The 59,053-nt window shown below is 43.3% G+C and overlaps 1 protein-coding gene across 2 annotated transcripts; it reads left to right on the top strand.

Annotated features, from left to right (window-relative positions):
* The first annotated feature begins 7,435 nt into the window (after positions 1-7,435).
* On the top strand, positions 7,436-55,164 carry ACER2 (alkaline ceramidase 2). Of its 2 annotated transcripts, none has more exons than XM_045562704.1 (6): positions 7,436-7,523; positions 25,440-25,554; positions 26,294-26,435; positions 36,202-36,339; positions 46,370-46,507; positions 50,646-55,164. In XM_045562704.1, the coding sequence occupies exons 2-6, from the start codon at positions 25,479-25,481 to the stop codon at positions 50,830-50,832; spliced, it is 681 nt and encodes a 226-aa protein (XP_045418660.1). In that variant the 5' UTR covers positions 7,436-7,523; positions 25,440-25,478; the 3' UTR covers positions 50,833-55,164. The 2 variants fall into 2 exon arrangements, with proteins under 2 accessions (XP_045418660.1, XP_045418659.1); XM_045562703.1 differs by lacking the exon at positions 7,436-7,523 and adding an exon at positions 15,743-15,997.
* Positions 55,165-59,053: the final 3,889 nt, after the last annotated feature.

Raw genomic sequence — 59,053 nt, 5'->3', positions numbered from 1 at the left:
GTATAGTTGGAATTATAAAAGTTTCTCTTGCAAATCAACTGAAAGCTTTTAAGTGATGGATTTTTTTTTTTTTTTTTTTTGAGACAGAGTCTCACTGTGTTGCCCAGTCTAGAGTGCCATGGTGTCAGCTGAGTTCACAGCAACCTCAAACTCCTGGGCTCAAGCAATCCTGCCTCAGCCTCCCGAGTAGCTGGGACTACAGGCATGTGCCACCATGCCTGGCTAATTTTTTCTATATATTTTTAGCTGTCCAGATAATTTCTTTCTATTTTTTTAGTAGAGATGGGGTCTTGCTCTTGCTCAGGCTGGTCTCAAACTCCTGACCTCGAGCTATCCTCCCGCCTCGGCCTCCCAGAGGGCTAGGATTACAGGCGTGAGCCACCGCCCCTGGCCATGATGGATGTTTTGTATGTTTGTAATTCCTGATACATAAATGTCTCACATCAAGCTCTGCCTTTGAAATAAAAATTGTTGTTCTTCCCAAGAGACTTGGCCATGTGTACTACATTTAATTGCAGCCTGGTGTATGACAGGCAATCTTGTGCATAACTTTTTGCCTTAATACTGCATCACAGTGTAATAATGTTGAACACATGTTCAGCAAAAAAGCAATCCAAGTATGTGAAATTTAACTTCATATGGTACAGCTCTTTCAAGTAACTTAATTGCATTAACAGCAAATGAATACAGAACAACTTCACAGGAAACAACTGTGTCACAACTTACCTCTCTGACTTGTGGCTGGTAAATTCATTTGGCACTATTTAAGAATGATTTTGATGTTTTGATTTTTCTTTTTTTAATTATTATTATTTTTAAAGACAGAGTCTGTCTTGCCCAGGTTGGAGTGCAGTGGTACGATTATAGCTCACTGTAGCCTTGAACTCTAGGGCTCAAGTGATTTTCCTGCCTCAGCCTCTGGAGTGGCCATGACTATAGGCATGTGCCATCATACCTAGCTAATTTTTTTATTTTTTGTAGAGACAGGTCCCACTTTGTTGCTTAGGCTGGTCTCGAACTCCTGAGCTCAAGTGATCCTCCTGCCTCCACCTCCCAAAGTGCTGAGATTATAGGTGTGAGCCACGGCACCCAGCCTGGTTTTGATTTTTAAAACATATAAAGGAAACTGAGTCTTATAATTGAGAAAACATGATATGTTGCAGTATAAAAAAGAATAAGGAAGATCTCTATGAACTAATATGGAGTGGTTTCCCAGATATATCGTTGAGTGAGAAAAGCAGATTACCTTTTTAAATAGAAATAATGCTTGGCTGGGCACAGTGGCACACGCCTGTCATCTCAGCTATTGGGTAGGCTGAGGCAGGAGGATCACTTGAGCCCAGAAGTTTGAGCCTAGCCTGGGCAACATAGCAAAATCCTATCTCTAAACAAACAAACAAAAAATAGAAATACATTTGTTTCTTCATTTCAAAAGATACCCAGAAGGGATAATGCAGAAACTGTTAATAATCAAACTGATTAGTGAGTGTCAATGGGATGGAGGGTATAGAAATGGAAACAAGACTTCCTTGAGTTTTCCTTTAAGTTTTGAATTCCATGTAAATGGTTGTAAATATTTTAAAAAGTAAATAAAAGTGCTAAAAAGAACACAAACAGAAATAAATTATCCTAACAATATGTATCAAGTTGAAATATAATCAGATAAACATTAATTTCAAGAAACTTTTGAATTCATTATTCTGACTCTACATCCCTAGTTGGGGATATATTCTAAGGACCAAAAGAACTGCAAGGGGCAGGGGTGGGACAAGAAATTACCTAATGGGCACCAGGTGTGGTGGCTCATGCCTATAATCCTAGCACCTTGGGAAGCCAAAATGGGAGGATTGCTTGAGGCCAGGAGTTTGAGACCAGCCTGAGCTACGTAGCAAGACCCTGTCTCTACAGAAAATAAAAAATTGAGCATGGTGGCACATGCTGGTAGTCCCAGCTACTCAGGAGGCTGTGGCAGGAGGATCACTTGAGCCCAAGAATTAGAGGTTGCAGTGAACTGTGATGATGCCACTGCACTCCAGCCTGGGCCACAGAGCAAGACCCTGTCTCAAAATAAATAAATAAATAAATAAATATTAAAGATATTCTCTAGTGGGTACTACATACACTAATCACGTGTGAGGGTTACACAAAAAGCCCAGACTTCACCACTATGCAATATATCCATGTAACAATTCTGTACATGTACCCCATAAATCTGTAAAAATAAACAACAAAGAACTGCAAGAGAATCTGGAACTTTACTTATTAAGTTTGTTAATGAATAGTTCTATTAGTCTCATAATTCTGAACCTATTTTATATATAAAATAGAGCAAATAAATATATCGATATCTTGGGAACTAGGGTTTTTTACTGTGGGACATAAAAATATAGAAAGCACTATAGAATTATCTTGTGGAGTTGGATTTGAATTGGAAGTACCAGTATGTACTCATAGTTTTTTAAAAAAATTGTATACTTTGCTTGTCTTATGATAGGGGCCAGTAGCAATGACACCCTAATAACAAGTAGCACACCTAGCACTCTAGTATTGGTTTCTAAATACCATGTTCCACTCAAAGGAACCTGAGTTATTATTTAGAGCAGCAGTCCCCAACCTTTTTGGCACCAGGGACCGGTTTCATGGAAGATAATTTTTCCATGGACTGGGGGGAGGGGCTGGAGGCAGAGTTCAGGTGGTGATGTGAGCAATGGGGAATAGCTGCAAATACAGATGAAGCTTTGCTTGCTCACCTCCTGCTAACAAGCCACAGACCAGTACTGGTCCTTGGCCTGGGGGTTGAGGACCACAGATTTAGAGAATTTGGTTGATTTCAGATCTAGAGCAAACAAAGAAAAAAGTAAATTGAGAATATTTGTTCCAGAAAGAGGGAAACATCTCAAAGACTAAAGAGCTCATGTCAAAAGGACAAAGAGGTAAAGATACTCTGAACCCAAATATGAGGAAAATCAATAGACAGAGCCAGAATGTGGCTGTTCTACAAGACAACTGACTTGGAATTATAAAAAGTTTTTTAAAAAAGTGGAGAGGGGCAATTATTCTAAATTAAAAGGATCTAAAGGGACTTCATAATCAGCACAATGCATGAAATTAGATTAGATCCCCGGTAGTGTAACGATGGGAAAGGGGAAGCTAAAGAAGACATTCTGGGGACAATTAATTGGTAAAATCTAAATTAGGACTGTATATTAGATTATATTACCAAAATAATGTTAATTTTTAGGTGCAGTAATGATATTGAAGTTCCATGGCAAAATATCTGTATTCTTACGAGATGCATGCTGAAGTATTTAGAGTTGAAATGGCATTTGCAATTTTCTTTCAAATGGTTCAGCGGGGAAAAGCATATATATAATGGGAAAAAGCAAATAGAAAAAAATATTAACAAATTGTGAATTTTGTGAAGGGTATTTTGGTGTTCATTGTAGTACTCTTTCAATTTTTGTTTGGTTCTGAAATTTTTCGAAGCAAAAAAAGTTCAGAAATAGAGATTTAAGAGGTGGAATGGATACAGCTTTGGAACTACCAGGATGCGGGAATGGATAACAACTAGATTTCTGGCTCATCACAGGGCTGCCATCACTGAAATGGAGAACCCTGAAGGAAGAGCAGGCACACAGAGTGATGGGTGCTCCACCTTGGACACTGAGTGTGAGGTGTCGACGGGCGATACAAATGGAGGTGTCCAGTAGGCTGCTGGGGATACAGGTTTGGAGGCTGAGAGTTTGGCACAGGGGAAAAGGCGGGCTCTGTGTTAATAGATCGCTAGGGGTGCCCTAATGCCAGACTACAGACTAGGGGCGTTAAACAACAGAAACTTATTTTCTCACAATTCTGGGGGCCAGAAGTCTGAGGTCAAGATGTCAGCAGGATTGGTTTCTCCTGCGCCCTCTCTCCTTGGCTTATGGATGCCCATCTTCTCTCGGCGTGTCTCCTCTCATGGTCTTTCCTCTATCTGTGACCTAATCTCTTTTTATAAGGACACCAGTCACTGGGTTAGGGCTCACCCTAATGACCTCATTTTAACCGGATTACCTCTTTAAAGGCCCTATCTCTAATTACACTCTGAGGTACTAGGGTTAGGACTTTCACCATAAGAATTTCGGGGGGCTGGGGGCACAATTCAGGCCATAGCAGGGTCTCTTGGCCACACAGATCCTGAGTAAACAGAACACCTTTCTCTATTTAATAGCACTAAGTTAGAGTAAGCCCAAAATCAATCTGTAAAGGTAAGTTTACTCCTAACTCACTGGCAATTATGTGAGTTTTTCAAGTGTTTTGGGGAACAGCGATATTTTCCAAAAGGAGGTAGAAATACAGAAAGTAAGAGAAGTAGGAAGGGAGGAAGTGAGTCCATGCATTTCAGTAAGCTGTCTCCTTTCTGGCTCAAGTCAAGGAAACAGGGAAAAAAAAAAAAGATTATTTAGACACAAAAAACAATTTCAAGGACGCTTCCACTTGTAAAGAATAAACTGATTTTAAAACATGCCACACGGTGTTTGGGAAAGGAAGTTAAATCAAAGAAATGAAGCTAGGAACACTGCTTGGCATTATTTCTGTCACTATATCCAGGAGCAAGAATTACAATGGATTTCTCACCCCTCGGGTCAGGGACTAAGGGATGTTTTTGCAGAGTTGTGGAAAATAAGATCTGGCATGTATTTATTTATTAAAGATTTGGTGGTGGGCAGGAAGAAGAGGGCAGGACAGAAAAAGTACAAGAATAAACCTGGTTTTTTATCAGATCAAGTTACTCCATCAGAGCAATCTTTCTGTCCCCTGTATTTTCTTTTCTTAATAGTTATGTGACCTTGGGTAACTTTTTCCTCTCTCTGTGTCTTAATTTCCCCACCTGTAAAATGAAGATAATATCTTCCGCATAGAGTGCTTGTCAGGAATTAATGAACTAAAACATGAAAAAAGTTAAAACGTTCTTGGTACATAGTAGATTTTCAAATAAACATCAGCTATCCTCATCCTCACCACCACCACCACCATCACCACCATCGTCATCACCCCAGCACGTCTGACTTAGCTCATTTTATGCTCGCTGTTGGCCACATCTTCCATTCTCCTCTCCAGTTGTGCTGCTTCTGAGATTTTCCTCTAAGTATTCCAACCTGAGTTGATCTTGCTTCAAGGAGGAGATGGCAGCCTGAACTTGGTGCTGAGGTGTCTGGATTCATTCAGATGGTGGAAATTCCTCAATAACATCATTCAACAAACACATGCTGAGCACCTACTTTACGTCAGCACCCGGCTAGCAGCAGGAAGTAGAGAGATGAAGAGTGGTAGTCCTTGCTTGCAGGGAGCTTTTTAATCTAATGGAGAAAGAATCATATAAGTAGATAAAGAGATATAACAGAGGTTGTTAAAAGGTACAGTAATACAGCAAAAGGCAGAAAATGATCTAAATATCTGGATTATCCCCCATCAGCCCAGAAATGTGCTAAAATATTTGCTATCTTAAAAAGTTTCATCTTGACCTCTCAAACTCTTCTGGCACCATTTCTTGGTGAATCTTCCAAGCAAAGCTTTATAACTTCAACTAAAGCTTTATAGCAAAGCTGTTCCTCTGGTGGAACAGGCCATCAGTGGTGCCCAGGTTTGCATCTCCATTTCATCAGGTAAACGGATAGAATTGCAGGAGCTCACTTTTGATTCCAAATTCCCACTGCTGCATTCTGATTAGCCAGCTTGGATCAAGACCCACTCCTGGACCAATGAGCTCTAGCCACAGAGTCGGGTCACGGTGTGTTACCGTGCTGCTCCTATGGTAGCCATCTGAATGGAGTTGGGGTGAGGGGAAGGTGGGAAGTGGTCAGTCCCTGTTGAATAAGAAGGAACAGAAGGTCTCAGGAAAGGAGGGGATATTGGGACAGACAAAACAATACATGGCTACTCTGTGTCATCCCTTCTCTCCAGGCAAATTAAAGATCTTAAATTTTCAATTCTGTTTTCTCCTGTTTTCTTCAAAATCTGGTTTCATTAATTATCCTTTTTGTCTTTTACATTTTAAATCTGTTTCTATTCAAGCTCCTTTTCTTTAGGCTCAAATTTGCTCAAGACTCTCCTATGCTAAAGGAAGGTCCCACAACCTGTGTTCAAGCTCCTGTCCCTTTTCCATCAAGTAAATGTCACCGGGCCCTTATTCATACTTGACCCTGACCTGATCTCCTCTCTGTTTCCTTCTTCAAGGCCACCTCTATTTCCCCAAGGTGTTTCTTGGTCTTTGAAAGGCTGAAGACAAGGTAGAGTGAAGGAAGCGTGAGATTTATGGGCCTTTGTGATGCAGCCCTTCCAGTAGGTGTGACAGGTAGTCTCTGATGTGCCAGTGCCCCCTCCTTACAGCCCAATCCCAAGAGGGCCCCCTAGATTGTGGAGCATGGCACTGACCTTTCCAACTTCCTGGCTCCAGAGAGTCTGTGGCCGCAGTGCCACCTGGACCCCACCCAGGCTGCTGATAGTCAGCTTGTTTACCAGAGCCTTCCCAGGTACAAGGACTTTCTCACAAAGAAAGGGGGTGGGTGCCCTCTCTGAGAAGCTGTTTGCCATTCTCACTGTCAGATGGGGTAACTTCCCATTGCCAGTCCGGTGCTCTCTGGAATGAAGGGGAAAGGTAACAACCACAGGTTGGACCAGAGCTGCCTTTTTAAGGGTACCCACTGCTAAAGGCCAAGCCCTTGGCACTCACTCACCAGCACACGTTTCTGCTTCTCTGGGCTACGTGGCTGCTTGTGGGGACAACCTATAGCTCAAAGCCCTTTTCTTCTTTGGTTTTTATAAAAAACCTGTTTGTTATGGAAAATTTTAAACATATACAAAATAGAGAGACTAGTTTAATGTGTCTACCACCCACTTTCAACAAGTATCCATTTGAGGCCAGTGGTGCTTTCATTATACCCTGATACCAACACCCTCCCCCATCACTTCAAAGCAAATCTCAGATAATATACTTTATCTGTAAATATTTCAGTATGTATCTAAACAACTCTTCTTTTTTGTTTATTTCTGGCTCTAGTCAGGTTTATTGAGGTATAATTTACATGCAGTAAAATGTACTCTTTTTAGGTATAGTTCTGAGGTTTTATAAACTGATTCAGTCACGTAACTATCACAATCAGGATATAGAACAGTTCTGTCATCTCCACAAATTCACCTATATCCCTTTGCAGTGAACTCCCTCTCCCACCCCTAGGCGACCAAAGATGTGTTTACTATTCCTATAGTTTTATCTTTTCCAAACTGTCATAAACATAGAATCATATAGTATGTAGTCTTTTGGAGCCTCACCATTTAAAACAGAATCATAATAAATACCATCACATCACTCCCAAATCAACAATAATTCCTTAATATCATCAAATATTCAATGCTCACATTTCCACAATTATCCTAAAGAGTATTTTTGTATACTCTGATATAGGATCTACATGAGGTCTACACATTGCAATTGGTGGTTATGTCTCTCAAGAGTCTTTTAATCCAGGGGTCCCCAACCTACGGTGAGTTGTATAATTATTTCATTATATATTACAATGTAATAATAATAGAAATAAAGTGCACAATAAATGTAATATGCTTGAATCATCCAGAAACTATCCCCCCTACTCTCTGGTCTGTGGAAAAATTGTCTTCCATAAAAATGGTTCCTGGTGCCAAAAAGGTTGGGGACCACTGTTAATCCATAGGTTTACTCCCGTCTTTTGTTTCCTCTAAGAAATTGGGTTGTCACAAATAGTTTCCCATAATCTGAGTTTTTTTGATTGTCTCTGTATGTTGTCACTTCTTCTGTTCCCTATAGCCTTGCTACTAAAATATGGTCCATGGACTAGCAGCATCTGCATCACCTGGGAGTTAGGAGTGCAGAATCTCAGACCCCACTCAAGACCTGTTGAATCAGAATCTGCATTTTAAACAAGATTCGTAGGTGATTCTGTTCCTGTAAAATGGTAGTGAGCACTAGAGTCTTGATCTTGTTTAGGGTTTTTTGGGGGGCAAGCCTATTGGTGGTATTGCACCCCTTATTTCTCAGCCCTGCCCACCTGCTCCTCTCTGTACCTCTCTGCTCCTTGTCAGCCAGGACTTGGGCCTCCTTGCAACTCAGGCTTCTGTAAATGTAAGCATGTCCCAGAAGATGCAGTCTGCCGTCCCTCCCCCATTCTCTTTTACTACCTTGGCTTCCAGGTATTTTGTCTATCCTTATGATTCACAATTCTTTCTCTCTAATCTTGACCTGCCCTTGGTCTCCTAACTTGCCTTTTCAGTTGCCAAGAGAATAACTCTTCCTAGATATTCAGCCTACACTTTTAACTCAACAAGTCAAAACCCAAACCACCATTTTCCCTCCTATCTTCCCTTTTGGATTAGTGACCTATTTTCTGATCACTCAGCCTAGACTATTTGAAGCTGTCTTCTATTTTTTCCCCACTCTTCGTGTCTTACCTCTAATTAGTGGTATAGCTTTATTAATTTTCCTTCTGTATTTGTCAGCTTTCATTAGGTTATGCTGGAGTAAGAAACAATCTCCTCAAATCTCAGTGGTTTATAACACAAAATTTATGTTTTGTTCATGTTATATGTTGGCTGTGAGTTGACCGCAGCTCTGATCTGCTCCATGTGTCCTCTTCATTCCAGGATCCATTCTGGAGAACAGCCCCAATTTGGGATGTAGCAGAGGGAAAAAAGGAATGGCAGAATTAGGAGTAGCTTTCAAAGCCTCTGCTCGGTCATGGTGTAATTGCACATTTCATCGGCCATAGCAAATGACAAAGCCAAGTCCCGTGTCCGTGGGCTGGGAAAGTGTGTTCCACTATCTGGCATTAATAGTACAATCTATCACAACTGCCATGTTATATCTCATTTGCATCCCTTATTTCAATTCCCTTTACCTCTGCCTTAAACCTCACTTCTCTCAGCTTAGAATCCACGTCCTCAGGGAAGCCTTCTCTGATACCCTCAGGCTAGGTCACGGCTACTATCAGCTATCATGGAACTTGTACTTCTCCGTTATGACACATGTGGCATAATTTAATTATTCATGCACTTACTTAGTTTCTGACTTTCCCCTAGACTGCAAGCCCTGTGAAGGCAGAGACAGTTTCTGTTTTGTTCACTATTTAATCCTTGGAACTTAGAAAAGCAGTATTCAAATAATTATATGTAAATGAACGAACGAATGCCTTAGTCATCCCCACCCGGATTACTGAAAGGCCTTACCAGTCAGTAGTTTTTGAAATCAACCTTCTGCCATTGGGGTTTCCTTCTTAAAAGACTTACTCTCTTCATATCATCTATTAGTCTTCCAGGTCAGCTTCCTCTTTGAAGTTTCCTGAATGTGTGAGCTTTCTCAGAACTCCGTCCTTCTGTCCTTCCGCGTTGGCAGTTCCTTCTGTAGAATGCCCGCCCGTCACTGCTCTGCCTGATAAAATCCTATTCATCTTGGAAATCTCAGCTCTGAGGCTTCCTCCTCGGCTGAACCTCCCATGAGGCAATTATCATGTTGCACTCTAATGGTTGGTTTGCGTGCCTCTATTAGACAGAGCTCCATGAGGCCACAAACTATTTTATTGGTCTTTGTATTTTATAGCACTTAACATGAGGAGCTTTGCACAAAGCAGATGCTCAGATATTGGTGGTTACATCTTTGCAAGCTACAGTTAGTTAACAAAGTAATGCCTTATCTATCCAGAAGCAGCAAAGCACACGTTAACAAATTCTGTGCCCTTCAAACATAGGCAATTAGAATCTACTTACTTTTCCTACACACCCAGTCCTAATGTGGTTTTCCAGTGCAGATTAGAAAAGAGAGAGGGGCACTTCTAAATAGAGGCCCCCTTGTAACAGCAAGAAGTGGGCACAGTGGTGAACTGTCAGTAAACAAGAGGGGACCTGGCATGGCTCACAGGGGCACCTTCTGGTAGGGGCCTACTTCCTGCAGCTTCCTTTTACAACTCTGAGCCTGAGACTATCTCAGATTGTAAAAAAACAAACACAGACTTGCTGGCTTCTCTTGTTTCCCTCCTAGCTGAAGGAGTGAGAAGCAGACTCAGAGCCCCGGGTTTCCCTGAGGAAAGGATGACCTCCTCCATTGGGCTCCTCTGGTCTTCCTTTCCTTGGTGGTGGCAGCAGCAGTCGTGGGTTGGATTTGTTTTTTGAGGAAGCAAAATGAACAGGCCACAGTGAATTTTTGCCCTGCCACACATTAGCTAACACAGTGGTTCTCCAACCTGAGCATGAGTCAGAATCACCTGAGGGCTTGTCGAGCCACAGATTGTCGGGCTCCACCCAGAGTTTCTGATTCAATAGGTCTGGCTTGGGGACTGGACAATTTGCATTTCTAAAAAGTTCCAGGTTATGCTGCCATTGCTGGTCTGGACTTAAGAATCATTGGGAGTAAAGTAGGAGTAGCCACGGGAGACCTGTGTGGCTACTGTCTACACAGGCAGGTGTGCTTACGCTACCGTTAGTTAGGTCAGTCCAGGGATTTTTCTGCCCGCCCCCCACGCATCCAAGAAAGGGGTGTTAGACCTGAACCTGTTGTTTTCTCAGCATTAAGAACGTGGCCGGGGATGAGACCTTAGGACAGTGACTCTTCTGTAAACGTCGAGGCTCTTTTAGTGGTGACTGCTCCCCAGGGAGACGCACCTGTGACTCGGTGCTGCTGAAGTCCATCCTAGACCCCCGCAGGCCCAGACTGCAAGTGGAGAACCCCCTTCCTTAGATATTCTGCCCCTGCTGTTGTTAAATGACGTGTTTCGTCCATGTGGAGCCTGGTTCTGTACATCCGAGTGTGCCCTGCAGAGATCCTGCAGTCGTTGGTGACTAACAAGGACTTTCACTGAACTTAAAAGATTTCTCTTTTCTTGTCTACCTTTAAGGTTTCTTGCTGTTGAGAATAGTAAGGGACAAGGAATTTTTATTGCCCCCATTTTGCAGGCAAGTATACCAGTGCTGACCCCAGCCTTACTGACTACTTGGAGGTCTATAAAAACACATGGGCTTTGTGTTTCTTGCCCATGTTAGTGGAATCCCTTATGTCTTCTCATGAACCCATCTCCAAATTCACTCTGGTCCTTCTCCTCCTTTTGTGTGCAAGGCCCCGGTATGGGCCACTGTTAGCGCCCCTCATCACCTGGATTTTCTTTGCTGTGCGGCCTGAGGCTGTGAGCTTCTGGATCTCCACCTTGGTCTGTAGGGGGAAAAGTTGTTTTAGGTGAATTTGAATCCTTGGTTTTAGGCCAAATTCAGAAATTACCACAAGGTTCTGGCTAAGATGCAAGACAAAATGTCTATACTCCCACTACTGTTGGTCTGCAAAGTGGAAGGCCACCCTAGGCAAATTTATCACCTTTTCTGTATCTCCTTGGGGATAGGCTTTCCCTTGTTCAGTGCTCCTCAGCGCTCTACTAAAAGGTTCATGGAACAAGTATTGATTTATCTCTAACCCTCCAGCCAGAGAGCCTTTGAAACCACCTTAAATGCTCTACCTCCCAGCTCCATCTTATCCCTTGGACTCAGCTGAAATACCATCTCCTCAGAGAAGTCTTCCTGACAATCCCACCTAAACTGGGTTTTCCACTCACCCCTCCTCTATTACTTTACCTATGGTTTATTTCCATCACAGAACCTTCCCTGTTCATTTATTTGTTTCCTTAGTTTTGTACTTGTTTTATCATGTATCCTCTGTAGAAAATATTTCAGCTGGATGAGGTGGCTCATGCTTGTAATCCCAGCACTTGAGGAGGCTGAGGCAGGAGGATTGCTTGAGGCCAGGAATTCAATACCAGCTTGGGCAACATAGTGAGACACTGTCTCCACAAAATAACAAAAAAATAATATTTCTGTGGGAAAAAAAAAAAAGAATCACTGGCCTAGGGCCAGGCGTGGTGGCTCATACCTGTAATCCTAGCACTCTGGGAGGTGGAGGTAGGAGGATTGCTTGAGCTTAGGAGTTGGAGAGCAGCCTGAGCAAGAGTGAGACGCCATCTCTACTAAAAATAGAAAAAATTAGCTGGGCCTGGTGGCACGAGCCTGTAGTCCCAGCTACTCAGGAGGCTAAGGCAGGAGGATCGCTTAATCCCCAACCCCGGGAGTTTGAGGTTCCTGTGAGCTAGGCTGACACCATGGCCCTCTAGCCCGAGCATCAGAGCGAGACTCTGTCTCAAAAAAACAGAACAAAGTAAAACAAACAAACTAAAAAGAATCACTGGCCTAAACAATGGGCCTTAAGCAAGACCACAATGAAAAACTCCAGCCAAACAGGAAGATACAGAAAATTTCATCCTTGATCAGGCACTTCTTGCTTCATTTACACAGGTGACTGTATTTTTTTCCCTGATGAAGACTTTGTGACTTGATATTTTCCACTTGTGGAACCAGTTGAACTGGATATTTACTATCAGATATTTACTTAGACCAAATAAACATTGTGAAAACAGAAGATGCTGGCATTCTGACTTCCCTCCAGGGGCTACTCCCTTGTGAGTCTGTATTGCTGACTCATATGTAGACCAAAGGCACCATGAGCAACTCTACCATCAGAATGCAGCAGTGCTCTGTTCCCTGCTATCCCTGCACCTGCACCCCCAACAAACTGTCTGTTTACAGTAGATATCAGAATTTCATGTTAAATCATTGGGAGTAGTTGCCAACGCACCATACTAGTAATATAAATCAATTTCAAAATTAATAACCTGCTGATAGGCCTTGATATTAAATTACTAAGGTTATATTTATTGAAAAAAAATCTTAACAATGGGGAGAGTTGATGAAAACAGAAAAATTTTAACATAGTCACAAGAAAACCAACACCGGTGTCTTGAAGGAATATACCTTGCATCCTTTACTGCCTCACACGGATGACTGCACAGAGACAGGGTGGCTAGAGCAGAAAGAACCAAAGAACTTAACTTTGATGTTGAATTAGAATTGTCACGGACAGTGAGTTCCTGTGGAGGACGAAAAACCCTCATCATTCCCTTAGCAAGACGTGGAGAGAAGGATGAATTATGTTCAGGGAATTTCATATTTCATTGGTGCTAAAACTTATATTGTTTTGCCTTGTAACATCTCTGAAATCCTGTTACATTTTACCATGGGTGGCTTTTTATGATCTCAGTTGGCCAGGTCATGGTTGTGATGAGGTGTCCCTGCTTGAATGTGTAAAAACTCAAGGGTTATTCCTGGTGGGATGACTCGGCAAATGTAATCTCCATGTTTCTCTCGACAAATTACATAAGGACCATCTGGAAAAGAAATATGCTGCCTGTTGTCGTGGAACCTTCCATTCACACCTGCAGGTAAGACCAAGAAAGGCCCAGCTTCACAATTGGTAAAGCAGGTGTCAGTAGCTTGCAGGAAACAGTAGTGGAATGCTCTTAAGAAATGCTGCATTCTCAGCCTGTGGTGATTAAGAACACACAGGACCCTTCTGTGTGGAACAATGCAGACATCAATGACTATGAGTTGAAAAATGATTCAGAAGAACAGAGATTCTGAATATGAAAACATTATAGGAATTCCTTAATTTATTTTGGCTTATATTTTCTTTCTAATGTATGCACAAGAGCTATGTATGATAACAATGTATTATGTTTAAGTCAAAATGTGCTCATTCACTATTTTAAATTCTAAATGATAAAAAAGCATTACAAATAGTTTCATTGGGACAACTTCCTTTTTAACAGCAGCTCTCAACCTTTTTGGTCTGAGGACCTCTTTTACACTCTTAAAATTTAGTGAGGACCCTAAAGAACTTTTGTTTATGTGGTAATGTCCATATTTACCATATTAGAAATTTAAACTGAGATTTTATTTATTTTTTCCTGCCTGGACATACAGAGAATAAAAGGAGACTTTTAATACTGAAGAACACATGTGCACATTCCATTAGCTGTCAAGAGAGATACTGACATCACACATCATGTAGCCTCTGCAAAACCCCAGTGTACACTGGTGAGAGAATGAGTGAAAAAGGCAGATAATGTTACAGTGTTAAAAGGAAAAGAGTTTTGGCCTTGTGGATCCCCTGAAAGGGGGGACCACACTTTGAGAATCACTGACATACAAAATAATGTTTTTTAAAAAACCATTAGAGTTGATGAATATGGATATATTTTCACCTAAACTGTTGGAAGGAGTAAAATCTTGACTACATGGAAAATTCTATTGTTGAACAGTTGGTGTAGCACTGTGAAACGATGAGAAATTAACTGGTGTATTTTTCTTTTGTGGCTGTGGGAAATCTCCACCCCTCCTCCCTACTCCTAGGTGGCCAGGTCACACTGGGTACGCTGCAAGTCTTGGCAATTCTGACCCTAGGAGAGGATCTCCTAGCTGGGTCCCAGGAGGCAGTGGAACTGGCTGTCAAGGAGGAAGAAGGGATAAAAGTTGGGACAAAAATGAGAGGAGCAGAGAGAGTTGGCCCCTGGGGGACAAAGCTGGATTGATTTCCTGATGGCTAGGAGAGGAAGTGGGACTTACAGTTTTTGCCAGTGATGGAAATCTCTGGAGACTTGCAAATGACTGTGTGGGTAACTGTGGAAGTTACCACTATGCATAGGACATTGCAGCACCAGCTAGGGTCCCATTGGGCAGTCAGGCCCAGAGAGAGGGCAGCCCCTGTGGAGCTGCTGGCCTTTAGGGTACTATGCAGGCCTGAGCAAGGAGATCCTAATGACCGTTATTAATAGCATGGATTGCTGTCCAGGGCCTCTTCTGCCACTGTCCTGACCTGTAATCCTAGAGCCTCCCCTGGAAGAACTGGGGGTGGGGGAGAGGAGAGGCGGGGAGAGGGAAAGAGAGAGAGAAAGAAAGTTGGCTTTCTCCAGAGATCTTGGGGACCAGATTGGCTTTCATTTAGAAACTACAGGATAGTTACAGAGGCAAAGTATTTATGAGCAGATCTGCGGTCATCCTGCCTGAATTTGCTTTCTAGCTCTGCCACTGGCTGGAATGCGGTTGCTAATAGAACCCACCTCACAGGATTTCCAGGATCTCCACTGGGCACACTAAATAGAAGCTCTTCAAACAGCGCCTCGCACATATATGTATCATCATCTCTTATATCTTCGATGTCCTGGAAATGTCATAGCTGCCACACTGCATCGACTGAGGGTTGAGATGGCTGAAGTTTGACTATGCCTAAGCCGCCACATCGAAGACTAGATTAAACTGTAACGCTGGAGTCTAGGAGAAGGAGGACAGCAACATACTAGAAATTGCATAAGTGCTCTACCCGGGAGTGGGTGGCTCAGGCTTTGTGGGAGGGTCCCCGACGCTGCCCCTGCAGCCCAGCGACTGCAGCGAGTCCGGTCCGGCAACCCCCTCCCGGCTTTGCAGGGACCATGGGCATTTCTCGGGTTTGAGCACGGGCGTCCCACGCGCGGCACAGCCAAATCGGTGCAAACTCCCCGTGGGTCAGCGGGGTCTGGGTCCTCCTGGGTTTCTCCTTATTTTAAATTTTTGCCAGAGAAGGGTTCTGGCTCTTTGCACAATCCAGGGGCGCCTGCGGATCCGAGCCAGCGGGTGGGTGTGGGCAGGCGTGGGCAGGACAGTCAAGGCCCGAGCCACCTGCCGGGTGCAGGGGAGTCTCGAAGCTGCGGAGGCGGGTCCCCGCCTCCCGGCGCCCCACCCGGACCCCTCCATCCACGCGGGGAGCGTGGCCGCCCCAGGGGGCGGAGCCGGGGAGGGGTCTGCGAGCGAGTCACGTCCCGCCGGCGGGGCGGAGCGCGGGCGGCCGGCCGGGGAGGCGCCACATCCGGCGGCTGCTCGGTACTTCATAAAGCCGTCGCCGCCGCGCTTTGCCTCCGCCGCCGCTCTGGGCTCTTCTCGGCCGCAGGAGTAGCTGCTCCAATGCCCCAGAGCGGCCATGGGCGCCCCGCACTGGTGGGACCAGCTGCGGGCTGGCAGCTCGGAGGTGGACTGGTGCGAGGACAACTACACCATCGTGCCTGCCATCGCCGAGTTCTACAACACGGTGCGGGTCGCGGGAGCAGGGAAGGCAGGCGGGCCGGCGGGAGGGGCTGTCCCCGTGCGCCGCAGCGTCTGGAAGCCGGACCTGGGTCTCTGCGTGTATGTGGGGCGTTCTCTCCAGGGACAGAGTCAGTCCACGCCCCTGCTCTGCACGCTCCTTCCAGTTCTCCCTCTGTCTTCCTCTCCTGTCCCTATTCCCGACAGCTGGGCTCATCCTCCTCCTCCTGTCATTTTGTTCTGTTGGCCCTATTGTCTTGTTTGGTCCCCACCCGTCCCGGAACCGGGGGTCCATATCAGCCCATTCTTCTGGTTTGGGTCAGGTGGGGACCGTGAACCCGCCGGGACAACCCTCTGCCTCCCCTAGGATCTCTCGTGGCGTGACGCACTTGGGTCGCATTGTGCGTTTTTGCCCTGAGTACCTGCTCTTGGAGTACCGGGAGAAGGGAAGCGCCCCCCCGCCCCAAAGCCGGCAGGTCCCTGGGGCGGGGCCCACTCCCACCATGCTGACTTGCCCCACCCCCAAGAATATGCCAATAATGGTCGAGTTCTTTTTAGCCAGAATCAAGTTAATTACTACTAGTTCTTTTTTTCTTGCCTTTAGTGTTCAATCTCGCCAGCCCCAAATCTCACTCCCCCAAGCCTATGCTCTCTCCAGGTCGTAAGTCTGAGGGGCGAAAGGGAAGTTTGGGAGTGATAATGTATGGGTTTTTGAACTTGCCTAGGTCCCTAGATACAGGCAAGCAGAAACTTCCCCACTGCAGAATCCTGTGTGTTTTAGGATTTGTAGGAGAGAAAGGTTGCAGGTGGGAAAGGAAATGCCTCATCTTTTCAATGTCCATGGCTTGGGATTTTGGTACGGAGTATAAGACTTTGCATGGTCATTTCTGTGGCTTAGCTCTTCACTGCCCAAACACAGAAAACAGGAACTCTTGGTTTGAGTCATTGTGAATTTGAGGTTGTTATTTAGGATTTTTTCCCCCTTGGATTTGCTAGAGAGAATGTCCTTGGCAGGAGTCAGTGCTTATTGCTTGGAGGGATCTCAGGTGATCTAGTCCCTGTCCTTTTATTCATCTGATGAGAACCCTGGGCACTTGAGGGAGCTGTCATGCCCACATTTCTGGCATGGCTGGGGTCACAATACAGACGTCTGGACTCTCCCTCCCCTCAGAGCTGAAGTCCATGGCTTCCCTCCACACAAACCTTCTTGCTTCTTTCTTATGACCAGGTTAGTTCCTCAAGAACACCTGGCCCTCTGCTGTTGGTAGATGCTGTGAAAGATGCAGCTGGTGGCAGTGGCCACAACTTACCTATTGCATAAACTCACGGAGCATGTTATCAGGTATGGACAGGTGTACACGGGGTGGGCTGGAGCATGCTGGGTACTTCCAACAAGGAGAAACAACAGTGGTAACTCAACTTCTCCATTCGTAAATGGAGAATACAGTGAAATACTAAGGATTTCACTAGAGTTCAGGAAGAAATGACAGTTTGGTGACAGGTTCTCACACACCTAGTGTGATTATTACCTGTAGAGCCTGAGGCCTTCAAAGAGAGTCAGGCCTGGTTATTTGGGCCACAAAGGCTAGTGTATAGCTGCTCTCAGCTGGATGACAAGGAGTGTTTATTTTGTCTTTACTTTTAATCTAGTCCTGTTGGAGCTGTTACTCTATGTAGTGAGTGCCAAAGTCTTTTTTTTTTTTTTTTTTGAGAAGTGAACTGTTGATCCTCAACTGCAGTGCCTGTGCCTGATTAGCCCAGCTGGTCCATCTGCCAAATGTTATTCCTTGGAATACTCGTAAACCTACAATATTTGCTCTGGTGAAGCAGAGAGCTTAAGGTCTCAGACAAGTAGTTGGCCACCTAAATTGTTGAGTGTAGATCCAAATAATTTAGTAAAAACCATTTCCTCCTCTCTGTTCCCACAGTCCTACTTATCTTTTGATACTTATCACAGAAAAAATACCCGAGCTTATCTTACTCCTGTGCTCCTGTGCAGAGAAAGACAATGAACTATTACTTGGTGATAAACATCTTTTAAAATCTTCATCATAAGGCAGCAGGTCCAATTATCCATTTGTTTTGTTTGTTTAGCAAGTCTCAGACCTATGTGGGACAATTATCCATTTCATAAGAAACTAGTAATCATTTCCAATTTTGAGAAAAAGCTAAAGGAATTGACAGTGTTAAATTAAGAGAAGACTGGGAGAGGGATTTAGAACCTTCTTTTTTTCTTTCTTTCTTTCCTTTTTTTTTTTTTTTAAGACAAGGTGTTGCTCTGTCTCCCAGGCTAAAGTGCAGTGGCATGGTCATAGCTCACAACTTTGAACTCCTGGGCTCCAATGATCCTCCTGCCTTGGCCTCCCAAAGTGCTGGGATTACAGGTGTGAGCCACTGCACCTGGCCTAGTACCTTCTTAATGGGTCCTGGAATAGCACATCACGATTACAACTTCAATTAATTTTTTTTTCTTATTTTTGACCACTATACTAGTGAGGATACAACTTCAATTACTACTAGCCATCATTAATTGTTTGCTATGTGTTGAAGCTCTGCTGGGTACCCTATATTCATGGTAGGTGCTATTTATTATATTCATTTGATAAAGGAAGAAATTGGGGCCTAGATAGTTTATGTAACTTGCTGAGGTCAAGAGAATGGCAGAGTTGGAGTCAGAACTTGGTCCAATTGGCTCTACCAGGAAAGTTCTCTTGAAGATATATGTGCCACTATAACATTTATTTATTTGGCATTGTATAGGTCTTTATTATTCAGTCATTCTTTCAATTTAAAACTCCTATATTGGGACCATTTTGTCTATAGGATAAAACTCATGATGTTTGATATGAAAAAAAGTGTGTTTAAAGCAGTGTTTCGTATTGTTATTATAAAAGTACTAACATAATCATGGTAAAATATTTAGAGTATGGGAGTTATAAAGTAAAAATACTCTTTCTTCTGTATCTCTCCAGTATTTTCTAGATATGTGAAAAGCACACATTTTTGCGTGTGCATATATAATATGTATGTATAGTGTATTCACACTTGAAGTTTTTTTTCAACCTGGTTGAGATCATACTGTACAAACTCTTATGCACCTTGAATGTTTCACTTAATGCGTCTTGGAGACAGTCCCACATCGACTCATATAGGGCCAACTTCCTCTTCACAATATCTATATAGTACTCGATTTAATGGATTGACCATAATTTATTTAATCAATCAATTCCTTATTGATGGACATTTAGGGCAGTTTCTGTTTGTTTTATTGTTTTTGTTTTGGGTTTTGAACAGTGATTGGTGAATATCCTCATTCATGCATCTGGATATACTACTGCAAGTACTAATCCTAGACAGGGAATTGCTGTGTCAAGGAGAATATTCGCTTTAAATGCTGGTAATTACTGTGAAATGGCCCCCTAAAGCGAGTACACTGATTTAACTCCCCTTGACAATGTTTGGGTGTACAAGGCATTTTGCACTTGGGCTCTGCAAATCTTTATTGCCTCAAATCTTATCATCCTTTGCTTCAGCCAAGCCAAATAGTTCTTCCAAGAACACGTCATTTCCTTTCACAGCCTTTTACTTGTGTATGTTTTGTACTCTTTCTTCTCTATACAAATTCTATTGAATTGAGTTCTTTTTATGTTTTAAGTTTTAAGGCCCGAGTCACATAGACCTAAGCCACTTTGGAGAAAAGTTGGGTCTGCCTTTTAACCACTGGGCCTGGCCTTCAGGGACCCTGTTTCTGGGCGGTGACTCAGGGACAAAAGGAAATCAACTGGTGTTGAAAAGTCTTGAAGCAAAATATTAAACATATGCATAAAATCAGCCCATGATCTGGCACTTCCCCTCTGTTCTCAATCATCAATATAAAGAAAGTAGAGCTCTCTTTAAATGCAAAATCCTAATTCCCACTATCTGTAGGCTATAGGGCAGAATCTATCTACCTGCCTACCTATGTAATCTATTCTATCTGAGCATTTACTGAGCAACTATTGTGTGCCTATTACAGAGACAAGATCTGTACTGTGAGGATAATGACTGAGGTGTGGACAAGCTGATGAGGGCATTATTAGCATTCTGCGCGGGATTGGTGTATTGTGAAGGTAGAGTGGTGGTTTTCACAAGAAGTCTTCTCAGTAGGGTGACCGAACTTCTCCTACATTTCTGCCTGAGACTTTTCTGATTTAAAAACTGATATCCCCATGCCCCTAGAACCTCCCTCAGTCCCAGGCAAACTAGGACAGTTGTTCATCCCAGAGGCAGGAATGGGACAATGGAATGGATAGTTAGGAATTGGCACACAATTAAGATGCACAGTCTGCTCAGCCAGGGTAAAGGTCCCTAGCTGTTTGTGACCTACCGTCCAGAAAATGCACAGCCTGTTGTTTTGTTTGTTTCTCCTCTGTCTGGAAAGTGCACATTCAGATGCATCAGGATGAAAGTGCAGTATGTTCCTGAGATTATTTTTTAGCAAATGTTATGTAGGAAGTCATGGAATAGGGAACTTTCTAAGGAAATAATTAATGCATTTTGAAATCATGGTTTCCTTTTCATTTAAAAAAAAATCTGTCTGTAGGCATTAAACTAACCAATTCCCCAAAGGATAATCTAAGAATAGGCTTTAAAAAACACCTCTTGGCTGAACTATTCTACAGTTTCAGTGACCCACACAATGTTGAGGGGAAGTTCATTTCTCGGTAGAGATGGAGCCATTGAGTCCTCATTTAACCACGACTTATTTGCTTTTCTGTATTTTTTATTAGTGTTCCTTCCTCTTTTTATCTTGGGGAGAGTCTCCCTCTAATTTGGTCTTTTCCTTTCCATATATTGTTGTCATTATAAGAGACGGTGGAGGCCAGCAGACTGGTTAATGGTCTATGCAGAAGGAATAATGTAACTTCAGTGTTATTTGGGAGCAGGTGTCAAAATAGTGTTTCTAAATGATGCTTCTAATATGTGCATTTAAAAATAATGTTTGAAGTATCATAATTTTACATCAGGTGCAAGAAATGACTTCATGCCTTTGTGAATAGCAGATAAACACAGTTAAAAGTGATTAATGCATACATTGCTCATGGCAATGTAACTTGGGAAAGCCACTGGGGGTAGCTTGGCAGTAGGTAGCTGCATTTAGCTAAAGCAAGAGAGGCTGTCAGGACTTGAGGCACTGACGATATACTGGGGTAAAAATCAGAATGTGTTGTTTTAGTATTTCTCAGCATTGTAGGTGGGACTGGAAATTAGTGCTTTTTCCACTGGAAAATGGCTAAATGGCTGCCATCTGCAGCACTTAGAGCAAGTGAGCTGAATCTGTATTATCTCAGATGAAGAGGTTTGCAAGGTGTATTGTTGAAGGAGAAAAGGAAGCTGCAGAGCAATACGTTACAGGCTGTGACACATATATGCACGTATTCACGTCAATGCAAAGACAATGACTCGAAGACTATGAACCTACAACAGCAGCTGTCTCTGGGGAGGAGGATAGAAAGGAGATTCTACCTCTGTAATGTAGCTTTTACAAGGAGAACATATTCATGTATGTGATGGGAGAAAGGCCAGGGTTTAAGTTGCCTATGATGTAACAATCCCATTTTTCTTCTCCTTCTCCCTCTTCACCTCCTTGCTCCCCCCGTCATCTTCTTTTCTTCCTTTTACTTGTATGTTTGACAAGAGGAAAAGCCGCTGTTAAATCGTAAAGCCATGAAACAGGTCATATGTGCACAGTGTGCAATGCACAGCATGTGATGCAATTCAGAATTTTTAGATGCTAATCTAGGAGTTAAGCCAAGGTGGTGAGAATGTGGTTGGCTGGGTTGAAGGTGAACATCAGCTGGGGGCAGTGGAAGGAGCCCAAGGCGGTGCTGGTGGCTGAATGCTGGCCCCAGAGGCCCTGTGTGTGGTGCTGGCCTCTCGGAACTCAGCCAGCCTTGGAGCCTTTCTGGGCCTTCAACTGTATTCCCGTGTATAACAAGGGATGGTTTTAAGATCTTTCTTAAAAGATCCTTTTTAAAAAGATCCTCATAAGAATCTCTGATTCTTTAAATGATTCTGTTGAAAGTTGAAGGCTTCGATCATAACAATGAACAAAAGCTTACTGCTTATACAGTACCTAGACCCTTGTCCTGATTCCCCTTACCTGCTTCTTGGTAATTGAAAATTGGCCACATTTCTAAGGCTGGAGACCGCTTACCACCTGGGACATCTCAGACAATTTATCTGTACTCTCACCCAAGGTCACCAGTAGCCACAGGGCTCCTAGGTGGGAAAGAGAAAGATCCACATCAAGAGTGGACCAACTAGAAAAGGTTCCCTTTCTCTAGAATGATGCGGCCCCGCTTAGGTAATTCAGTCCAGGATTTTAACCCAAGGCAGCAGCCCTGCTCCGATCCTGACCCTGGCAAAGGACCTTGTTCTCTTCCCTTGATTTGCTTTCTGTCTCTCCCACCCTATCCTTCTTCCCTTTCTAAAAGCTGTTATTCCTGGCCCCTCTGCTCCCCAGGTGGTGACAGGGGCAGGCATTAGCCCCTGAGGTTGCCAGTCCTTACTTGTACTTCACCTCGAGCTCTGGGGCTTGCCCAAGCATTTTATTTTCTTGTGCACCAGTGTGACTTCTTAGGTCTGGGAAAGCCCTTTGGCCCTGCCCCTCAGGCCAGATCAGGTGCCCGCCCTCATGGTTCCTTTGAGGCCTCCTCTAAGTGACTTTTCTGTATTGACCACTCTTTTCTTCCAAAAGCCCTGCCCTCTTGGCTTTCCAGACTTCATCTACCCCATCTTCCTATCACTGACTGTGTTTGTTTTGTTTTGTTTTGTTTTAGGCCAGGACCCCTCCCCATTTTTGTTGCTCACTTAGACTTGCTCATTTGGACTTCGCTGTTTGCACATTCAACTCGCTTCCTCTGCGTGCACAGGCTGTGCGAGGAGCCCCTCACTCCACAATTACACATGAGACCTAAGAAGCCTAATGTCCCTACCACTTCATGCCTTCTAGGATAGCCTTAATTTAAAAACAAAAAACAGAGTATAACAAGTGTTGGCGAGGATGTGGAGAAATTAGAACGCTGTGCGTTACTGATGGGAAGGTGAAAAAAAAAAACAAAAAACTGCTGTGGAAAACAGTTTGGTGGTTCCTCAATAAGTTAAACATGGAATTACCATATCACTCAGTGCCTTGGTCTATTCCTGCTGCTATAACAAAATACCTTAAACTGGGTAATTTATAACAAAAGGAATCTATTTCTTACAGTTCTAGAGGCTGGGAAGTCCAAGATAAAGGTACTGCCAGGTTTGGGGTCTGGGAGGGCTCCCTGCTTCAAAGGTGGTGCCTCTTGTACCCTCCTATGGTGGAAAGGGCAAACAACTCTCTCGCACATCTTTGTAAGAGCGCTGATCCAATTTATGAGAGCTCTGCTTTCATGACCTAATCTCCTCTCAAAGGTCCCACATCGTAACACAGTCATGCAGTGGGGATACATCCTGAGAAATGCATGGTCAGGTGATTTTGTTGTTCTGTGAACGTCATGCAGTGTACTTACACTAACTTGGATGGTATAACCTACTGCACACCTAGGCTATATGGTACAGCCTATTGCTCCTAGGCTACAAACCTGTACAGCATGTTACTGTACTGCATGCTGTAGGCAATTTAACACAATGGTAAGTATTTATGTATCTAAACATAGAAAAGGTACAGTAAAAATACACTATAAAAGCTCCATTATAATCTTATAGGTCCACCATTGTAATAATATATATGGTCCATTATTGACTGAAATGGTGCATATGACTGTACTATCACATTGGTGATTAAGTTTCAACATATATGAATTTGGAGGCAGGGATGCATTCAGACCGTAGCACCCAGTAGCCATTAATGGATGAATGGATAAACAAAAAGTAGTACGTCCTCACCGTGGAGTATTCGGCCATAAAAAGGAATGGAGTACTGATACATGCTACGGTATGGATGAACCTTAAAAACATTATGCTAAGTAAAAGAAGCCAGATATAAAAGGTTATATATTATTTGATTCCACTTATGTGAGACATAGAATAAGTAAGTTCATAGAGACAAAAAGCAGGTTAGTGGTTGCAGGGTCCCGGGGAGGGGGGAGTGGGGACTGACTGCTTCACAGGAATGGGGTTTCTTTCTGAGGTGACAAAAACATTTTGGAACTAGATAGAGGTGATGATTACACACTATGAATGTACTAAATGCCACTGACTGTAAACTTTAAAATGGTTAGTTTTATGCTATGTTGAGTTTTACCTCAATTTTTAAAATTCAGGAAAAAAAAGCTGGCTATGAGTCCCTAACAAAACAAAACAAAACAAGCAAAAAATAAATTAAAAAAAATTAGGGAATTAGGGGTGAGGTTCTAGGTTAGAATTACATTGTCTAATACAGCAGTCACTGGCCACATGGGGCCACTGAGCACAGGAAGTTTGGCTGGCCCAAACTGAGGCTTGCTCTAGGTGTGAAATTTATACTGAACTTCAAAGCCTTGGTATGGACAAAAGAATGTAAAATATCTCATCTATGATATTTTAATAATGACTACATGTTCAAATGACAATATTTTGAATATATTGCAATCAATATGATATATTAATAAAAATTTTAAAAAACCTGAATGCTCCTGGAGACAATAGAGAGGCTTAAGTGCACACTAAAGTCTGCATGATAAAATGTCATTTTAATGCTGGGAAGAAACTTTCAAATATGATCTTGACCTAAAAACAGGTTTGGATTAGGGAGAGAAAGCTGACAAAGGACAACTAAAGGGCAAACTGCAAAGAGTCCCCTCTCCACGCAGGTGCAGGGGAAAAGGCTGGCCTAGCTGGTGGAGGATTATTGGGAGCTGTAACGTGTCTAATTCTTCTTACCCCTTCATTAAACTGTTTTACCATTGTTTAGTACAGGCCTTATCTTTAAAAATGTAAGTGCAGTCAGACACGGTGGCATGTGCCTGTAGTCCAGCCACTCGGAAGGCTGAGGAGGGAGGATCCCTCGAGCCCAGGAGTTTGTGGCCAGCCTGGGCAACATAGCAAGACCCTGTCTCTTAAAAAAACATTTTAAAAAAAGTAAATGCAAGTAAATTAGAATGCGTCATAATTAATCTTACAGACAAACAATAGCAGTTACTGGTTCTTTGACTCAAGAGATGATCCTGGGTACCCTTCATAGATTTCAGTGCTTTTATAGCTGCTCCTACAATCAGAGAGACAGCAAGGAACCCCTTAAATGGTCGTGTGGTCGTTAAAGAAGTTTTAAGTTTTCTTGGTTGTATATCCACAATAAGAAAAAAAAAAGTGCAGGACCTTAAATAAGATGCATGGCTATATTTATCCCAGTTTTCAAAGGACACACTTGGAGCAAGCTGCTTTATTTTTTGCCCTTTTACTTAATATTCATCTTTTTTTTTTTTTTACATTCTTCCCCCCAGATCAGCAACGTCTTGTTTTTCATTTTACCGCCCATCTGCATGTGCTTGTTTCGTCAGTATGCAGCATGCTTCAACAGTGGCATCTACTTAATATGGACTCTTTTAGTTGTAGTGGGTAAGTGGATTCGCTTGGGAACGTGGACTGAACGGGAGGAAATGGGATTCCGCATACTTCCTGTCCCCTCTGAACATAATGTTTTGTAAACTCAAGTCACTCTGACGTCTTAGCAAATTTTTTCCCCGCTTGCTTGACGCCAAAAGGACTCTTTGAATGTGGGCTTGATAACAAGGTTGGCTATAACTATCACTTTCTTGCCTTTGAGACTTCATTTGTGTAATAGCTATTGGGGTTGTGCCAGCGCAATTTTATGAGAACATCTGAAGAAAGTCATGTGAAGCAATTGAACTCTGGTGAGACTGTGGTTTCTAATGGACTAAAATTAAAGAAAAAAATGTAGATGTTTGCTCCCTCATTGTTCTGTGAAATACTTGTATAATTTCCATTTCCTCCTACAGGCAAGTTGGGAATTCTTAGCGATGAGAGAATGTTGAGTTTTACGTACTGCCTGTTCCCATGAAGGCTCAGTGGGTGAAGACAGAGTGTGTGTAACCGTGGAGTTGTTAAAGTTCTCATGTGCTGATATTTGGGCTCTGGTTGAAGTCCTCTTTCTAGACTTGAGGGCTGCATGGCTGGGTGGTGTGAGTTTCTTTCTTCAGTTTCTTTTTTCAGAGAGATAGAGTGATCTGGTGGTTGTGATAGCAGTTGGTGAAAGGGCCATCCCTTAAGCAGTGTATTGAATTTGTGAGTCTCTTCTTCTGTGGTGACCTTTTTTATTGGTTGTAATTTATTCTAGGAATTGGATCCGTCTACTTCCATGCAACCCTTAGTTTCCTGGGTCAGATGCTTGATGAGCTTGCAATCCTTTGGGTTCTGATGTGTGCTCTGGCCATGTGGTTCCCCAGAAGGTATCTACCAAAGATTTTTCGGAATGACAGGTAAGGTTGTGCTAAACATTTTGCATTTACCACTAGATGCAGTATCCAATATAATGATGCATATACCAAGAACCATAACATGTGGTTGACCTCAGCCTTGTGATGAGCTTATCATATACTTTAATATCCACTGGTTGTTTTTATGATATGACAGTATAAATAAACTGACAGATACAAGAGGAAATTTTAATAATGCTTGGGGAAGAATTTATATAATATTAGGGACAAAAAGTCAAATATCTCCCTTGTTTGATGTGAGCAAGAGTGGAAAGACCTTCAGTGGGGGCAAAAGTACTGGGTGGTTATTCAAAGATGTTTGATTTTCCGCTAGAACATTTCCTTAAGAGCAATCTAACTCCACTAGTTTTATACATCTGAAGTAAAATCCACACCGATGAGTTGGTTCTTGGACCTACGGATGCTGTAGTTTTCAAATTGCATTTTTTTTTTTTTTTTTTGCTTCTGACAAGAGTTATGCATGCAACACACACACACACACACACACACACACACACACACACACACACACACACACACACACACACACACACTCATTCTCTCTCTCTCTCTCTTTCTCTCATATACTGTATATATCTCCAAGCTGGAAACCCAGAATTTCAGGAGCACGTATATTTTAATATCCGTTGTTTTAGGGTTTGTGGTTATTCATCCAATAAATATTTTCAAACACTTATTTTTGTTGTTGTTGTTCCTATATGATTCAATTTAGAGGATGTTAAACATGAACAAAACAAAGCTATGCTGTTGGAAGTCAGGATAGGAACACCTACTTTCTACTATGTATTTTTCCAGGTAGTAGAATACCGTGGTAAACAAAACAGCAGTCTCTGCCTCTAATGAGCTTACACTGAAGTTGGGAAGATTATAATTCAACAAACAAACAAGCAAATAAATAATATAATATTAAGGTGTGCTAAGTGCTGTGATGAAAAGTGAAGCTGGCAAGAGTATATATGGTGACTTGGGGTGCTGATTTAGAGTTTGATCAGAAAAAGCCTTTCTGAGGAGCTATGTGAGGTTTGATAGTATCTGAAGGCACGGAGGAGAGTCAGCATAATAAAGATGAGATGTTTCCAGAACACATTACCCATGTATTTCTCTATAGCTGTGGTTCCCAATCCCTGGGCTTGGACTGGTACCAGTCTGTGGCCTATTAGGAACTAAGCTACACAGCAGGAGGTGAGTGGCAGGCGGATGAGTGGTGGGTGAGCCAGTGAAGCTTCATCTGTATTTACAGCCGCTCCCCATTGCTCGCATAACTGCCTGAGCTCTGCCTCCTGTCAGATCAGCAGCAGCATTAGATTCTTGTAGGACTGTGAACCCTACTCTAAACTATGCACGTGAGGGGTCTAGGTAGCGTGCTCCTTATGAGAGTCTAATGCCTGATGATCTGAGGTGGAGCTGAGGTGGTGATGCTAGCACTAGGGAGCGGCTGCAAATACAGATTATCATTAGCAGAGAGGTTTGACTGCACAGAGACCATAATGAATCAATTGCTTGCAGACTCATATCAAAACCCTGTCAGTGAGTGGCAAGTGACAATTAAGCTATACTGGTGGCAGGCTTTATAGTGGCAAATGAGCATCTTACTTCAATTGTAAAGCTACATCTGGTGGCAGCCTTTAAGTCAGAATCTGACACTTATTTTAGTCCGTGCATGGCCTGCCCATTATTTTATTTACCACTTCCATCCACACCTCCTTCCTGCACTGCGCACTTGTCTCAGTTACAGTTTTGGTAAGCCCACAAGCTAACCCTAGCAAAAATGAGTAAATAACAAACATTGCTGGAGAGCTTCTTTGAAAAAGGGGAAAGACCCAATGATGAGATGGCAGAAGACTCTGGGACTGCCAACAAAATGAAAGCTGCATTTAAAAGAAAATACCAAGAGTCCTACTTAAATTACAGGTTCATTGCAATGGGTATTCACATTCTCTAAGCCCACTTTGTATAATATGTGGAAACTGGCTGTCCCATGAAGCCATGAAACCTTCAAAACTGCTTTGCCACATAGAGACCAAGCACCCTGCATTAAAAGACAAGCCTTTGCAGTTTTTGAAAAGAAAGAAACGTGAACATGAAGAGCAGAAGCAATTATTGAAGGCCACCACTTCATCAAACGTGTCTGCACTGAGAGCAACATTCTTAGTGGCTAATGGCATTGCTAAAGCTAAGAAGCCCTTTACTTTCATCAAGAGTTGATCCTGCCTGCTGCTAAGGACATTTGCAGTGAACTTTTAGGAGAGGCTGCAGTTCAAAAGGTAGCACGTGTTCTTCTTTTGGCAAGCACCATACCTAGACGAATTGATGAAATAGAGATATTTAGGCATGATTGTTAGGATTATTGAGTCACCGTGATATGCAATCCAGTTTGACGAGTCTACTAATATTGATAACAAGGCAACAATGTTTTTGTGTGATATATTTTTCAGGAGGATGTGCACCAGGGTATGTTATGTGCACTTTTGTTGCCAACCAACACCACAGCTGCAGAACTATTCAAGTCTTTGAATGATTGCATATCAGGAAAACTGAGTTGGTCATTTTGTGTCAGTGGATGCACGGAGTGGGCCGCTGCCATGACTGGATGGCTTTCTGGTTTCACTACTCGGGTCAAGGAAATCTCTTCTGAATGTGCATCTGTGCACTGTGTCGTCCATAGAGAAATGCTGCCTAGCAGAAAAATGTCACCTGAACTGAACAACGTTTTGCAGGATGTGATTAAAATTATCAACCACGTTAAAGTACATGCCCTTAACTCACATCTGTTCACACAGCTCTGTGAGGAGATGGATGCCAAGCACACATGTCTCCTCTTTTTTTTTGAGACAGAGTCTCACTCTGTCACCCTGGCTAGAGTGCTACGGCATCAGCCTAGCTCACAGCAACCTCAAACTCCTGAGCTCAAGCGATCCTCCTGCCTCAGCCTCCCAAGTAGCTGGGACTACATGTATGCGCCACCATGCCTGGCTAATTTTTTTCTCTCTATATATATATTTTAGTTGTCCATATAATTTCTTTCTATTTTTTAGTAGAGATGGGGTCCCACTCTTGCTCAGGCTGGTCTTGAACTCCGGAGCTCAAACGATCCACCTGCCTCGGCCTTCCGGAGTGCTAGGATTACAGGCGTGAGCCACTGCACCCGGCCACATGTCTTCTCTTATACACAGAAGTGAGATGGCTTTCTAAAGGTAGATCACTGGCTAGAGTTTTTGAGTTACGAGAGCTGCTCCAGGGATTTCATTTAGAAAAGCAGTCACCACTGGCAGCACATTTCAGTGACACAGAATGGGTTGCAAAACTCGCTTACTTGTGCGACATATAGAGCCTGCTCAACAAACTCAATCTGTCACTTCAGGGGAGAACGACAGATAAAGTGTTCAAGTTGGCAGATAAAGTGGCTGCATTCAAAGCCAAACTGGAATTATGGGGGTGACAAGTGAACATTGGGATTTTTGACATGTTTCAAACAGTGGAGATTTAGAAAGAGATTGAGCCAGGGCCATCTTTCTCCCAGCTGGTGCATGATCACCTATCTCAGCTTTCAAAAGAGTTGGAGCATTACTGCCCAAGCACAAAAGACCCCTGGACTGGGAAGGAATGGATCTGTGACCCGTTTGTGAATAAGCCAGGTGAATCAACTTTGTCGATCCTTAGAAGAGGATCCTTAGAAGAAGATCAACTGCTTGAGATTGCAGATGATGGTGGCCTTAAAAGTATGTTTGAGACAACTTCCAATCTCCATACGTTCTGGATTAAAGTCAAGGCAGAATATCCTGAGAGTGCCACAAAAGCACTGAAAAGCCTGCTTCCATTTCCAGCATCCTATCTTTGTGAAGTAGGGTTTTCTGCAGTGACAGCAACCAAAATGAGATTATGGAGTAGACTGGATATAAGCAACACACTTCAGGTGTCACTGTCTCCCATCACCCCCAGATGGGACCGACTAGTTGTAGGAAAACAATCTCAGGGCTCCCACTGATTCTGCATTATGGTGAGTTGTGTAATTATTTCATTGTGGATTATGATGTAATAATAATAGAAATAAAGTGCACAATAAGTGTAATGCATTTGAATCATCCAGAAACCATCCTCTCCACCCTTCCCTCATCCATGGAAAAATTGTCTTCCATGAAGCTGGTCCCTAGTGCCAAAAAGGTTGGGGACTGCTGCTCTATAGGACACTGTTTCATAAAAAAAAAATATATATATATATATATATATATATATATATATATATATGGATAATAGTCTAAAAATGTGGATTCAGTGAAGCAAGCTGTGTGTGCCCAGGGAAGAATTATGCCAGGAAAATGAAAGAATTTATTACAATTTTCCTGGTATTCTGAAAAGGAACAGGAGCTGCGCAGCTGTTAAAGACTAAGGATGCACTCTGTGGACAGAAGTGGAAAGTATCTGTGAAAAACGTTGGCTGCAAAAAGCACATTATAGAATTGTGTGTGTGTGTGATATCCTAATTTTAGAACGAACGAACTAAACTCTAAGTATATGTTTTTGTACGGGCACAAAAATGCCTGGCAGGTGAAAACACCAAACTTCTGCCATTGGCTATTCTTGAACATTGGAGTGGAGAGGAGCTTCCACTTTTACCTTTAATTGGAACTGGTCGAATTTTCTTTTTACACAAGGCACACATGTTAATTTTGCATACTAAAAATTTATTTTTAAATGAAGTAGGGAGAAAACATACTTTAAGTGGATTAGCTGTGTAGTCTTTATCCAAGGAAGCAGGATTTGAATTAAACAGTATTATCTTCCAGTGTGGTCGAGCAGATAGACATACCCTCAAGAAGGTTACTTATCAAAAAATGAGAGAGAGCGAGAGAGCAAGAGGGTGAGAGAGAGAAAGAGAGCTTTGTTTACGAGTAGAAGTTTGTGGTCTTAGATGAAATGTGGTTCTCCATCTTCCTGAAGCCTTTGAGAAAGTGTGCTTTAAAACGTGGCCAGATTGGTTTAGGCTGTGTCCAGTTTCTAGTCTTATTGTTTCGTTTCCTTGTTCAGCTTCAGGGGAAGTCTTGGGAGGTGAGGGAGGGCGTGAGGGCGTGAGGGCAGGGGTATATAGAGGTGGAGGGCAAGAGGCAGGGACGTGAGGTGGTTTTGCAGGCAGGGGCTTTTTGACTCTGCCTGAAAAACAAACCATTGACCTTTTGGCTTTTCCTGCAGTTCCCAAGGTGCCCACCAGTCACTTCTGTGTTTTCCCTGAGCCTGGTGTGTGTTGAGAGCTGAGGAACCACTTTTCTCTTAGATCTGCTCTTTCAAGTCCTGAAATCTGAGTGAGAAATTGAAGAAATGGGAATGAAGGTTTTGTTGATTTGTGTATGGCATTCTGGAGGCCTGCGTTGAAATCCCAAGTGGCAGTTTTTAATGTGTTCTTTACAGAAAACCTTTCTTTTTCTCTTCCTTTATTGTTTCTTAGAGGTAGGGAAAATAATGTTATGAGCAGGAGAGAAGAAAATGGGGGGATGACGTTGGTAATTAAAGCTTACAGCTTTGATAATGGAAACATACCGTGAGGCAGAGGTGTCTTGACCATTCAGGACTTTGCATCGCCAGCGCCCTGCAGCCTTTCTCTGGGGAAGACGTGAAGATGTGGTGGCTCTGTCCTCAGTGTGGGGAGTCCTTTGGAGGCACAGAGGACCATATACGTGTATATCCCTGGCTTGGGAAACTGTCTGGCTTTGGATCTTAGCTCCACTGCATATAAACCGTCACTTGAGTCTATTTCCTCACCTGTCAAATTAGGTAAATAACAGTACTCACCTCGGGGTTCTTTGAGATGATCCTGCAGAGCACCGAGCACAGTGTCATGGTGAGTGCTCCGTCAGAGTTAGCTGTCCTTACTACCAATGGCGTTGGAGGAGATTTCTGCCTAGCATTTCTGAGATACGCGTGCAAACTGAAGGCGAGAATGGGCATTGAAAATTTTAATGAGCAAAGAAAGAAAAGGTGCATGTTAAGGGAAAAGTAAACAAGGATTTCAGCTCTATTTGTACACCTTCAATTTTCCAGTGACAAAAAGAGAGCAAGAAGGCCAAACCCCTTTGTGTGCGTTTTATTGCCCATGACGTGGGACAGGTGGCAGTTCTGCAGGGGAACTGGCAGGCCAGACCAAAGAATTCATGTCAAAACCAGGATATCTGTAGTTTAAGGATTGTCTGGTTTAGCTGCCTGAACTTACCTTTATCTCCATTTTTTTTCCCTCCAGTGATCTAGAGTTTGCTGGAATATTTCTAAACACATATTAAAGTTTGTTCCAGTGTCAGATTTCTGGAGAAGAGTGTGGTGGCTGAGTTTGGATCAGACAGACATGGCTTCGAATAATAATCCACTTTTTTAAAACATAAAAAAGCTCTGGGACCTCATTTTGCTTATCTCTAGAGATGATAAGTATCTACCTCATGGGGTCAGAAATAAATGGGAAAATTACATAAAGTGTATAGTACAGTGCCTCATGCAGAATAAGGACTCAATAGTGCCAGCAGTTATTATGGATGGCCAATATGGGCAAGTGTTTGGAAGATAAAGATTTCTAGAACAGGGAAATTATTAATGTTGATTATGTCACTAGGATATATTTGGTAGGTTTAAGAAGAAGGGCTTTCTTTCATCTTGCCTAGAATGTCCCAAGAGTCTTCAGGACATACATTCAGCTGTTGATGGTTATTAATAATTTCTAGATATTTTTGTTTTAAGAAAAGAATAAGAAAAAAGAACTATTAAAAGGTAATTTTATCTACTTCTTAAAGAATTTATACTGTTCTGCTTTTTATGACTGTGCCTCTACAAAGTCTAGGGACATCCCTCACTTTATGATCCAATTCAGTTTTTGAATCCTGAATAGCAAGGGAGCCAGCTGGGACCTGCCCGCCCCGTAGCTTGCTTGCTGGATGACTTGGGGCTGGAATCTTAAACCTTCTGGGCCTTAGTGCCTTACTTACAAAATGACAGGGTTGATGAGTTCTCTGAGGTCTCTTCTAGGATCAGATGCTTTGTCCCTAAAGGGTAGCTTCTTTTTAAAAAATTTTTTTGTATCACCCAGGCTGGTCTCGAACTCCTGGGCTCAAGCCATCCCCCCACCCCCCGCCTGCCTCAGCCTTACAAGTAGTTGGAACTACAGGCGCACACCACCATGCCTAGCTAGTGTTTTGTTTTTTTATTTCTTAGAGCTGGGGGTCTCACTATGTCGTCCAGGCTGTCTAAAGGGTAGTTTAAAGCAGTGGGTCATAACCAGGGACATTTCCAGCTCTTACAGGACATCTGGGAAGTTTGTGGGTATGTTTTTGGTGGTCACAGTGATGGAAGGCTTTGCCATCCATAAATCCCATTTCATTTCAGAAGAGTAATAGAGACATTACCAAATATCTGATACAAAAATGGGCATGGGTCTGATAGGGCTGACAACCACTGCTTTAAAGGATAGCTAATGATAACAACAGTAACAGCTTTATTATAAAATATTATGACAGTATCGGGTTGCTAGGTTTTGGTTTGGAGAATACAGGAAGAAGGGGAGCTACTAAGGGTTCCCTGACCTTGTGTTTCAGTGTGAGACCACAATGGGCTGGAAGGTTTAAACAGGACCAGAGGCTGCAGTCGGGGTTGTCTCAACACAGTGTAGCAAACACCCAGCTGGGGCCCCTTGCTCCTGGCTATTTCTAGCTGTCTTGTACCAAGGGCCTCTGGTGACTCTAGGGTCTGCCGGGCTGGCTGGCTCTCTGCTGGCCACGTGACCTCTGTTTATGCTGGTTGCAGAATCGTGTGTTCACAGGATGCCCTCGTTGGCCAGCACACTCCTCCCCACCCTCTGGACGCGACGTGGGGAGGTGTCTGCGGATGGTCTCCCTAAGGAAAGCCCGTTTCATCAAGCTTGCTGCCTCTAAACTGTTTGGCAAGACTGTATGGAGCCTTTGGTGATTGCAACAGCAGCTCAGTCAGATTTTTTCCCAGAGTGTGATATTATCAACAAAAATAATATTTAAAATTATATTAATATTACTCTCAAAATGATGGTAAGGATAATGATAATAACGGGTTTTATTAGCACATGACACATACCGGGCGCTGCTAAGTACTTTAATGCTTACAAGAGCACCGTGAGGCAGATGCCTTAATTTTTACATGGGAAAGGCTCAAAGACTTAAGTCACTTGCCAAAGGTCCCACAGCTGCTAAATGGTGGAGGCAGGATTTGAACACACATTGGTCTCACTGGAACACCTGTGCTTTTAATCACTCTCTAACCGGTACCTGAATCCTAAACCTTTGGGTACAAGAGAGGTGATGCACTTTGGAAGTTTCTGATTATGTGTTCTTCCAATTGAAAAAGACCAAATCTCTTGGCATGGGTCGCAGAACCTCAAACCCGGTGAGAGGGTTATTGTGGGTCCCCACGGGCCCTGCACATGATGGGCTGTGGCTGTTGTCCTCCGGCTGGGGCAGGCAGCCTTTCATCCAGTAGCTGGTGCACACCAGCCAAGGCCGAGAGAAAAACACAATTCCCCTGAGGATTTGCTGCCTGGATGTTTTCCCAAATATATTTTTTCCTCTGGTAAGAAGTTCAGGGCTACAACTCCTGTTCATTCCAGTCAGAGAGTTGGCAGCTTGATCAATGATTTCCTGTGCCTTGATGATAAATGGCTTTCCTGTTTAAGAGATAAATTTGTATTTTGAACGTTCAATACTCTTTGATTTCATTATAATGGAATTTTATTCAAATGAGTTTCCCAGCTGTGACCTGTTCCAGGGCTCTTGACCAAAGCAAATTGTGCTAATGAGAAATAACAGAAACAGGAAAATCATGTGCCCCTAAACTCAAGTCATGCACGAGGCCTTAGAAATCATCTAGTCCAGCTTTTTGTTTTATAGATAAGGAAATAGGGTCCCAGGCAGAGAAGAAGGAGCATGTGCAGTCTCACGTCGCCACTTCTGGCTCTTTCTACTGAAATGACCTCCACTGAAGGGTGTGGGGATAGTATCAATTATTTTCTAAGATTTGTCATGTCAAAAAGTTGTCAACCCAAATTCTAATCCATACTGGACTTCTGGATTGTCAGTAAATATTGATGATACTAGAATTTTTTTCTTAAGACTTTTAATTTTGTATGCTAGACACATAGCACATTTTTTGAACTAGGAAACTTTATGGTTTATCGATAGTCTCTTTTTCTTATGAAAGTCGTACATGTTCACCTTATAGAACAAGGATTGGCAAATTACATCCTGTGGGCCAAATGGGTCCTGTTTTTGCAAATCACGTTTTGTTGGCACACAGCTATGTCCAGTCATTTACTTATTCTCCTTAATGGCAGAGTTGAGTAGCTGTGGCAGAGATCTGAAGACCTGCAAAACCTAAAATAGTTATTGTCTGACCCTTTACAGAAAGAGTTTGTCAAAAACCCTGCTGTAGAACATCTGAAAAAATACAGAAAAATCACACCAAGAAAACAATTATCCATATCTCACCCTCAGAGACTTAGGTTGATTCTAATTGTACCATTCTCATGGCTAAATATTTTAAAAAATCTCTGGTTATTTCCTAAGGGTAAATTCCTAGAAGTGGAATTCCTGAGCCAGCGAGTGAGAGTGGTTTTTAGATCCTTGGTACTTAGTGCAGAATTTCTTCTCACCTTGCACCTCTAGCAGTGCCTGTACCTTGCCAACATTAAGCAAACCAACAAACAAGAACTCCTTTGCTAATGGATTTGGTTTTGCTTTCACCGATTCAGGGGCAGGTTCAAGGCCGTGGTCTGTGTCCTGTCTGCAGTTACAACATGCCTGGCGTTTGTCAAGCCTGCCATCAACAACATCTCTCTGATGACCCTGGGAGTTCCTTGCACCGTGCTGCTCATTGCAGAGCTAAAAAGGTGGGTGCCATTATTCCTGCCTACCCCTTAGGCCGTCCCTGTGCTGGGAACACACCAGCTCTGGGCACCTTGGCTGCCTTCAAGTGGAAGAGGAATTTTATTTTCATGAAGAGTTAGTTGCTGACTGTTGGATTGGAAGCAGGTTTGATGGTTTAGTTCAAAATGTTAATGATCTCATTTTCAGAAAGAGGGGAACAGCTGTTTAGTGGTTGCAGTGCATCCCAATGATCAAGAGCTAGCTTAGCAGGAACATCGCAGCACCTAGACCAAGATGCCTAGATTTAATTCTGTAGAAAGGAGGATAGATTTATCCATGTGAGAAGAATGTGGAGAAAAGTAAAGTCCTGAGGAGGTTATTGCATTCACACACACAAGGAAAAAGAGGAAAGGGACAGGGAAAATGAATTTCTATAGACAAGGAAACATTAACTTCACGTGAACTACCATTGACCATGAGTTTCTCTGAGGCTTAGGGTTGCGTGTACGATCTACCAGGTAAAGCCTTTGCCATTTGCATTAGCATTTTCCTTTGGGAAGTTGTATTCTCAAACTTCAGATTGATATCCAGAAACATTTTACTTTAACACTTGTTGGTACATGACTGTCTTGTAGCTCAACTAAAATATATCTCATCACTGCCCTTATTTTAATACTCTTTGAAAACACTTCCTTTTCTTTGCAACTACTTTAAAAATGCATTTTAATTCGTGATTTTCTCATTATTATGGACACTGAGTGTCTTAATTGAAGTCTTGTAATTGAAGTTTTGTGTGGTAGTTGCTCTGTGTAAAGTGTTAAGTCAGCTTCTCTTCTCTTTGTTTTAAGAGGAGGTAGACATTCTTTCCAATTGCTTTGTCTCCGGGGGTTGCTTTTATTGCCAGCAATAACAGGCATGGTCAAAGGCAGTTGAAGAGGTACAGTGTTTGAATTTGTTGTCTTGCAGCCAAAGGATGTTGTCACATCTGATATAGTTGGCTTCTTAAAGCAGCCTTCAAGGACCGAGGGTGGAAGAGACTCTTATCAGAAATAGACTGAAGTTGGTCCTAGAAGAATAACAATGGCAGTGAGTCCTTTTGAGTAGAAAAGCAAATAATTGTATAAATAACAAAAGGTTCAGCCTCTACCCTCTAATATCCTTAATTTAAAAAAATTAACTTTCTGCTTCACCACTAGTATTACTTGTTAGAGCCAGAAGTGTTCTTAGCAACCTCAAATCTATCTACTCACTTGTTTACTCACTCACTCAACAAATGTTTGCTGACTTCTACTAAGTGCCAGCTACCATGGCTCTTGACAGGAGACTCCTCGGAAGCACCCAGGGAGTCCATTTGCAAGTACAGGTGCTAGTTCTGCCTATGCAAAGATTTTGATTTTGGTGGTCTAGGACAGAGGCCTGGGCATCTGGAAATTTAAAAAGCTCAAAAACCTGGTTGCGTGGGGCTGGGGCGGGAGTAGGGGCAGAGTGGGGATGCAGGGAAGTTATTGGGGGAGGAAAAGGGGAATGACTTTTTGCACTCAAATTATTTCCTTAGGTGGCACTCATTTAGGCTGCCTCTGAATTTATGAATCCAATAGCTTCTCTTCAGTTCTCGCCATCCTTGGACTGCCAGCCTCCTCCTTCTCTTAATTTTCTTCTCTTGGCTTCTGTGACCCTGTGTGATCCAGGCTCCCCTTCTACCTGACTGTTTGTACTCTCCTCCTTTGCTTCCTTACGGTAGGCAGTCTCCAAGATTGTTTTTGACTCTTTTTTTTATGTTTTGAGGGTCCCACTCAGCCCCTTGTGTTTCACTGTCATTGCTCTACATGATTCTCTGCATCCGTCGTAGTCTCTGCTGAAGTCCAGTCTCACGTTCCCAACTCCCTGCTGGGCATCCCCCATCGGACTTGCTGTTCCCCAAACAGTAATATTCACAGTCACTGGCGTGGCTCCCTACCCACTCTGCCCACCATATCCCTCAATGTCCCTTCCCAAACCCTGCTTTTAAATTCCCAGATCGTTTTAATGGCATCACTGTTTCCCAAGTCCATGCAACTTGAAATCATACAGTCATCACTGAGTCCTTCATCTCCTGGCACCTCAAACGATTTCTGAATTTCAGAGAAATGTCCCTCTGCAGTGTCTCATCTGTCACCTCCTCTCATTTCTGTTGCCCCACCCTCACACCTCTCCAGGTTACCTTTGTTTTCTAACTGGTCTCTTCCTCCAGTCCTCTTCTTTCAAAGGAGTCTTTGCCACGTCCCTCCCTCATCTGTGTACAAAAACCTTCAGCAGCTCATCGTTGTCTAAACTTCCCTTACAGCCTTTTCTTCCTCTGGCTCCTTCTACGTGCCCTGTGACCAACCAATCTGGACAGGCTCCTTGTTTCCTTGTCGTTAGGTCTTTGCTCCCACTTTCTCTCCCCTGGAAAGCCCTTCCCCACCGCTGCCTTGCAAAGTCCTGCCCCTCCTGCAGTGCCCGCCCCGGTGCCAGCTCCTTCCCGAGGCCTTTCTCAATCCCTTCTTACCCCTCAGCCACATGTCATTGGTCTGTGCCCAAACTCTTTGTGCTTTTATATTGTGTGTAGAATATTCTGCCTTAAATATAGATACTCATCTCCTTTTCTTCTCTTCTTCCTCCCTGGTGTTGTGTTCTTCAAAGGCAGAAATTATACTTTGTTGATCCGTGAATTTTCCATGGTGCCCATTACCTGTGAAAATTCAGAAGTCTTTGTGTGTCTTCCCCAGTTGTTTGCTGGGTACCACTAACTTTTCCCATCACAGAGCCATAGGATTCTTTGAGAAGCCTTCTATCAGTGGAGAGTACAGAAGGAGCATGGGCGTTGGGTCTAGAGAGGCCTGAGTTTGAGTCTCGGTTCTGCCTCTTACTAGCTTGGAAACTCTGGGCATTTATTTCATTTACTTGAGTCTTATTGTCCATATTCGTAAATGGAAGATGATAATGCTTAGATTTCACAGTCCTGCAGTGAAAAATTCAACAAGATATATTTATCTTTTATCTTTTTTTTTTTTAGAGATAGGGTCTTGTTCTGTCACCCAGCTGAAGTGCAGTGATATGATCATAGCTCACTGCAGCCTCAAGCTCCTGGGCTTAAGTGATCCTCCTGCCTCAGCCTCCCATGTAGCAGGGACTACAGGCAAACACGACCATGCCTAGCTAATTTTTTTTGTTTGTTTTTTGTAAAGACAGGATCTCGCTATGTTGCTTAGGCTGGTCTTGAACTCCTGGCCCCAGGTGACCTTACCACCGTGGTCTCCCAAAGTACTGGGATTACAGATGTGAGCCTGGCCTAAAAAGATATATTTAGTCTAGCATCTGTCACATGATAGATACTCAACAAACACTTGTTGCCTTTCCTTCTTCTTGCCACTACATTTCAATGAGAATAGTAGAATCAACCTAAAGAGAAGTATATAGTTCTTTCTATTTTATCTCCTCTTTTACGGATCTTACCTTTATTATCAAGGAATTCTCCCTGATGTGCCTTGGGTGAAGATGTTAGTTGAACTGACTTTTCTCTGCAGTCTGGGACCTGGAGGGACTGGCTCCCAGGGCTTTGGCCCGTGTGCGTCCTCCTCTAGCCAACCCTGGATGTTACCAGATCATGAAGCCCTTTGGCAAACCCACAATTAAATTGCTGATGAAGACATCTGCAATGGATTCCACTTGTAGCATTCGGTCCAGTGCTGCTGGCTCATATTAGGGCTGAAATGAATAAAATATTCTGGATTTAGCTGTGTTTTTTTGAGAGTTCACGGCAATCTAATTTCATTTTAACTCTTGAGTCTAATACTATGTTTTAGCCTGTAATTTTGTTCAAAAAAATGGGTAATATTCTAAGTTCATAAGACCTAAACAAGAGCAAAGGAGGAGACAAGTTGTTAGGGCAGATCAACAAACTGTTTAAACAAACTCAGCTTCTCAGTTGTGATCTTTAAACAGGGAAACACATTTTCCTTCAATACTCTAATCTTTGTAAGTAATTACAAAGGAAATAATTTCTGTTCCATGTTTAAAATCTTCTGCCCCAGAAAATCTAGCCAACACTACAGCTAACTGACTGGTCTTTACCATCACATTAGCAATTTGCAGCTTCATAGGAAATATCCTTCCTTCCGTCGAGGGTCGGTCTTTCTGTCTGTTGATTATTCCCTCCACTCTCCTGTGCCTGTTTCACTCCTGTACATTGTCCATTGTGTCATCCCTTCCCCCCCTAAAGGGTCCTTCCTGTCAGCCCGTAAACATGATTGAGTGTCTCTCATCTTCTCTAACACCCGACCTGGGCTCAGCGCACATCTGTCTCTAGCCACCACCCTTTGTCTCCCTCGCACATCACAGCCAAACTTCCTAACCAGCTGTCTCCATCCCTTACCTTTCATTTACTCTTCAACCCACTGCAGTCTGGCCTTTGCTCCCACTTCAGTGCCCAAGCTCCGCTTGGTGGGCTGCAGATCCAGTGATCAGTTTTCAGCCCTCCTGTATCTTGCGGGTTGTTCTTGCTGCTGTTTGCACAATTAGCTCCCTGCTCCCCATCCTCGGAATGTTCTTTCCAGTGGCTCCTATGATACCCCATTCTCTTGGCTCTCTGCTACCCCTGTGGCAGCCCCTTTCCAGTGTTGCACGTAGACTCCTTCTTTTCCATTAATGCACAGCTTTGTGTGTAGGGATCCCTTAAGGTGCATCCTCAGCTCTCTGCTTGCTATGCTCTGAATGTTTGTGTCTCCCCAAGTTCACACGTTGAAATACTAGTCACCAGGGTGATGATAGTAGGAGGTGAGGCCTTTAGGGAGGTGATTAAGTCATGGGGGCAGAACCCTCATAAATAGGATGACTGTCCTTATGAAAGAGGCCCCAGAGAACTGCCTTGCCCTTTCCACCACATGGGACACAGCTAGAAGGTGTCACCTATGAGGAATGGGCCCTTATCAAACACTGAATCTGCTGGTGCCTTGATCTTGGACTTCCCAGCAGCCAGAACTGTGAGAAATAAATTTCTGTGGTTTGTAAGCTGCCTGGTCTATGGTATTTTGTTGTAGTAGCCTGTATGGATGAAGACCATGCTTTGCTCACTCTATACTTCTCTAAAAAAGATCTCCTTTACTCCCGTGGCTTCAATTACATACATATGCGGATGACTCCCAGATTTATGTCTCCAACCCAGTCCTTCCTTCTAACTACCATTATGGGTCTAACTGCCCACCTGGCCTCTCTAAGTCCACGTATCACGGACATCTCAAATTCAACTTGTTTAAAACTAGATTCCTGATCTGCCTTTCCTAGCTCTGATTTTCTTCATGATATTTCTAGTTGCAGTAAATGGGAACACCATTTACCCAGTTGCTCAAGCCGGAAACCTGGCTTCCTCTTCCTTCCTCGAACATCCCATCTGATCTCAGTCATTTTTCTACTGGTTGACATTGCAGTTAAGCCTTTCTGTCCTGACAGGCTGGTCTCTGCCCTGTGAAGCTCCCCTTGCGTTCTGACTCAGCCACTCTGACCTTCCATATCTGCATCGGGCCTCACTCCTGGCAGCCCCAGGCCCTGTTCATGCTGTCCCTCTTTCTGACCCTCCTGCTTGGTTAACTCTGCTTCATTTTTAGCTCGACCGTTTATATGTTCTCCTAGCACCTTGGACTTCTCCTTTCTAGCACCCATCCTGATCGCAATTAGAAAATTATCGTGTTGCTGTTTTGTCCAGTGTCTGTCCTCTCTGCTCAGTGTTGACTCCACGTGGGCAGGGACGAGGTCTCTTTGTTCACTGCTGTGTCCCAGTTCCCACCCTGGGGCCTGGCAAAGAAAAGAAAAGATGGTTGTTTCCCTGCTTTGATAAAATGCCCAGACAGGAGGATGCCCTCGTCGCCCTCTGCACTTCCTTCCGGATCTCCCGTGTTGTCGCCAGTGGTGACCTCTTAGGCCTAAACATCTGCGCTCTTTCCCACTGTGCCTCCCTTTGCTCACAGGAAACAGAGGAAGGACTGGTTTTTAGCTTTCTGTTTCTCTTTAGCCTTCATTCCTAAAGCTCATTTCTAGCCTTTTCATATGTTCATTGTCTTTTCTGAACCTTCTTTCCGGCCATGAGAAAACAAACAAAAGTTTATTCCGATTTGGGGTCATGACCTGATAGCAACTGAAATCCATGGTGTTAAGTCACATTGCCAAGTGACTTGGCTGCATTTAAAATATTTTAAGATGTACTTTTTTCTAATTATGGGAGTGATTTTATTGTTGAGAAAAACTTTGAGAATATAGTCAGTGGTTAAGAAGAGAAGAAATGACAGATATTCTGTTCTTTTTTTAATTTTTAAATTAAAATTTTTTTTTTTTTTTTTGTGCCTGATGGTTTGAAGGAAAGATATGCTGCTCGAATTTTTCTATCTTAAAATAGGGTCCTGCCAGGCGCAGTGATTCACGTCTGTAATCCTAGCATTCTGGGAGGCCGAGGCAAGAGGATCGCTCTAGGTCAGGAGTTTGAGACCAGCCTGAGCAAGAGCGAGACCGCATCTCTACTAAAAAAATAGAAAGAAATTAGCTAGACAACTAAAAATATATAGAAAAAATTAAGCTGGGCATGGTGGTGCATGACTGTAGTCCCAGCTACTTGGGAGGCTGAGGCAGAAGGATCACTTGAGCCCAGGAGTTTGAGGTTGCTGTGAGCTAGGCGGACACCACAGCACTCTAGCCCAGGCAATAGAGTGAGACTCTTGTCTCAAAAAAATAATAATAATAATAATTAAAATAGGGTCCTGCTGATTATACAATTTTGGTCCTACTTTTTTCACTTAACCTCACATTAATATTTTGTTAAAAGCCCTAAAAAATGGATGGAAAGCCTAATTGGGCCCAGGTTTGGACAAACCCCACGTGCAAATAAGCCTGGTCAGAGGCTTCTAGGAGGACCTGTTCCCTTAGAAACAGTGAGGAAGAGTAACAGGCGGCCAAGACCCTGAACCTGCAGAATGTCCCTCCTGCCTCACACATGTCAGCCCTGTCCAGCCAGGGCCTGGCGGTGACTAACCACCCGACACTCCACCTCTGTTGACACCCTCCATGTATTGCATCTCCAGCATATTGCTGTCTGTTCTGGTATGTTCCTTAAGCCAATCTTCCTAGGTTTGATTGCATTGGATGTTTATGGATCCTCTTGTACCAGACAAATTATCTATATATTTTTTGGTATTTGTTCTTACCAGTTTTCATTTTACCCGTTTAAATCTCAAGGCAAGAGACCTGTTTAGTTTGGCTCGCACAGTGCTTAGCGTGGACTCTGAGAGTTTGGTGCCCAGTCAACATGGTTACTTCTTAAAAAAAAAAAATCTTTAAAAAATGTTCTGCCCAAATCACTAGAGTCCAATTAAAATTGTCCTTGGCCAGGTGCCATGGTTCACACTGTAATCCCAGTGTTTTGAAAGGCCAAGGCAGGAGGATCACTTGAGGTCAGGGGTTCAAGACCAGCCTGGGAAACAGTGAGACCCCATCTCTACAAAAAAACATTGCCAGGTGTGGTAGCTCACACCTGTAATGCTATCATTTTAGGAGGCTGAGGCAGGAGGATCACCTGAGGCCAGGAGTTTGAGACCAGCTTGAGCAACATAGTGAGATCCTACCGCTACAAAAATTTAAAAATCAACCTGGTGTGGTGTTACGTGCCTGTAGTCCCAGCTACTCGGGAGGCTGAGGCAGGAGGCTCGTTTGAGTCCAGGAGTTCAAGGATGCAGTCAGCTATGATTCTACCACTGTACTCCAGCCTAGGTGACAGAATAAGACTCTGTTTCTAAAAAAAAATAAAAATAAAATTGTTCTTTTACTTCATAATTTTATCCGTTCATACAGTAAGCATTTATTTAACACCTGTTCTGGGACCAGGCACTGGGTATACATTGGTGAATAAAGCAGGTGTAGTGCCTACTCTCGTTGGTCTTCTAGGCTAGTTTAATACTAGGTGTTGTACAAATAATGACACAAATAAATACATGATTTCAACTTGTGACGAGTGTTATGCAGGAAAATGGCAGGGGGCCGTGAGAGAATGCGGTGGGAAGAGACCCACATTAGATGGTGGTGGGGGTGTCAGGGGACCCTGCTTGAGGAACTGTGGAAGCTGAGCCCTGGGGACGGGGAGCAGGCAGGCCAGGAGTGAGGGGACAGGACTGAAGTTGCCTCATTCAAGGGAGAAGGTGAAGAGACAAGGGAAATGGAAATCGTTCATCTCTGTTTTAGTGCCTAAGTAGGAATGTAGTCTCTCCATGGCATGGGACTCTATTAATTCTTTTGAACAATTTCCAAAGGATACATTTAGCTCTCCTACAGTAGAATACTTTGCTTTGTTTTTTGAGCAGGTCTTTCTGAACCTGCTGTCTTATCCTGTCTTTATTGATGTTTTTGCTGATGTTTCTGTCAGGCAGCTGGGAAAGGTAATAGTTTTTGTCAGACAGCTGGGAAAGTCAGGCTTTTGACACACATGTGTTTGTTTGTTCAACAAATGAATTAAGCTTCGTCTTAGTTGCAGATGTTGTGTTGGACTCTAGCCCCAAACAAGATTTTAAGATTTTTTTTTTTTGAGACAGTCTCACTCTGTCACTCCGGTTAGAGTACTGTGGTGTCACCATAGCTCACTGCAACCTCAAACTCCTGGGCTCAAGTGATCCTCCTGCTTCAGCCTCCTGAGTAGCTGGGACTATGGGCTCTCAACACCATGCCTGGCTAATTTTTCTAGTTTTTTAGCGATGGGGTCTCACTCTTGCTGAGGCTGGTCTCGAACTCCTGACCTTAAGCAGTATTCCAGCCTCAGCCTCTCCGAATGCTAGGATTTACAGGCATGAGCCACTGCACCCAGCCCCCCCATATGAGATCTTGACTGACCCAGGAGTGGTCCACTGAGGGAGAGAGACCCTGAAGGAAGGGACCCTCAGCCACCAACTGCCTCTGGGCATCAAGAAATGGCAATCACCCACTTTATATGCAATTCTGTAACAAGGAAGGAAGACAGCAACTGAAATTTCCTTTGCGCTGTTAGGATTTGTTTCAGAAACATATATTATCCCTGTGTGTATAAGAACTTACTCCTTAACTCACCAAATGTTGAGAGCCTGCTGTGTCCAGCGCTGTTCCCGGTGCTGGGGATGTCAGCAGGGAACAGCTTACACGGCAGTGGATAAACACGGATTGTAAACACAAAAACAAGTAAACACAGAGGATGTCAGAGGGCTTCTCATCGATACCCAGAAAATTAAAGGAGGCGATTGGGGGTGTCGCTTGGGAGGTGGAGACAGGTGTTGCAATTGTTAAAAATAGTGGTCAGGAAAGAGCTTACTGAGTGACATTTGAGCACAGACTTGGAGACAGTAATCCGTGTGGGTTCCTGGGGGCAGAGCATTCCAGGCAGAGGGGACAGCCAGTACTAAGGCCTTGCGGGAACATGCCTGGGGTGTTTTCCCGAGGTGGCTTGGAGCACACAGGCATAAGAGAGGAGGCGAAGAGAAAAGGGGAACCCATGCATGTGGGGGCCCTGGCTGCTGCAAGCGCTTCCACCTTCCTCTGGTTAAAGGGGATGGTGCTGGAGGCTTTTGAGCAGAGTGCTGAGAACTGGCTGTCGGGCAAGGGTGCAAGGAGGCTGTGGGTGAAATGGCAGTGGTGTGGAGCTGGTGGGAAGAGGTCAGATTTGGGATATATTTTGAAGGTAGAGCTGATGGACTGGATGTGGGCTGTGGGGGAAAGAGAGAGACCAGAAGAAGGACAGGTTATGGCATGTTACATTTAGGTCCGTATGAGACAGGAGGGTGCACCTGTCTGGAAGGCAGCTGCTATGTGAGCTGGAGTCAGGGAGAGGCCTGGTGGGAAGGGTGTCTTTGTGAGCCGTCTGTGGTACAGTAGAATTTACATGGCGAGACTGTAGAGTGACCGTATGTTGGTTGGGAACTCCGGTGCTGGTGGCTGGGGACGCGAGAAGAACTGGCGAAGCAGACAGGATGGGTGGCCAGTGGGGTGGGCGGAAACCAGGACTGACGACAGGTTGCTCTCTGGATCCCCATGCAGGTGTGACAACGTGCGTGTATTTAAGCTGGGCCTCTTCTCGGGCCTCTGGTGGACCCTGGCCCTCTTCTGCTGGATCAGTGACCGCGCCTTCTGTGAGCTGCTGTCGTCCTTCCACTTCCCCTACCTGCACTGCGTGTGGTAAGGCCCTGCTGACGGAGCTGGCTGGGAGACAGGCATCTGCACTTGCTGTTGGGCTCTGTCTGCCCTGCATGGTGCACAGGTGTGCCCAGGGGACAGCGAGGAGCCCTGGCGTGCCTCTGTCCTCACTAGACTGTCAGATGCTCAGGAGTACGCATTGTAAAAAGCTGAAGTGGCTCCAGCCAGCAGGCTTAGCCAGAACAAAAGGCCTAATTGTCATGCTTCAGGTCTGCAATCTCTTACCTCTAGCTCCATTATTAAAGCCTAGAGGTGCTTGAAAACTGAATCCCTTGAGCTCCAGCTCGATCTGAGGGTGGGGCCTGAGTGAAAGCAGGGGCCTCACAGGTCACTTGGGGACAGTCTCCCCCAAAGTCTCACTTTTTTCAGGTGGAGACAGAGAACCAGAGAACTAAACTGAATTGTTCAATATCACCCACCTGTTTATATAAAAACAACCTTGGAGTTTAATAGTAGCGAATTGGAGCATCTATACTTTGGAATGTGTAGGACACCCTGTTAAGTTAAAAAAAAAAAACCAGATTACAAAACCGCATGCAGAACCTACACTCAGAAAGCTGAGGAGGAGATCGGAATGGCTGTCCTCCTAGGAACTGCTTCAGCGCCTAACTCAGGGTGATCTTTCCTTTTCTGTCCTCCAGGACTTCTGACTGCAAAAGCTAATAAGGAGGAGCAGGAGAAATCTGCTCTGTCCTGTCCCTGCTAGATTGAGAGCATCCAGGGAGGAATTCTCGTAGATTTTTTTTTTTTTTTTGTCACCTGGGCTAGAGTTCAGTGGCATCATCATAGCTCACAGCAACCTCAAACTCCTGGGTTCAAGCAATTCTCCTGCCTCAGCCTCCAAAGTAGCTGGGACTACAAGTGTGTGCTAGAAAAGCATTCTAGTTTTTCTCGTAGAATTAGAAAAACTTTGTTAGATCCAGATTCAGAAAAAGATGGACTTCTATCTGGAAATGGCCTAAAGATACACAATTTGAAAGGATTTGCTTACATTCCCTTATGCGTACGAACTTGTTTATGTTTACCATGAGACCCATCCTATTCTAAATTTAATGTTTGGGAACTTCAAGAAGTGTTTGTAGAGGCCGGGCGTGGTGGCTCACACCTATAATCCTAGCACTCTGGGAGGTCGAGGCGGGAGGATTGTTTGAGCTCAGGAGTTCGAGACCAGTGTGAGCAAGAGCGAGACCCCATCTCTACTAAAAATAGAAAGAAATTAGCTGGACAACTAAAAATATATAGAAAAAAAATTAACTGGGCATGGTGGCATATGCCTGTAATCCCAGCTACTCGGGAGGCTGAGGCAGGAGGATTGCTTGAGCACAGGAGTTTGAGGTTGCTGTGAGCTAGGCTGATGCCATGGCACTCTAGCCTGGGCAGCAGAGTGAGACTATGTCTCACAAAAAAAAAAAAAAAGAAGAAGTGTTTGCAAAAGACAAAACAAAATAAAATAGCATAAGTTGGGGTTTTCAGTCTTAGGATCCATTGCCTGAAATTTCTTGGGTTCAACCTCAACTCACAGTAGTAAATTTATCTACTTTCTATATTAGTTGAGTTATATTTTCCAGATAATAAAATGCACACACTTTAAGTGTACATTTTTGAGTTTTGATAAATGTATCCATCTGTGGAACTATGACCTCATTCAATATGGTCATTTTTATCAATTCAAATCTCCTTGTCACAGTAGTGATTTAAGTAAAGATTATTTAGACTATGTAATAATTTTGGCTCAAACGTAATTTGTTTCTGAATTTGGTGTATTTTCTTTGTTTTTAAAAATTGAACCATCTTTTCTCCCAGTTATAAAATGACATATAGGCTGGGTGCAGTGGCTCACTCCTGTGATCCCAGCACTTTGGGAGGCTGAGGCGGGAGGATTGCTTGAAGCCAACAGTTTGAAATGAGCCTGAGCAACATAGTAAGACCCTGTCTCTGTAAAAAAATTGGAAAATTAGCAGGATATGGTGGCACGCACTTGTAGTCCCAGCTACTTGGGAGGCTGAGACAGGAGAATCACTTGAGCTAGGAGTTTGAGGTTGGAGTAAGCTGTGATGATGCCACTGCACTCTAGCCTGGGCAACAGAGTGAAACCCTGTCTCAAAAAAAAAAAAAATCACATATATAAATTTTGTAACAAACTAGAGAGTATAGAAGGAGTGGTTCTCATGATTCTGTCTACCAAAGAAAGATAATTGTTAACACTCTGAAGTATCTGAAGTATATCCTTCTAGATTTTATATATATGAATATATTTTTCTCTCTTTCTGCTTTTTAAAGACAAAAATAGCATCATTCTATACATGATTACATGATGCAAACTGGTCCTTTCTTTTTAAACCCAATACTAAATCTATACTATTTAGATCTATTACTATATTGACATCAAGGCTTACCAATGCATTAGGTGGTTAAATATGAAATGTCCGATTTCAAATCAAAAGTGTAGTTTATTATATCTCAAACAAGAAACAGTATAATTAATCAAAGCATGTGCCTAAACTATCCACACAGTTTTTCCATCCTAATGATGGCTTGTTTATGCCAGCAGAAAAGAAGCCTGGAGAGTGAGTGGCGATGAAATCACGAAAGGCATTTTCCACAGCTGTTGAGAATTGAATATTTGTCCTTGCAAGAAGTGGTCCAAAGCCTGGAAGAAGTGGTAGTTGGTTGGTGCAAGGTCTGGTGGATACAGTGGATGACAGAGAGTTTCCAAGTGCAGCCTCTGTAGTTTGAGCAGTGTTGTTTGTGCGACATGCGGTTGAGCATTGTCTTGCCCGAGGACTGGCCTGTCTCTATTGACCAGTCTCGGCTGCTTAATCACAAGCATCCTCCTCATTTCATCCACTTGTTGCAGTAGACATCCGCTGTAATTGATTGACCAGGTTTCATGAAGCCATAGTAGATAGTACCAGCACTGGACCACCAAACAGATACCGTTAGCTTTTTGTGATGAATATTTGGTTTTGGACTGTGTTCAGCACTTCATCTTTATCCAGCCATTGTGCCGAATGCCTGTGATTGTCAAAAAGAATCCAGTTTTCATCACACTTAACAATGCAGTGTAGAGATGGTTCACCTTTATGTCATGACAGCAAAGAAAGGCAGGCTTCGTGATGATTTCCCTTCTGATGCTCGTTTAATTCATGCAGTACTCATCTATCCAGCTTCTTTACCTTGCTGATTTGTTTCAAATGGTCCAATATTGTTGGAATAGGAACGTCAAACCTCGTTGCTAATTCACGCGTAGGTTGAGATGGATTCGCTTCCACTACAGCTTTCAGCTCATCATTATCCACCTTGGTCTCAGGTCACCCACATGGCTCATTTTCAAGATTAAAATCACCAGAACAAAACTTCTCAAACCATGGACGTTCTATGTGTTCATTAGCCACATCCTTCCCAAATGCTTTGTTGATATTTCAAGTTGTCTGTGCTGCATTGGTTCCACGACAGAACTTACACTTGAAAATAACACGAAATTTTGACTTATCCATGGTTTCACAAAAATTGCTCTTAAAAAAAAAATTTGAAAGATAATCTCAAGCCACAGTGTTAGACTGAGGATGTACTTTCAAAATAACAATAAAATAAGCAGTATCAAAGTGAAATATCAGAGATATCAACTGTCAAACTTAGTACTTTAGGAAATCGGAGATTTCATACTTAATAACCTTAACACACAGAAAAGGATTTGCCTACTAAACTACAAAAGCCGTTTAATCAGTATAAACTTACTCCTGATGTAGGGCATAAAATATCTGCAACCAGTTAAAGTGAGATGGTAGGATCTAACCAGCTGTGTTCAGTAATTTCCATCCTAGCACCTCTGTTTTAAATCCTTGGGCCTTAGTCTTGGTGGAAGCATTTATTTGCACATTTATTCCTATTGTCAAGCGATAATATTATATAACCCATTCTAAGATGGGTCCTGAATTGCCCAAGATTTATGGTCCTGCTGTTGCAGGGGTTGTTGGTTGTCTTCCTCCCTTCCTCATTAGAAGGGCCCCTGGGCTGTATCACGGTCAGGGAGGGGGCTTGGCCCACTGGAGGGGCAGGCTGAGCCCGAGGCAGCGAGTCTTGGCTTGTGTCAGTTCTCACCGCTGGTTTCCCTTTGCAGGCACATCCTCATCTGCCTGGCCGCCTACCTGGGCTGTGTGTGCTTTGCCTACTTCGATGCTGCCTCAGAGATCCCTGAGCAAGGCCCCGTCATCAAGTTCTGGCCCAGCGAGAAATGGGCCTTCATCGGCGTCCCTTATGTGTCCCTCCTGTGTGCCAACAAGAAATCACCGGTCAAGATCACATGATGGCAAGGTGGTGGCTGGCTTCTCTGCTTATTTTCCCTCATGCACTGGGCTTCATTTGCTAGCAAAGATAGCCAAGGGGGTTCGAAGAGTTGGGGTATGGCCTGTCTTTTAAAAATTCTCTTCCCTTGGGCTCTAACTAGTGTGTCTGTGGACCGCCAGGACTCCACTGTGCTTGGGGAGAAACGTCTTTCCCTTTCCCAGAGATGGAGAGTTAGAGGGCTTAGGGACACTAGGTGTATCTGTCTTAGCCTCACTTCCATGTGCAGTGGCTTTTTGGGCTGCATCCTTTGTGGCCGTGGCAGAGCAGTCCCTGGGGGAGCCCAGCCCTGCACAGAGCCTCTCTTCCTGGAGAAAGGTGCCCTGCGGCAGCCCCCGCCGTGCCCACGCACCCTTGGAGTGGACTCTGCTGTTGACAGCCAGACCCTCCAATGACGACACCCTCTGACTCTCTGCTGGAAGGTGCTGGAGATTTCCATTTGGGGAAATTGTCTTTAAAGAAAACGAAACAAACGAAACACAAGGCTTGTGGCTAAAAAGGCTAGTTTTTCACTTGCGACTCTCAACTAACCCAGGTTTTACATACATTTGTGAATCCTTTTACTACTACCTCTGCTGAGAGATGGAGACTTCACTTCAGATGAGGGTAAAGCTAACGAGTCAAACCCTCTATGCCAAAACCTACACTCCACTTAAAGCCATTCTTGAAGATGAGCACAATTTTTAAATATTGACATCACTTCTGCCTCCCCTCTCCTGCCTCCGCTCAGTAGCCCCAAATCCACAGAGAAGAATAGAGCCACCCTGCTATGACTTACCAGAGGGCTTCTTACGATTTTGGTGGGGGTTCTGCTTTCACATTTGGAGCAAACAGGAAGTTTTTGGAAACCTTTTTCTCATTGGAAGCCTCCAGTATGCTATGCTAGTCTGGAAATCTCTTCAAGACTGTCACCTCTTGGTTCTGTAATATTTCCTGAGGGCATCGTGGCCGGCACCCTCCCAGCACAAGGTGCTTCCTGTGGCTTCTCAGAGCTTCGACTCTCCCTCTTCCCAAGTGCTGGCCATGACAACAGGCTCTCTGGCTGGTTTGAGTCACTGGTGCAGCAGGACAAACCTGTTGCCTTCTGAATTTTTCTTCCCTCATGTGACACTGGCTACAACTGATCTCCTCTTCACTGGGCTGAATGGAAGATTCCAGAACTGTCTCCGCGGTGTAAGATGGGACTTATCGACCTCAGGGATACTCATTTTAACTCAGGCATCTCCTGCTTTGTAACATTCCATTCTTGGGGAAAGGCAGGACAGACATGTCCTTCTTGTGTGGACAGGAGTCATGTCATTGTCCTCAGTATCTAAGAGTTGGAAAGTAACAGTTTTTGGCACCTCCAGCAGTGCTTTACCATGGTTAGAATTTGCACAGGATCCAAGGCAAAAAGCCCAATAAGGAACTGAATTGAGAGTTTAAAAATGAATGACTTTATTCTACTTCTGTCGTTATCAAAGTATTTAGCAGCAGAACCTTGCTTGTAGTAAGAAATCCTTATAGAGCCCTCATGTGTGAAGTAAATTGTATTCTATTAACTCAAATTTATTTAAGGTTAAATTTATAGCACTTAGTAATATATCAGGTGGTGAAAATGCAAATTAACACATTGGTGATGTCCAAGGTAGAAAAATTTGGTGTTGAATCAGTGTACATGTTGCTTTTCCATAGTTTAAAAAGTATTTTTAAAATGACCTTTGAATTAAGTATTTGTGGGACCTCTAATGGACCTGTCTGAGCTCTGGGTGGCCCATGGAACAGAACTGCTGCGAAGTCCTTTGGGTTTCAAGTCTAGAAGTTTGTAAAGAGAAAAATCAGACTATTCTCATTTTAGATTGACCTCATCAGTCATGGAATCTGGTCTCATCTATTTTGCAGTAGAAAAATGCTCCAAAGTAGGGGGTTTTGTGTATTTGAAGCCCAGCTGTCTTAGTGTAGAAGCACAGATAAGTAGCAGAATGCAGGAAATGATTTTTTGTGTGAGGTTGAATTTGTCTCGAGGGTTCCTCAGTGAAAGGAGCATTGTCCCAACAATCAAGGAAGGGCCATTTCTTCCTATCAGGGAGGACTTGTTCCCTGGGGGCCTTGGAGACACCCCCACCTGCAAACCCTGGAAAGAGGGATAAACTACTATTGCTGGATGTATTTGACTAGGCCTGGACGGAAGGAAGTGCCCTGACTCACTGGGCTATTACCGCCTCTCTTCTGTAAGACATATGACTAAGATAAGCTGTCAAAAAAAATGCTTTTGATATGAAAAGCAGAATGTCCTTCTGGAGATTGGTTGTAAAAGAGATGAGGGCTGAGAAAGAAACGTGGAATGGGGTACATTTAAGGAGGACAACACATAACTCTGCTTTTGAACAGAAATCACTGTAGCTTGCTAGCATGGGATGTAAAAGTAAAGAGAGTAGAAATATACCAGGTTTTTTTTATTTTTTTATTTATTTATTTTTACTTCTGCAATGACTTGGAACCAATCTTATTTTGAATTGGGTTTATGGCATCATTCATATTTATATAAAAGCACTACATGCTCTTTAAAGGAAATTGGGAAACTAGAAAGTTGAAGAAGAAGAAAAGAGTAGCCCACGTTTCTTTTGCCCAAGTAAAACCACTGTTGGTATTTTGGTTTATTTCTTTATTTCTGTCTCATCGTTTTTCCTGTTATGGTTATAAATAGATGTCTTTTAGAGTCGTCAGTTTATTCTGTAGCTTATATGGAATATCAGTTGTGTATTTTTTTCATGAGGAGCAAGTTTGGAATACACTAGATGTAGCTATATCCTTGAATACTCACCACTGGATTCTGAGAATTACTACTGAATCTTCCTTTGGAATCAAGCCTCACACCAATGGGCCCTAGGAAATAATGAACTGAGTTCTACTTTTTGATATGCTTCTGCACTTGCGTTGATGAGTCACAGCAAATAGCTGTTAAATATGTGACTTCACAGATTTTGATGTGTTCAGATTTATAAAAAATAAATAGCTTATTTCATTAATTGATGTGCAATCAAGAATGTCCTTCCTCTTTCCCCCAGTAGGTAGTAGGAGTCAGGACGGCGATGGCAGAGGCTTACTCAGCATGGCTATCCGATTTTGTTCTGGTTAGAATTTGCCCAAGATCAGTACCCATCGGGAACTGGATTTAGGATATAAAAAACCAGTAATGTTACCAAGTGATCATTTCAGTCAGTGATTTGTGTTTTATCGTGTTTGATTGATTGTGGATTATTAGGAAAAGAAACCTTTTCTCCCCTGTTTGATTTTATTATTATAAAGCCAGCCCTTCAGTGAGCACGTTTCCGGTGTGGGGGAATGAGATGCAACGGGCTACGTTTTGGGGAACACTGTGCCTGTCCAGTGAAGAGTGCCTAAAACATTAATTTTAGATCAAAAATATTCTGTTGGGGGACAAAGCTTGATGATCATCAAACACAGGCTTTGTAAAAATACTGCCACCTCTTCCATTTAGTGGATTTCTCAGGAGTGTAAAAACCTCTAGCCAGGTCGTCATGCTTCCGTGAGCCGGTGCCGGGCCGACGGCTCCAGGACTGGGACTTGAGCCCTCCCTGGCTCTGTATGCCTCGGGGCTGACATGGCACCATCTCTAGGGGACAGGTGAGGGCTGAAGCCTGCCCAGCTAGGGCCCCTCTCCTAGCTCCTTTTCCTTTTCCCCCAAATGAACTTGAAACTTTTTATAGCCAAGGCTTTGCCTGGGTGCTGTTGTTCCCTCTGGTCAAAGAGAAGTCTTGGACCAGATTGGGATTCTCAATGGATTTTATAGACATCATTCTTCTACAGGCTTAAAAAAAAATGGCCCCTACTTTAAGGGACTCATTGTTTGAATCGTATCTTTCCCTATATGATAAACCATATTTAAGACTATTTTATAACCACAATATGTAACCAGAGCAAATGTTGTATTTTCAGATATATACCTTGTTTTCTACCTTATATGGGGTGTGCTGTGTAAGGGTGGTGTGCCCACTGGCTGTGGTCAAATTCAATCTCCATTGCCTTGGGAGTGATTTAAGGCCTTTTGAAGTGGAGCTTTTGCACTTTATGCTCTTTTTGTGAACTGACTATAATGACTATTTGATATTAAAACTGTAAATGACATTTTCTGTGAATGAATATGTATATGTTCATGTCTGTTTCCAAAATGATTTCTGAAGTATCTGCAGTGAAAACGTATGTAATGGACTATAGAGCAAAGCACGTTTGCCTAAATTCATTCATTTGTTAATTTGGGTACTGTTGTTATTAAATATGTTTAAAATACTTAAGTGTAGTTTGCTGGTTTCTTCTGAGAGCTGTGAAGTTAATACATCTAAATATTTCCAGCATAAAACACCTAAACACAGTTTATTTTTATTAAAAGTTCTGTTATTATGTCAGTAGATATAAAGTCTCAAATATATAAGACAGTTCATTTGTGCTGGATTTTAGCCAATTCCTGGAAAGAAGATCTTGTGACATTTCAAAGTTAAATTACTTTAGCAAGATCCATTTTTTACAAAATTTCCTGTGACATTTTTTAAATTAAAGGATTCAGAAGAATATGACCATCAGAGAAGAAAGACTGGGTAAGCATTATTAGTATCATTACAGTGGATTTCTTTAGACTTTTTTTGGCCATGGTAAGCTGGACAAGGGGTGGCCCCAGAGACCTTTGACAGGTCTTCTGTCTAGGAAAGTGGGAAAATGTCCACGTACAGGTTGAATACCCCTAATCTGAAAATCCAAAATCTGAGATACTCAAAATTCCAAAACCTTCTGAGCGCCAACATCACGTTCAAAGGAGATACGCATCGGAGCATTTTGGATTTCAGATTAGGCATGCTCAGCTGGTATAATGCAAATATTCTAAAGTCTGAAAAAAAATCTGAAATTTAAAACACTGCTTCTGGTCCCAAGCATTTTGGATAAGGGCCTCTCATCCTGTATGTAATTTTGGGGGAGTGCAGACATCTCTAGCAGCCTACCCAGGTAAAGAACCTCTGTCTGACAGGAGACTGAGCAAGGATTCAAATCCCTTCTGGTGCTGAAATTGACACTCATTCCTTAGGATTGAAACTTTTTGAGGCAGTGGTCAGGAACAGTGGCTGGGGAAGTGGAGGGCTCTGCTTTTGGGGGACTGGGTGTGAGTGTATGTGCATCTGTCCCCCACGGTCTGGACGGCCCTCCCCTCCCTGTGAGTGTCCTCTTTTCTTGAGTCTGGCCAGGAGGGGGTGCCATCGCCCCGCTTCCCTTTCCTGACTGCCCCCGAAGACCAGGGCTTGCCACTCGGCCTCTCCCTCACTTCTCTTTTAAGGGCTTTATGTGAAAAGGCTTGACCTTCAAGGACTGTACTTTGAAGGGCTGGAGAGAGGCAGACCCAAGGTGCTGGCAACTTCTATAACAAACTGGGAACGTACATCTGTCTCGCAGCCTCTTTCCTGGTGTACAGTTTCAGACAGTCCTGAGATGGTGTGGGGTTTGTCATACTATCCTGTCTACTTGTGTATTGTTGGATTTTTCCATAATAAGTTTAAAAATAAAGCATTTGGGTTTTTGTTCTCCACTCTCTGGGGGCGGCATTTGAAGGGGGCTGGCAGCCCCTCTCCCAGCTCCAGGAGCTGTCTTGGTCTCTTGGGGCACTTCTGTCTCTGCCATCTCCAGGCTGGCGACACCGCATTTACCTGGGAAGTCTTCTCTGCGGATATTAACTCACGAAATGGAAAAGATCAACCTCACGTGGGTTTCTGTTCATTTATTTTATATTTCTCATTAAAGCAGAACATTTGATTCAGCTGTTTTTGCAATTGAGCGCAGTGATCATACTACTATTTTAAAAATCTAACAAATAGCAATAGACTTAGTAGAGTTTGTTTTTATATCAGGGCTGGTGATGGGAAAGTGACTGAAGATAAGGCCAGGAGCATGAGGTGACAGAAAACATACAATGGCTTTGATGATACTCGCTGGAGAGGAATTCCTGTGGATAAAGAAAGCCATTAGCTACTGGGGTGGGCGGGGCTGACAGAGACTCCTGGAGTAATGCTGCCATCTTATGGTCATTTTGGGTATTGCAGTCAGTGGTGCAAATGAAGCCCTTTCTAGTTAGATCTTCCCCAGAACTCACTACAATTGGCTCAGAACTCCTGCAAGCCCCTGTCTGGGCTTGCAGTATGTTTCCCTGGATTTTTGTCAGGCGTCTCTCTGCCTTCCTTTTCCTCTCGTCTCATCTCTCAGAAACTCATTCATCACCTAGGTGTTTGATTTAAAATTTTTAGAATCTGCCCAACGTGATAAAATAAATACAGTCATTCCTCAGTATCCTCAGAGGATTCATTGGTTCCAGGACCATCCCCCAAATGCCAGGATCTGGGGTGCTTAAGTCCCATATGTAAAATAGCGTGGCATTTACATATTACCTATGCACATCCTCCCATATACTTTAAATCGTCTCCCAATTACTTATGATACCTAATGCAATGTAAATGTTCTGTAACTCTTTGCTAAAGTGTTGTTTTTTATTTGTGTTATTTTTACTGTTGTGTTTTTTTTAGGAAGTTTTTTTTTTGTTGTTTGTTTGTTTGTTTGTTTTAGAGACACGGTCTTACTCTGTCTCTCAGGCTGGAGTGCAGTGGCCCAATCACAGCTCATGCAACCTCAAACTCCTGGGCTCAAGTGGTCCTCCCACCTCAGCCTCCCGTGTAGCTGGGACTACAGGCACATGCCACTGCGTGTGGCTAGAGGATGTTTTTAATTCACAGGAGCTAAATTTAACTTTAGGGATTAATAGCTCCATTTGTATAAGTCAAATGCCATTACAACCCAAATTTCTTTACGACTGAATCCAGTTTAAATCAACACTTAGCAAACGCCTGCATGGCATTACCTGTTACGCTGGCTTCAGAGGGCTCTAGTGATGGGAGGGACAGCTTAGAGCTATGTGGAGGGGGAGAAGGAGGCCACTAACTTTAGATATCCCTATATTAGAGAAGAGTCAACAGTGCTGGGGAGGCTGGCAGGAGAGAGGTGGGGAGGTTTGACCAGGGAGGATTTGAGATTTAAGAATTCTAAGCTTTAACTGATAGTCCATAAGCAACGTTGAATAATATGTCATCTCAGCCCAGTGAAAGAAAGAATTGGTAGACTCCCCCGGAATATTATTATTTTCTTACATGCGAACTTTATTTGGAAGCCCATCACATAAGTTATCTTTCACATAAATTGTCTTACTCCTCACAGCTACGCTGAGAGCAGCACCATTATTATTTCTGTTTTGGGTATGATACAACTGAGGCTCAGACATGTATTTTGACCACAGCTGTCAAGTGGCAGAGCCAGGATTTAAGCCCAAGCCTTTTAATTTTTAGTTCTCTTTCCACAATCCACAAAGGATTTAATTTTATTCAAAATGGCAAAGGAGGTAAAGGTTTTCATATAGGTGGGAACCAGATTAGGATTATCAGATTCAAAACTGTCCTATTAGTACAAATAATTAGAGAGTTGGCCACCTCTACCCATGGGGTCCACACTCATGAAATCAACCACCCCTTGGGTTGAAAATATTCCATGCCATGTGGAAGCAGCTGCTAAGTAAAAAGAAGAAAATATTTAAAAACATATTGCACCCGTACTGAACATGTAGCAAGCTTTTTTTCTTGTCATTCCCTAAACAATGCAGTATAATAACTATTTGCATGGCGTTTACATTGTATTAGGTATTATAAATAATCTAGAGAGGATTTAAAGTATACAGGAGGATGTGTGTAGGTTCTATGCAAACACTGTGCCATTTTACATCAGAGACTTGAGCATCCTTGGATTTTGGTATCCGAGGGAGGTGCTGAAACCAATCCCCTGCCCATTCCAGGGAACAACTGTACAGAGTAGCACTTGGCATATAGTAGATGCTCAGTAAATGGCAGCCAGTAGTCAAGATGACCTGCCACTGAACAGCCCTGCCTGCCAGTGTTGTCTGTGGCCATGGTAAGGAACCACCCCCATTTCCTGAACCTTCCCATGGTGGGGGTTTATGTCCATACTGGACTTCTTCCTCTTCTGACTCCAAAGCCGAGCTCTCTCTCTTTCCTCAGTGATAGATCTGCAAGTCTAATCACTTCCTGGCCATCTCTATTTGGGTATTTGGACGTCCAATAGGCACATTTGCCTTTGCTTTTATCT

The sequence above is a fragment of the Lemur catta genome, chromosome 10, assembly GCF_020740605.2.
Source record: "Lemur catta isolate mLemCat1 chromosome 10, mLemCat1.pri, whole genome shotgun sequence".
Taxonomy (NCBI): Eukaryota; Metazoa; Chordata; class Mammalia; order Primates; family Lemuridae; genus Lemur; species Lemur catta.
This window is presented reverse-complemented; position numbering and strand designations above follow the sequence as displayed.

Coding starts and splice junctions, on each gene's coding strand:
- ACER2 (XM_045562703.1), top strand. CDS start 15,890: ATGGGCGCCCCGCACTGGTGGGACCAGCTGCGGGCTGGCAGCTCGGAG. Junction 15,998..25,439: donor TCGCCGAGTTCTACAACACG/GTGCGGGTCGCG, acceptor TCTTCCCCCCAG/ATCAGCAACGTCTTGTTTTT. Junction 46,508..50,645: donor CCCTACCTGCACTGCGTGTG/GTAAGGCCCTGC, acceptor TTCCCTTTGCAG/GCACATCCTCATCTGCCTGG.